The 70,076-nt window shown below is 40.6% G+C and overlaps 1 protein-coding gene, 1 non-coding gene and 1 pseudogene across 6 annotated transcripts; 2 read left to right on the top strand and 1 right to left on the bottom strand.

Moving 5' to 3' along the window:
* On the bottom strand, window positions 1-930 carry LOC116528217 (annotated as a pseudogene). The gene has a single exon (XR_004258928.1). The product of XR_004258928.1 is annotated as a ferritin light chain pseudogene (transcript).
* A 12,022-nt stretch (window positions 931-12,952) lies between these two features.
* On the top strand, window positions 12,953-53,281 carry RNF138 (ring finger protein 138). Of its 4 annotated transcripts, XM_032245400.1 has the most exons (8): window positions 12,953-13,180; window positions 13,743-13,930; window positions 31,429-31,594; window positions 33,453-33,568; window positions 44,206-44,262; window positions 45,637-45,748; window positions 48,809-48,916; window positions 50,910-53,281. In XM_032245400.1, the coding sequence occupies exons 2-8, from the start codon at window positions 13,821-13,823 to the stop codon at window positions 50,976-50,978; spliced, it is 738 nt and encodes a 245-aa protein (XP_032101291.1). In that variant the 5' UTR covers window positions 12,953-13,180; window positions 13,743-13,820; the 3' UTR covers window positions 50,979-53,281. The 4 variants fall into 4 exon arrangements, with proteins under 4 accessions (XP_032101291.1, XP_032101293.1, XP_032101292.1 ...); XM_032245401.1 differs by lacking the exon at window positions 12,953-13,180 and having other exon boundaries at window positions 13,643-13,930; window positions 44,212-44,262; XM_032245399.1 differs by lacking the exon at window positions 12,953-13,180 and having other exon boundaries at window positions 13,650-13,930.
* LOC116528265 lies at window positions 15,328-15,431 on the top strand. Its single transcript, XR_004258954.1, has one exon. It is a non-coding gene; the product is annotated as a small nucleolar RNA U13 (small nucleolar RNA).
* Window positions 53,282-70,076: the final 16,795 nt, after the last annotated feature.

Genomic DNA, 70,076 nt, shown 5'->3' with positions numbered 1-70,076 from the left:
TTGCTTCAAATAGCTTTATTTCCATTTGGTCCAAGGCTTGTTAGGGTAGTTAGAAAGCTGCCTAGTGGCTGGAGGGAGAGGCTCACGCAGAAGCCCTGTTATTTTGCAAGGTCCCTTCAGAAGTCGCTGAGCTGAGTAGGCTCTTAATCGTGCTTGAGAATGAGCCTTTCAAAGAGATGCTCGCCCAGCCCAGCCTGTGGGCTGGCCAGCCTGCGGAGGTTGGTCGGGTGGTCACCCATCTTCTTGATTATTTTCATCTAGGAAGTGACTCTCCAGGAAGTCACAGAGATGAGGGTCTGCGCGGGCAGAACCCAGGGCATGAAGATCCAAAAGGGCCTGGTTCAGATTTTTCTCCAGGGCCATGGCACCTGCCATGGCGGCTTCCACGGCATCCAGGGTTTTACCCCACTCATTTTGAGCCGGCTTCTTAATGTCCTGAAAGAGAATACCGCCACCACGCTGGTTTTGCATCTTCAGGAGATGCTCGTAGCCCTCGAGCTTCTCCTCGGCCAATTCGCGGAAGAAGTGGCTCACGCCTTCCAGAGCCACATCATCGCGGTCCAAATAGTAGCCCAGAGAGAGGTAGGTGTAGGAGGCCTGCAGGTACGCATTGACCAGGCGGTTGACGGCTGCCTCCACGTCGGTGGAAGAATTCTGACAAATCTGGGAGCTCGTGGTTGGTCGGCAAAAAGGAGCTAACCACAAAAACGGTGTTAGCAGGTCCCCAGAAGCAGGAGATGGCCAAGAAGATGGTCCCGGAGGTTGCAAGTGGAGAGGAAATCAGAGGGCGGTCGGAAGCTGGAAGAAAGAGTCCCAGGATCTGTTATGTACAAACACTGTTGAAGCAAGAAACAGATCCGCTGGACCGCAGAACTGCCCGTTTTTTGTTTTTTGTTTTTGAGATGGAGTTTTGGTCTTGTTGCCCAGGCTGGAGTGCAATGGTGCGATCTCGGCTCACCACAACCTCACAATTCTCCTGCCTCAACCTGCTGAGTAGCTGGGATTACAGGCATGGGCCACCACACCCAGCTAATTTTTGAATTTTTAGTAGACACGGGGTTTCATCATGTTGGTCAGGCTGGTCTCGAACGCCTGACCTCATGAACCACTCACCTCAGCCTCCCAAAGTGCTGGGCTTACAGGCGTGAGCCACTGTGCCCAGCCCACATTATATTTCTTTGTTTATATATTTGAGATCTTTGAGACTGGGAGTTTCTTGAGGGCAAAGTTTGGGATTTATCTTTGTAATCACAGGGCTTTACTGGAAATTCAATTCATGTGTCAATCTATTCAGACTACAATAAAAAAATACCACAGACTGGGTGGCTTAAATAACAGAATTTTGGACAGCCAACTTCTCACTGCATCCTTACATGGTGGGGAGGGAGGGGAAGAGAGAAGCTCTGTGGAGTCTCTTATAAGGGAACTAATCTCCTCTTAATGGTTCCATTCTCCCGACCTCATCTAATCCTTATTACCATCCAAATGCCCCATCTCCAAATACTATCAAATGGTGGGTCTGGGCTTCAACATATGAATTTTGGAAGACACAAACATCCAGTCCATAACACCATGTACATTGAATGAATGAATGAATGGCTAACAAATAGATGAGAATATTTATGTTAGCTTTTCAACGTATTTTCTTAGTTATAAAGCCTACATGGGGGCAAAATTATAATGAAGAAAGCAGCCCTATATCTAAATTTGTGTGTTATTGTTTCCAGAGCTTAGCATGGTGTCATGCATCTCTGTAGGCACTCATTAAGTATCTGATGAAAAAAATTAGTGAATAAATTGTACATTGATATGCTTAGACAAGATGTTCTTTTTTTTTTTTTTTTGAGACGAAGTTTCACTCTTGTTGCCGACGCTGGAGCACAATGGCAGGATCTCGACTCACTGCAACCTCCCCCTCCTGAGTTCCAGCGATTCTCCTGCCTCAGCCTTCTGAGTAGCTCAGATTACAGGCACACGCCACCATGCTCAGATAAGTTTTGAGTGGCGCAGCCTCACTTACTACAACTTCTGTCTCTTGAGTTCCAACAATTCTCCTGCTTCTGCCTCCTGGACAGCTGGGACTACAGGCACGCACCACCACGCCCAGCTAGTTTTTGTATTTTTAGTAGAGACGGGGGTTTCACCTTGTTGACCAGACTGGTCTTGAACTCCTAACCTCAGGTGATCCACCTGCCTCAGCTTTCCAAAGATTACAGGTGTCAGTCACCACCCCCAGCCCCCAGGATGTTCTTAATGAATAAAGTCTTCAAGCCAGGTGCACTCCTTCTCTGTCTCTCTTTTTATTTGTTATTATTATTATTTTTTAATAAAGATGGGGTTTCACCATGATGGACAGGCTGGTCTTGAACTCCTAACCTGAGGTGATCCACCCACCTTGGCCTCCCAAAGTGCTAGGATTACAGGCATGAGCCACAGCACCCAGCCTTCTTTTTTTTTTTTTTTTTTTTTTGAGGTGGAGTCTCACTTTGTCTCCCAGTCTGGAGTGCACTGACAGTCTCAGCTCACTGCAACCTCCATCTCCAGTTTCAAGCAACTCTCCTACCTCAGTTTCCCGAGTAGCTGGGACTACAGACACGCACCACCACAGATGGCTTATTTTTATATTTTTAGTAGAGACAGGGTTTCACCAAGTTGGCCAGGCTGGTCTCAAACTCCTGACCTCAGGTGAACCGTCCACCTCACACCTCAGCAACATAAAGTGCTAGGAGTATAAGCATGAGCCACCACGCCTGGCCTATGCACTATGTTTTCATATACCTCTAAGGGTATTTTACTTTGTCACTTTGAAACATTCTTAATAATGTATGCAAGAAGGTCAAAGTCTTATAACAAAATCATACTGTCCTTAGACAGTGTTTCAAGGATGTGTCCTTCAGAAATTTTGGCTTTGAGGCATTCTGGTTTTAAAACCACCTTAAAGAGAGAAACAGTAACTTTCTAATTTAAAAAACTTAATAGGGCCAGGTGCAGTGGCTCACACCTGTACTGCCAGCACTTTGGGAGGCCAAGGCAGGTGGATCACCTGAAATCAGCAGTTCGAGACCAGCCTGATCAACATGGTGAAACCCCGTCTCTACTGAAAATACAAAAACTAGCCAGGCATGGTGGCATGCGCCTGTAATCCCAGCTACCCAGGAGGCTGAGGCAGGAGAATCACTTAAACCTGGGAGGCAGAGGTTGCGGTGAGCCAAGATTGCACCACTGCACTCCAGCCTGGGTAACAGATGGAGACTCCATCTCAAAAAAAAAAAGAAAAAAAGAAACCTCAATAAAGTGATCAAACTCTTAGAAATAGAAAGTAGAATGATAGTTGAAAATAGAAAAGGGAGTTGTTATTCAATAGGTATAGAGTTTCAGGTCTGCAAGATAAAAAGTTTTAGAGATCTGTTGCCTAACAAGGTGACTGTAGATAACACTACTGTCTTATACACTTAAAAAAAGTCAGAATGGTATATTTCATGTTTTGTCTTTTTTAAACACAATTTAAGGAAAAAAACAACAAACAAAAAAAAATTTAAGCAAATACCATGGTGTATATAGTTCTGTGACATCCAGTTTGGGAAATTATAATTGTCAGTGAAATTTAGGAAAGAAGAAATGTCATCTTACTGGCAAAGCTCCTGGGGTTTCAAAAATAAAGTATTTAAATATAGAGACAACAACTCTGCTCTCTGTTGCTATTGTTTTTCACCCACTGGTCTCTCTCCAGACTTTGGATGAAGCTTAAAGCACAGAGCATCGTTTGCTTGTTTCCCTCACCATTTGCAGTAGTTGTACCATCTCTTAGATATTTGTGAGTTAATAGTTACACTATCACCCCCATTTTAACTTAATTCCTTTTTAAAAGGCGCTATCTCCAAAAAGAGTCACATTCTAAGGTACTGAGGTTAGAACTTCAACACAGGAATTTGGGGAGAGAAAAGGATACAATTCAGCCTATAAAATCTATTATAATTTAAAATTTTTATATTAAACTTTTTCTATTCAAATTATTGTAGTGGTTTCTCCCTCCTGATTAGACCCAGATTGATAAATTAGATTGTGCTGATTTTTTCTGAGTACTTTCAATAAGGTACAACCAGAAATTTATATTCTTCCATGAAGATTTTTCTGGATGTGAGTAGAAAAAAGAAGTTGGGAATTGAGAATGTGGAGGTCCAGATGAAGAAAGCAATCATTTGATGTACTGAGGTACAGAAGTCAAGTTCTTTGATTCACTTCCATTTCTGTATGTAAGTTTAAAATGCTAACTGGGAAAGTTTGAGATCCTGGCAACGGGAGTGGGAAGGAATGAATGGAATGGAGAGTTTGGGGAATCTTGGCTCCCTGAGGTACATTAGAGAACCTCACACTGGCTTCCCTCCTGGCAAATCAAATAGGATGTCATTACCAGTACAAAATACATTGGACTGCTATATATATTTATATATACACACACACACACACACACACACACACACACATATGCACACACATCATATATATTATATTTGTATTTATATGTCTATTTAAATATAAGTAGAGTTTATTTGGGCCAAGTTTGAGGTCTGCAACCTGGGAGCGAAGATTCAGGATGCCATGAATTCAGATCACCAGGCAATATTTTAGGGAATACAGAAGACCTCTCTGCCGGCCCAGCTAGTTTCCTTCATGCTGTCCTGATATAAAGTTTGTCAAACAGAGCACACTGGGATATATATTGCCCCAGAGTTGCTGATAACAAATGGAAACTCTATGGGTGTAGGCCAGCCTTGGCTCTTCAATTTAGCAGCCCTGCTGACCTGACATTTTTGGTGTTTGATTTTAGGAATTTCCCCTAAAATAAAACTAATGGACAGGTGACAAAGTTTTTATTAGAATTATAGCACCAGAAAAACATAATCTGTATAACAGGCCTCTGATTCATTAAAACAAATGTTCCAGTTCCTAGGAGACCCTCAAGTTCTCAGGGCATTTGTGGACTCCAATACCTTTAACAAAAAGTGAATTGCAAGTGAGATATACCCATCATCTTTCCCCAAGCAGGGTAGTCTCCTCTAATGTCCTTTTATATGCTCCCTTGACAATAGAAATTATCTCAGAAGACAATATCAAAGCAGCTAGATTTATTAACAATAGATCTCTCACTATTGCGAAGTCAACCAAATCATGCCCATGAGATGCTATGGTTCTCTGCTTTGCTTTACTAATTCTGTCCAGCAACAGATGGTACATGTCCTGTGGTTTCTTCTCCTTTTTCCATGTTCTAAATGGAAGTTTTTATTGTAGTTTTATTTGCTCTCCATTGTGATACCTAACAGGTGGTTGATAGGAATTACAGTTCTTGTTTGGTCTAAGGTTGCAGTATCTCAAAATTGGACCAGATTAAGACCAAGTAAAGGGAAAAGTAAATTATTTGGAGATACTGAGCTGGAAAAATAGTGGTCTCATGACATTGTCACATTGCTGCTGGAAAGGACTTCGGATTGCCTCTTTTTGAGAAAATAATAACTGCCTATGTATTGAGGGGCAAGGCTGGAATAATTGAACTTCATGTACAGAAAGAAGGGCTTATACGTGTGCTGGATGGTCCTTCTGTTTCCCTAAAATGTAAGCTTTGTTTGCTTTTTAAAACTGGTGTCAGGCTTTTGCCTCCAGTGTGATACTGGAACTAATCTTGTTATAGTTGCCTCTGTCCTGGCGAGGAAGACAGGGCAGAACAATGCCCAGAGAATGTTAATGAATGTGGAGTAGGCCAGGTGCCTACTCTACAATGTGGGTCAAGATGGCCAGGGGGAAGCCTATGTTAATTCTAGCTAAATAATTATAAGCTTGATTGGATCACAGTGCACTGAAGTTTATACACCGAAATAAACTATAATATTGGTGCAGTTAATTAGAAATCAAGCAGCAACAGGAGGCCTAAGGTAAAGACCATCCAAGAGGCCGGGCGCGGTGGCTCACGCCTGTAATCCAAGCACTTTGGAGGCCAAGGCGGGCGGATCACCTAAGGTCGGGAGTTCAAGACCAGCCTGACCAAAATGGTGAAACCCCATCTTTATTTAAAAAAAAAAAAGAAGAAGAAGAAGACCATCCGAGAGCGCAGTAACACTGGGGAACACCTTGGGGTGGTTGCAGAGCAGGGAATACTGCTCTGGTCCCACAAATGCCTTCTCAACATGGAGTCTTCATGAGGGCCTTGTAAAGAAGGCTTATGCAAAGATCTCTGAGAAAGGAGGCGACCTCAGCTCACAAGATCTGGGAAGGTCTTTGCAGATGGGAGCTGGCAAGGAGGAGAAAAGCCTTGCAAGGCAGAGATCACAGAACACCTCAGGTTCTGCCTAGGTTCTCAGAATATGGAGTGATTTAATTGCTCTATGTCCTCAACGCTCAGGAGATAAAAGCCCCTTGATGCATTGGGAGTGGTCAGACGAGGTGGCTCCTAATCTGCTATACTTCTGATGCAGCTGCACCCTAATAATCAGTGATAAACTTAGAGTACTAATTTAGCTTGTCTCAGAAGGATCTCAAGTGCTTTCCACTCGGCTATCTTACCTACACCTTCACCCTCCCCTTCCAAGCCCATAAGATCAATGAGATTGTGCACATAATAAAAGCGTTTGGAACCCAGAGCTCTGGGCCAAAGTATTTTCCACGCTTGCGTTGGTCCCCTGGACCCATGCTGTAAATTCTACTCTTGTGTCTCTGTCTTTATTTCCCTTTCCCAATCCCTCATCACCATCGGGACTAAGGGCACCCATGATGGGGTTGGGCTAGTTCCCAACAGTGGCTCATTCCTATTATCCCAGCACTTCGGAAGAATGAGTTAGGCAGATTGCTTGAGCTCAGGAGTTTGAGACCAGCCTGGGCAACATGACGAAACCTCATCTCTACAAAAAAAAAAAAAAAAAAAAAAAAAATAGCTGGGCATGGTGTCATGCGCCTGTAGTCCCAGCTACTTGGGAGGCTAAGGCAGGAGAATCACTTGAACCCAGGAGGCAGAGGTTGCAGTGAGCTGATATCATGCCACTGTACTCCAGCCTGGGTGACAGAGCAAGACTCTGTCTCAAAAAAACATGTTGAGTTAAGGAAAAACAAAAAGGCAAAAAAGAGGAAGGTGGGATGGAGGAAGTGTAAGGAAAAGAAAGGGATAAAGGGAGAGAAGAGAGAGACAGAAACAGAGAAAGATCTTACTTTTAGCTTCAAATTTACATGTTTCCCTCAAAGATTAAAAAACAACAATTGGAAGCACTTTGGAGGCTGAGGCAGGTGGATCACCTGAGGTCAGGAGTTGGAGACCAGCCTGACCAACATGGTGAAACCCTGTCTCTACTAAAAATACAAATCCCAGCTACTTGGGAGACTGAGGCAGGAGAATAGCTTGAACCTGGGAGGCTGAGGTTGTAGTGAGTTGAGATCGCATCACTGCATTCCAGCCTGCAGGGTAGAGCAAGACCGTGTCTCCAAAACAACAACAACACAACTACATTATCAAAGAAAAGTTGAAATGTGAGTTGATTTGTTGAAATCTATTTACCATTACTGGTCTAATCTAGGGCTCTGCCTCCTAGGACAGCATAGCTTATTCAGTGAAGTGACTTTAGCTGCATTCAGAATGTCTGTTTCATTATTGGTTTGCTCTCTTTCTGCTGGCTGATTTCTGGTTTTGGGCAAGGGAGAAGGTGGCTGCCCCACAGCTCCTGTATTAACATGCCTTCCAAGTTAAGAGATTTAATAGAGACTCACTAGAATATCAGAATCTCAGTTCCACAGTCTTGGAAGAGTATGGCTGTCACAGGCTGTGATTATATTCACCTCTATTCTAATCAACTGTAACACAGAGGCCAGATTCCACAGGATAAACAGGGCTACTAGGGCTACTCATAAAAACATTAAAAATGGAAGCTGTATAATAATACATAAATACAGATGATATGAAATTAAATGTTAGGAAAATTCATGTTCATAATGATATTGATGACGAAGTTGAAATGTAACTGTCTCAAATTGGGGTGAATTCAAAAAGAGTAAATTCCTTCATTTTCTATAGTTAATCTCACTTTTGAATTTCCATTTGAGCTACTTTGTATAGGTATGAGGAGATAATTTAAACTTACAATGAAAAGTAACCCAGTTTCTTCTCTTTGGGAAGGAAGAACCACTTTGCCGTATTTCTTTCTCACTTGCCTCCTCTCTCCTTCTGAAGTGTTGATTCAGCTAGGAAAATGGGACAGGGGCCAATCAGGAAAGCGGAGCTTGCAATGGGTGGTTTAGTAGAGGATGTTTAATATGGAAAACTAATTACAAAGACATTGAAAGAGCTGAAAGACCAAGTGTGACAGTGAAGCAAATACACAAGACATTGAGAAAAGGTAGGGCTGGACCAGCGGGAAGTAGGACCACTGAGGGAAGTGCAGTCTCACAGAAGCTGAAACCGCAGAAGAAACAAAGCCACTGACAGAAGCAGAGAGAGAGAGAGAGAGAGAGCGAGAGAGAGCAAGAGAGAGCCAGGCTTGGTGGCTCATGCCAGTAATTCCAGCTTGAGAGGCTGAGGCAGGTGGATCACCTGAGGTCTGGAGTTCAAGACCCGCCTGGCCAACATGGTGTAACTCCATCTCTACTAAAAATACAAAAAATTACCAGGTGGTGGACACCTCTAATCCTAGCTACTTGGGAGGCTGAGGCAGGAGAATTGCTTGAACCTGGAGGGTGAAGGTTGTAGTGAGCCAAGATTGCGCCATTACACTTCAGCCTGGGCAACAAGAGCGAAACTCCGTCTTAAAAAAAAAAAAAAAAAAAAAAAAGAGAGAGGGAGAAATAACTTGGTTTCATCCTTCCTTCCTTCCTGATCTCTCATTGGTGCCTCCCATTGGCTGAATATAGCCAGAAGTCAGCTGGCAAGGGAAACTGGGCTACAGTTTATGAGAGTCGGCTCCAATAACACAGAGCAGAACAGGAAAACAGATGCGGAAAGGGATCTAGTTGTGAACAAATGCCTAGGTCAGATACTTTCAGCTACAAATAACCGAAGAACCCACTGAGAACAGCTCAAACTAGGAGGCATTTAATGTCTTGATTAACAGATGGAAGGCAGGGCAGTTTCAAGGTTAACTAGAGTAATTGAATGGCTCAACTATTAATACATAAAGAACCTATATATTCTTTCCATCTTTCAGCTCTGCCACCTTCAGTACATTGGCTTATCTTTTCACGGCTGGCTCTTTGCACAGTTTCATCCTGCTTGTAGCAGTTTTGTGTAGCACATACAGACACAGAGACATCTAGATGGGGGAATAGATTTGTTTGTTTCTGTTTTTGTTAAGAGACAATCTTGCTATGTTGCGTAGGGAGGCCTCCTGGGCTCAAGTAATCCTCCTGCCTCAGCCTCTTGAGTAGCTGGGATTATAGGTACACACCACTGCACCTAGATATTTGTGAATTTTGGTTTTTGTTTGTTTGTTTGTTTTGAGACAGGTTCTCTTTTGCTGAGGCTTGAGTGCAGTGGAGCAATCATTGCTCACTGCAGCCTCGACCTCCCTGGCTCAAGCAATCCTTCCAACTCAGCCTCCGGAGTAGGCTAGTCTGCAGTGGTACAATCTCAGCTCACTGCAAACTCCACCTCCTAGGTTCCAGTCACTCTTCTGCCTCAGCCTCCAGAGTAGATAGGACTACAGGCAGGCACACCTGTTAATTTTTGGCTCTTTAGTAGAGACAGGTTTTGCCATGTTGGTCAGCCTGGTCACGAACTCCTGACCTCAAGTGATCCATGCACCTCAGCCTCCCAAAGTGCTGGGATTACAGGCATGAGCCACCATGCATGGCCTTGACTGGAGAGTTTTAGAGTACCCTTTCAGCAATAAGTGGCAAGGGGAAAAGTCCATTCCTTGTAATCCAAGAGACTGTAGGAGAAGAGACAAAGTAGGGGCTTCATTCTGGAAGGGAATGTTGTGTTAGAGGGGGTGAAGTGTGTGCTGAGGGCAGGAGCCCTGGAAGCACATGGGCTTATAGGCTATTCACAACCAGAGGGAGAACCACAAAGGATGTCATAAACAGTAGTTGTGTTGAGAGCCGAGGGCCTGCTAAGGAACCTGTCATGTTGAGGGTCAAGGAATTAGAAGATGATTGTGGCAGAGATCAGAAGGTTTTACAGTGTTGGTGAAGCTAGGACATATCTTAGAGCCTTGGCCCAGCTAAGACAGGTATGAGTAGTCTTTACCAGCAAGTTTCAGCAACAGAATACCCAGGACACATTGCATCTCAAGGAGCAGTGAAAATTAGTCTTGCTAAAGAAAAATCCAGGCTGGGTGCGGTGGCTCACACCTGTAATCCCAGCACTTTGGGAGGCCAAGGCGGGCAGATCACCTGAGGTCTGGAGTTTGAGACCAGTCTGACCAACAAGGAGAAACCCCGTCTTGACTAAAAATACGAAAGTTTAGCCGGGTATGGTGGCGCATGCGTCTAAGACGGCCGAGGCAGAATTGCTTGAACCTGAGAGTTTGCAGTTGTTGCCCAGGAGTTTTGGTGTACAGAGGCAGAGATCATGCCTTTGTACTCCAGCCCGGGCAACAGTGAAACTCCAGAAAGAAGAAAGGAAAGAAAAGAAGGAAGGAAGGAAGGAAGGAAGGGAGGGAGGGAGGGAGGGAGGAAGAAAGGAAGGAAGGAAGGAAGGAAGGAAGGAAGGAAGGAAGGAAGAAAGGAAGGAAGGAAGGAAGAAAGGGAGGGAGGGGGGAGAGAGGAAGGAAGGAAGGAAGGAAGGGAGAGAAAGATCCAGCAAAAATGTAAAAGAGAACTTGCAGATTTCAGGACCCAGATTCCCCTATAGTGTCTTGAGTTCATGTTCGATACCTGTCATCCTCCCTTCCCTCCTTCCAAATGCCATTTTGTGGGAAGCAGACCGAGAGGGACTGACTGGTTTAACCTAAACTTAAAGGAACTTAAGTAAATTATTGCAAGATAGTTTACCAAATTGGTCTAACATTTAGGGTTTTCCCTCCTACTGTCCAAAGGCTGAGGACATTTGATTTACACAGCTGGATGCATTTTGAGTAAATCTATGACATTCCTATAAAAATATAGTTTTTCACCTGAAATGTTGCTAAGACAGAAGATTATTCATTTGGTAATTGTAATTTTTTTCGAGCTTAACTTTTCAAGGGTATCTACATTTTTCTTACATCCAAATTTTTGGTGGATTTCCACATATTGCCAGCTATATGCTTACATGTATACCAAATGACTTCTTAGAATATATGAGGGAGTGATACAATTATGTTTGGATGAGTTAGACATGAGTAAAGCTGCTGTTGCAGAAAAGAATGACAGTCACAAAATTTTTTTAATTCTTAATTTTTATTTATTATTATTATTATTATTATTGGTTTTGTTTGTTCCTCAGCTGGAAGACAAAATTAATGTTATGGTTAGATAGTCCCAATCAATAAACTATTATACAGAAAATGTATTTTGCTTCCTAAATGGCCAGAATGAATGAAATGAGTGGAATTATTAAAAAAGTAAAATGTAGGCCAGGCATGCTGCCTCACACCTATAATCTCAGTACTTTGGGAGGCCAAGGTGGGCGGCTTGCTTGAGACCAGGAGTTCAAGACTAGCCTGGCCAACATGGTGAAACCCTGTGTCTACTAAAAATACAAAAATTAGCCTGGTGTGGTGATGCATGCCTGTAATCTCAGCTACTTGGAATGCTGAGGCGGGAGAGTTGCTTGAACCTGGGAGGCGGAGGTTGCAGTGAACTGAGATCATGCCACTGCACTCCAGCCTGGGTGACACAGTGAGATTCTGTCTCAAAAGAAAAAAGGAAATTTTGAAGTCAAAGAACCATTTTATTTATTTTTATTTTTTTTTAAATTTTATTTATTTATTTAAGATGGGGTTTCACCATGATGGCCAGGCTGGTCTTGAACTCCTGACTTCAGGTCATCCACCCACCTCGGCCTCCCAAAGTGCTAGGATTACAGGCCTCACGTGAGCCACTGTGCCCGGCCTATTTTTATTTTTTGAGATGGAGTCTCGCTTTGTCGCACAGGTTGGAATGCAGTGGCACGATCGCGGCTCACTGCAACCTCCACCTCCCGGATTCAAGCAATTCTCGTGCCTCTGACTCAAGTAGCTGGGATTATCGGCGCGCATCACCTTGCCCCGCTAATTCTTTTATTTTTAGTAGGGATGGGGTTTCATCATGTTGGCCAGGCTAGTCTCAAACTCCTGATCTCAAGTGACACCCCCACCTTGGCCTCTCAAAGGTGTATATAAAAATACAAATATTAGCGGGTCCTGGTGGCACATGCCTATGGTCCCAGCTACTAGGGAGCTGAGGGAGGAGAATAGCGTGAATCCGGGAGGCGGAGGTTGCAGTGAACGGAGATCGCGCCACTGCACTCCAGCCTGGCAACAGAGCGAGACTCCATCTCAAAAAAAAAAAAAAAAAGAATAAAATAAAAAACAATTAAATTAGTGAGTAACCTTGGTGAAAATCCACGTCCATACATTTCTCTTCAAAGCTAAAAAAAAAAAAAAAAAAAAAAAAAAAAAAAATCAACCCAGAGGTGAGGGTAGAAGACTGCATCTGCGAGTGCATTTAAGCATCACTCACTCTGTGTTAAAGGAGAAAGTGGACAACCTCTCAAGGAAACTTTATCCTGCCCCCAAAGGATTCAATTTCCCTAACAAATTTGTTTATACCATATCTTGACAAGATCAAGACATTCTGGCAGGGCAAATAGTAAAGACTAAATCTTGCATATTGAGGAAAACTTCCTGAAAAGCCCAGTGTATCTGGCACGAGAGGTGACTGGGGTCCTGGGCCTAGGGAGGCAGGGAGGGGAGACGCAGGTATCACTGCGGGCGCCCAGCTGCTTATGTCACAACTCGCGGAAGACGCCACGCGCCGGTTGCTAGGGAGGCCGCGCTCCCCACCCCGCCCAGTCTGCCCCGGTGCTCCCGCGTTCGGTGACGGCCGGGTAGGCTGTAGGCAGCGCGATGCCACGGGAGAGCTGCTGGCGGGGGCGGTGGGATCTTGGTGCACCATGAGCCCAGTTGGAGCCGATGAGCACAGCGCACGCCACCCTCCACTTGCCCCGGGGCCTCGACTGCTAAGATAGCCGCGGCCGGACAGGAAGCCCGAGGAAACGGCAGGGCCGCGTCTCTACTAACACGCGAAGGTAAAGTAGCTCGGTCCACAGCGCCGCTCGGGGGCTCCTAGGGGAAGGTCTCCACAGCTGAGGCGTGGAGGGGCGGGGATGCCGGGAAGCGGGGAGGGGAGCGGCGGAGGAGGAGAAAAGGGCGGGGCGGGGAGCGGCGGGGGAGGAGAAAGGGGCGGGGAGGAAGCCGCCTACGCGGGCTCGGGGCTGGGGGCTCGGGGTCTGGGTGAGAAGCAACGGAAAAGCGGTGAAAAAGGAGGCCGCGGGCGGAGACTAGGGCTGAGGGCGGAGCGTCAGCAGGGGCCCGGAGCTCGGTAAGGGCGTGGCCTGGGGCGTGAGGCCGCGGCCTGTGGACAGGGTGAGGGGCGAGCGGGGCGGGCTCCCGGCACACTTGGAGCCCGGCCTCCCGCCAAGCACCGCCCCCATCCAGCCCCTGTGGGAGGAGCCTGGGAGGGGCCGCCTCTGGCCCTGCGCGTGCGGCGGTCGCGTCTCTGCGTTTGCCCCGCCCTGCCCAGGGCCCCGCCCCCTTCCTGGCGCGGGTCGCATCCTGACGCGATCCCCTCCCCCCTCCGGATTCGCGCAGGGAGTCAGGCCCCGGGCCGCCACCGTCACCTCGGCCGCTGCAGCCGTCGCCATCGCCTTGTTCCCTCACCCTCCCGCCATGGCCGAAGAGCTCTCCGCGGCCACTTCGTACACCGAAGATGATTTCTACTGCCCAGTCTGTCAGGAGGTGCTCAAAACGCCGGTGCGGACTGCGGCCTGTCAGCACGTGTGAGTAGACGCCCCTTCCCCCTTGCAGAGCCGGGTGGTCGTTTAGGCCCGACCTCCGGCCCGGGACCCCCGGCTGCCGCCTGGCGGGCACTGAGGCCGCCACGGCCTGCCCGAGCGTCGCTGGCCCCCGAAGTCCCGTTCCTCGCCCCTCAGAGCCCCGGGCCGCCCTCCTCCCGAGCCTCGGGGCCCGCTCTCAGCGCCCGGTTCCTCAGCCCGAGCTCCCACTCTGTCTCGCTTTCGCGCCCCCGGGGCAGTGGCCAGGCCGTTCGTTCCCTGCGGCTTCCTCAGGCCCCGGAGGCCCCTGTCGTCTCCGCCGGGCCCGGGAGGAATTGCAGGGAACGTGGAGCCTTTTTGTTTCTTAGCAACCCGAGTGAAGGCTGGGGTGTCGAGTGTCATAAGCGGCCGGCGCTGCCCGCGTGGGCCCGCTCGCCCCGCGCCTCGACTTGCCCTGCTTTCGAGTTTCCTCTTTCAGAACCTTGGTCCGTCGCCTCGGTCCAAGAGCTCTTCTGTATGTAACTTCCCCTCAACCCCGCTTCACGGAACACCCTCGGGAACGTTTTGTTCCGTTTCCAGTCCACTGTGTGTTAGAGGGATCCTCAATGAGTTTTTTCGTACTGTCTGTTAAAACTGACAGGATTTTCGGCATTCAAATGATCGTTCCCCTTTGTTTTACCTTTCCGCTTATTACTCGGCTGCTACAGGGGTGGAGAGGAGAAAGGAAGACTTCTGTTACGAGGAGTGGACCGAAAATGAGATGCTACCCAGGGTGGGGGAAGAACACAAAGGGGTTGGCTGAGATAACTCGTACGTTTGATTGACAGGCATATTTTTAAGAACTTTGATAAAATTCTTTGGACGGCTAGGGTGTCAGTAAAGGTGGAAAAGAGCCCTTCTTAAAAAGGTGTATAGCCCTTCTGACCTGACTGATGATCAGAGTCCCCGGGGAACTTTTTAAGTAAACATACCAATTCCCAAGGTCCATTCCAAACTTACAAAAGAATTTTCAGGCAGGTGGGGCCTGGAAATCTTTATTTTCAGGCTTGAAAGTTACATGTGCTTGCAAACAACCAAAAAATTGACTAACCAACTGTATTTCATTCTCCTTCCACTTTTTGTTTTTTGAGGTGAGACTATAATTTTGTAAAGGATGGATTGAATTTTTGGTTCTTAATTGCAAATGCCCTTACTCTAGTTTTCTTGATACCAACTCTCCTCATTTTGTCTCCCAGTCTTAACTGCACTGTCTACTTTATTCCTATTTTGTGCTGGTTGTGTGAGCCAAGAGGGTGTGGATTTTCATGATACAAATTATGCCAGTTATGTTTTCACTCTTTAAGGGAGATGAATGACATTATTTTGTGCAGCAAAAGCAGATTCTTAGAGAAATGTTTTGAGGGATCCTTTTGTAGTTCATTAGTGTGATGATTGAGTGTTCACAGGCGTGTGTGAGATGTGCCATCCTCAAACCTTGTTACAGGGTCAGCACATTACCCATCTGACATGAAAAAAAAGGTTTGGAGATGTCTAGGGCACTATATATAAATCTTTCAACACTTTTAATCTATAACTATTATCATAACTTTGTCCTTTTTCAGTATTTAAAAAAATTTAAGTGCTGTGTTGGCAGTGGGTAGATAAAAGGGAGGGAGGAGGGCAAGGTGAGAGGAAGTTGTAATAGCTGCTAACTGTATATATACAAAGCAGGTCTTTTTTGGATAGAATCATTCTAATTATCTTTTGGGTCACTGACCTCATGGACCTCATTGTAATTTTTTAGCACTCTCCAAAATTCCATGTAGATTGCTCTAGTCCACTTCCCTTTTGGGACATTTTAGATCAAGGACTATAATTTGGTTTGACCTCAAGACTAGGAACATATTGGAGATGATTGTTTTCAATTCAGACCTTTCTCAAATCAACTCCTCGTGCTTACACAGTTCTGCCTGAACAATGAATTAAAGAATAGGCAGAGGGAGAAAAAGTTTTATTTGGAAGAGGTGGTAGTGAAGGAATAGGATCTTAATCAGTTAGAAGGAGTTTAGTGGGGAAATGGAGAGAATTTTAAATTATTATTATTTTTTTGAGACATGGCCTTGCTCTGTTGTCCAGGGTGGAGTGCAGTGGTGTGGTCACAGTTCATTGCAGCCTTGACCTCTCACGTTCAAGCAATCCTCGAGCCTCAGCCTCTCAAGGTGCTGGGACTACAGGAGCATGCTACCATGCCTGGCTATTTTTATTTTCTTTTTTATAGAGACAGGGTCTCACTATGTTGCCCAGGTAGATCTTGAACTCCCGTGCTCAAGTCCTCCTCCCACCTTGGCCTCCCAAAGTGCTGGGATTACAGGCATGAGGCATGGCATCTGACCTATTTTTTAAGTAAATAATTATGTATGTCATTTGCCCTACCTTCTTCACAAAGGACAGACCTATGCCTTTAAAGAAATTTATATTTGGCTACAAGATCAATTTTTGATTCATGAATAGAGAGTTGAAGTGATAAGGGCTTTAGGTTACTGTGGATCAGTTAGAAAATGAAAAAAAAAATTATTTTTTTTTGTTCTAAAGATGGGGTTTCACCATGTTGGTCAGGCTGGTCTTGAACTCCTGACCTCAGGTGATCCGCCTGCCTTGGTCTCCAAAGTGCTTGGATTTTGGGTGTGAGCCACCGTGCCCGGCCAGAAAATGAAAAATTTTTATTGCTATTTCAGTGACAGGAAAGGATTTGACAACTGACTATCCTAGTTAAAGGAGCAAGTTCATTATCATTAGAATAACATTACTAAAATATAAATTCCCATTTAATCCCCATTCATTCCCTGAAACTGCTTTCTGTTTGTCTGGTGCAGGGACTACTGTTTCCCTGGAGACTGTTAATAGGCCACTGGAGAGACCTATAAATAAGTGTGATTGATATAGAAGAGATTTTATGTGAGCATCTGGAGTAGGTATCTAAATTAGCCTAAAGGGTAGGCATGACTTCCTAGATGAAATAATGCCTTAGGTCAGAGTTTGTATTCAGGGTTTGTGGGACATGCCAGAGTCAGGGAGGGTACAGAGGATGCACATGAGCTGGACTTTGAAGTTTGGCTGGAGCCAAAGACAGTGTAGTGAGATGAAACTTAGAGTTACTGTCAGGAACTTAACTGTGTAAGCTAATTTGAGTGTTTTCCAGAAAACCTATTAAAAATTAGATAACCTAATGAATAATACAAGACCTAGTAAGTAATTTTTGGTAGGGGAGCAGGATGGTCACATTTCGTTTTTAGAGTTTACCTTCATATCAGGGTTTTCAGCTTGGTAGTGATGAGACTAGTGAAGAGGTCATTCATTGATGTGTCAGGGAGAGAAATGATTAGAACCTGAACTAAGGAAATGATAGTAGGAATGGAACAGGGAGACTCCTGACATTTTAAGGACATCATGTAAGATTTGGTGACTGTGTGTTCAACAGTTAAGTGTATATACCATATGTAGATCTGGAATACATGGAGCTAAAGCTGTGGTTGTTGACGTAGATATCAAGTTAGATATATAATTTGAAAGATTGAAGAGCACCTGGATAGAGCAAAGTATTGGAGAATACTTATTTAAATATTGAGTGGAGAAAATTGCAGCCTGACAGGAATGAACAGAAGGATAGGAAGAAAACCAGAAATAAAGTGAGAGTGGAAACTGAGGATTCAAATCATATCCTAATGACTATTAAGGAAACAGTCATCATTGTCAGATGCTTTAGAGTGGTCAGATGTAATTTTTTTTTTGAAATAGGGTCTTGCTCTGTTGCAGGGAGTGCAGTGGCATGATCATAGCTCACTGCAGCCTCAACCTCCCAGGCTCAAGAGATCTTCCCACCTCAACCTCCCAAGTAGCTGGGACTACAGGTGCGCACCACTATGCCTGGCTATTTAAAACTTTTTTTGTAGAGACGGGTCTTGCTTTGTTGGTCAACCTGGACTCTTAACTCCTGGGTGCAAGGCATCCTCCCACCTCAGCCTCCCAAAGTGCTGGGATTACAGGCATGAGCCTCCATACCTGACAGATGTAATATTTTGGAAAACATGTTAACACAAATTAATGTGAAGCTTGAGCAGGTAGTCAAAGCAAGGTTTCAGAAGAAAAGTAAGGTGTTTGTCTCTTTTGGTATTTTATTCTGTAATCTTCAGAGGCTCTTGGAAACCTCAGTTCTTCCTTGTTTTAAACAGTCAAGAAAAGAACCTTTTTTTTTTTTTTTTTTTTTAATGAGACGGAGTCTTGCTCTGTTGCCCATGCTGGAGTGCAGTGGTGCAATCTCGGCTCACTGCAACATCTGCTTCCTGGATTCAAGCAATTCTTCTGCCTCAGCCTCCTGAATAGCCGGGATTACAGGCACGCGCCACCACATCTGGCTAATTTTTGTATTTTTAGTAGAGACGGGGTTTCACCATATTGGTCAGGCTGGTGTCGAACTTGTGATCTGTCCGCCTTGGCCTCCCAAAGTGCTGGGATTACAGGCATGAGCCACCGCACTCGGCCGGAAATAATTCCTGTACATGGCAGAAGTAAGCTACTTTTGCAATAAAAATTACATATAATAACAAGTTTGATTCTTTGCTAAACTCCTAAAAATGGAAATCTAATCTGTTTTTGCTTTTAGGCCTCTCTGTAAGGAGGCATCTTTTAAAGTGAGCATCTACTTCTTGTTAAGCACAAATTTGTGTAATTTCCTTTTTGTCTTAATTGAACTATCCAGTTCCTGAGTTTTCAATTCATATTTACTTTTTTTAATAATTAAAACAAATTTTTTAATTAATTATTTTTGAGACAGAGTCTTGCTCTGTTGCCCAGGCAGGAGTGCAGTGGTAGGATCTTGGCTCACTGCAACCTCCACCTCCTGATTTAAGCAATTCTTCTCCCTTGGCCTCCTGAGTAGCTGGACTACAGGCACGCACCACCATGCCAGGCTAATTTTTTATATTTAGTTAGAGACAGGGTTTCACCATATTGGCCAGGCTGGTCTGGAACTCCTGAACTCAGGTGATCTGCCCGCCTTGGCCTCCCAAAGAGCTGGGATTAGAGGCATGAGCCACTGCACCCAGCCTAATTAGTTAATTTAGAGACAGGATCTCACTCTGTTGCTCAGGCTAGATATACTTTTTTTTTTTTTTTTTTTTTTTTTGAGACAGTCTTGCTCTGTCACTCAGGCGGGAGTGCAGTGGCATGTTCTTGGCTCACTGCAACCTCTGCCTCCTGGATTCAAGTGATTCTCCTGCCTCAGTCTCCTAAGTAGCTGGGATTATAGGCATGCAACCACCATGCCCCTCTATTTTTTGTGTTTTCAGTAGAGATGGGGTTTCACCATGTTGGCCAGGCTGGTTTTGAACTCCTGACCTCAAGTGATCCAACCACCTTGGCCTCCCAAAGTGCTAGGATTACCGGTTTGAGCCACTGCACCCAACAACATGTTTCTTATAGTTTACATTTTTTAAAAGATGGGGTCTTGCTATGTTGCTCAGGCTGGTCTCAAACTCTTGGCCTCAAGCAATTCTCCTACCTGGGCCTTCTGAGTAGCTGGGACTATAGGTGAGTGCCACAGCACCTAGCTTTTTGTAATTTTAACAGCTTTATTGGTATCTTGTTACTTGAGTAGTTATGTTCTAAGTATATATTTTGAAATAATTTTCTTTCCTAAAGTCTGTGCAATTTAATTATATAACAAAAGATTGACTTAATTTTAAATCTTGAAGACTAGTTTAAAACCTCTGATTTTTTTTTTTTTTTTTGAAGTTATTTTGGGAAATGATCTCGATTATATAGACTAGGAAGACAGACAGACTAAGTGACAGATTTTAAATTATTTAATTTATACCGAAATTGGGAGCATGATGAGTGGGAATATTGTTTTTCCTCTCTCAGTATTTGTTGATCAGCCTTTTGTTGACAGAATGTGTAATGGAAATTCACCTAGCATCTATTAGTTTAAAGTTGAGAGAAATGTGAAGCAAACCTTTTTGGTTGTTAAAGGGTAATGCCCTATCCTGAAGATACGGGCCTTTTCAGAAACATGAAAATCAGTTTTAGTAATTCTTGATTTGTACCTTTTTTCCTTTTCACTTCTGCTTTGTTTTGAAATAAGTTCTAGCAAATTCATCCATTCCAGCGCAAAGTGAGACGAGAATAAGCAGTTTTATGTCTAAAGAAACATGCTGCGTGGTACAGAGGAAGGAACAGTAAAATTGGAGATAAAAGACCTGGATAACTTCCTTTGTACCTCTATTTTATTTTTTTGAGACAGTCTTGCTTTGTTGCCAGGCTGCAGTGCAGTGGTGCAGTCTTGGCTCACTGCAACCTCCACCCCACCAGTTCAAGAGATTCTCCTGCTTCAGCCTCCCGAATAGCTGGAACTACAGGCATGTGCCACCACACCCAGCTAATTTTTTTGTATTTTTAGTAGAGATGGTATTTTACTATGTTGGTCAGGCTGATCTAGAACTTCTGACCTCAAATGATCCACCCACCTCTGACTCCCAAAGTGCTGGATTACAGGCGTGAGCCACTGCACCTGGCCATTCGTTGTACCTCCTATCACAGTTTGCAATCATAACATTTTTGGAATCAGATGATTTAACCAATGTCAGTTTCATTGATTAGACTGCAAGCTTTATAAAGGCAGCATCCACCATTAGTACTATAAAAGTATATTTGTAATCCATCATTTTTGCCAGTTTTGTTTTTTTAAGCATTTTAATGCTATTTTAATACAGTTCATAATGGTGTCTAGAAATCACATTAAAATATATTTATTTAGTTGCTAGCAAGGCTGCATGTATTTTCCATATTACATTTTTGCTTGCTTGTTTTGAGACAGGATCTAACTCTGTTGCCTAGGCTGGAGTACAGGGGCATTTATTTAGTTGCTAGCAAGGCTGCATACATTTTTCCATATTACATTTTTGCTTGTTTGTTTTGAGACAGGATCTAACTCTGTCACCTAGGCTGGATTATAGGGGCATTTATTTAGTTGCTAGCAACTAAATAAAAACATTTTAATGTGATTTCTAGACACCATTGTGAACTGTATTAAGATAGCATAAAATAGGCCGGGCGCAGTTGCTCACGCCTGCAATCATAGCACTTTGGGAGGTCGAGGTGAGTGGATTACCTGAGGTCAGGAGTTCAAGACCAGCCTGGCCATCATGGGGAAATCCCATCTTTATTAAAAAAAAAAAAAAAAAAAAGCATAAAAATGCTTAAAAAAAATAATCACGGCTTCCTGCAGCCTCAGCTTCCCAGTCTCAAGTGATCCTCCTGCCTCAGCCTCCCAAGTAGCTGGGACTAGAGGCATGTACCACCGTGCCAGGCTGACTTTTTTTCTTTTTACTTTTTTTGTTAGAGAGGAGGTCTTGCTATGTTACTCAAGCTGTTGTCAAACTCCTGGCCTCAAGTGATCCTCTTGCTTTGACCTCCCAAAGTGCTGGTATTACAGGCGTGAGCCACCACACCCGCCCGGCATTTTAGTTTCTTAAATGACTTTTTTTTTGAAACAGAGTCTCACTCTGTTGCCCAGGCTGGAGTGCAGTGGCCCGATCTTGGCTCACTGCACGTTTGCCTCCCAGGTTCAAGTGATTCTCCTGTCTCAGCCTCCCAAGTAGCTGGGACTACAGGCGCATGCCACCATGCCCGGCTAATTTTTATATTTTTAGTAGAGACAGGGTTTCATTATATTGGCTAGGCTGGTCTTGAACTCCTAGCCTTGTGACCCACCTGCCTTGGCCTCCCAAAGTGCTGGGATTACAGATGTGAGCCACCATGCCCAGCCATGAATATTTTTCATAATATCACTAGTCTGTAGTAATGCAATTAATATTTGAAGAGTTTGTATTGTACAGTTTGTCACCTGATTTATCACATGTAATTTTGGAGGTTAATTTGGGATTTTCTTTCTTTCTTTTTTTTTGAGAAAGAGTCTTTTTTTTTTGAGACGGAGTCTCACTCTGTCACCCCGGCTGGAGTGCAATGGTGTGATCTTGGCTCACTGCAACCCCCACCTCCCAGGTTCAAGCGATTCTCTTGCCTCCGGCTTCTGAGTAGCTGGGATTACAGGTGCTTGCCACTGCGCCCAGCTAAGTAGTAGGGACGGGGTTTCAACATCTTGGCAGGCTGGTTTGAACTCCTGACCTCGTGATCCACCTGCCTCGGCCTCCCAAAGTGCTGGGATTATAGGCGTGAGCCACCAAACCCGGCTGAGAATCTTGTTCCATCATCCAGGCTGGAGTGCAATGGTGCTATCTCGGCTCATGGAAGCCTCCGTCTCCCAGGTTCAAGCAATTCTCCTGCCTCAGCCTCCTGAGTAGCTGGGATTACAGGTGAGCACCACCATGCCCAGCTAATTTTTATTTTTAGTAGAGATGGGGTTTTACCATGATGGTCAGGCTAGTCTCAAATTCTTGACCTCAGGTGATCTGCCTGCCTTGGCCTCCCAAAGTGCTGGGATTACAGGTGTGAGCTGCAGCACCTGGCCAATTTGGAATTTTCTAACAAAATAGTTTTGTCATCTAAAGTGATTTTTTGCTTTTCTGTATTTTTATGCCTTTAAATATTTGCTTTATTTTTATGGCCATTGTGTGTGTGTGTGTGTGTGTGTGTGTGTGTGCGCGCGCGCATGCGTATAAAATGGCCATTGCATATATATATATATATATATATATGTATACATATATATATTTTTTGGGGGGGGTAGTCCAGACCATTTCATTTGTTGTGTGTCAATATTTTTGAAAGTAAATGCTGAATAGAAATTGTTGGCTTTGTTTCTCCTTTTTAGTAAAAATTCATTCAGCATTTATTTTTCATTTTTTGACTAGAGACATGTTTTAACTCTGTTGCCCAAACTGGAGTTACAGTAGTGTGATCATAGTGATAGTTCACTGTAGCTTTGAACTCCTGGAGTTAAGGAATCCTACTGCCTTGGTCTCCCGAGTAGCCAAGACTATAGGTGCATACTACCACACCTGACTAATTTTAAAACTTTTTGTAGAGATGAGGAAATCTTACTATGTTGTCCAGGCTGATCTTGAACTCCTAGGCCCAAGTGATCCTCCTACCTCAGCCTCCCAAAGTGTTGAGATTACAGGTGTGAGCCACTGCACCTGGCCTCATTCAGAATTTGATTAAACATTTTTATGTTTAATCAGAAAAAAAAGAGGATGTCCTTTGAGGAACACAATCAATAAACAGCAATTTTCCACTTAATAAAATATTTTTATTATCCATTTTGATCATTAAAAAAATTATTTTTAGACAAGAATACATGTTGAGCTTTTTGAAACTTCATAGCAAATTAGGAATAGGCTAAAAAACCATATATATTTTTTGAGACAGTCTAGTTCTGTTGCCCATGCTGGAGTGCAGTGGCCTGATCTTGGCTCACTGCATCCTCTGCCTCCTGGGTTCAAACAATTCTTGTGTCTTAGCCTGCCAAATAGTTGGGATTACAGGCATATGCCACCATTCCTGGCTAATTTTTGATTTTTGTGTAGAGACGGGGTTTCACCATGTTGGCCAGGGTGGTCTCCAACTCCTGAGATCAAGTGATTCCCCCACCTTAGCCTCCCAAAGTGCTAAGATTACAGGCATGAGCCGCTGAGTCTGGCCTAAACCTTTTTTAAAAAAATCCTTATTAAGGGCGGCTTCCCTAGAGTCTATAGCAAATATACCTAGTTGTAAACTTAAGGTGCTTTTCTAGTTGGGAACTAGTCAAAGATGTCTGCATCACCTCTGACATTTAACATTGTATTTCAGGTTTTAGACAATTCAGTAAGAAAGGAAGAAATAAGATACACAAAGATGAAAAAGAAAGAGACAAAATTGTCATAATTTGTTAATTAAAAACGAGAGGCCAGGCGAGGTGGCTCACGCCTGTATTCCCAGCACCTTGGGAGGCCAAGATGGTCCCAAAGTCAGGAGCTCAAGACCAGCCTAGCCAACATGGTGAAACCCCGTCTCCACTAAAAACACCAAAAATTAGCCAGGTGTGGTGGCACGTGCCTGTAATCCCAGCTACTCGGGAGGCTGAGGAAGGAGAATTGCTTGAACCTGGGAGGCAGAGGTTGCAGTGAGCCAAGATTGTACCATTGCACTCCAGCCTGGGCAACCAGAGTGAAACTCTGTCCCTTCCAATAAAAACCAAGAGAAACAATTGCCAAACTATTGGAATAACAGTACAGAGAGGTTCGATGCCAGAACAGATAAAAATCAACAACACATCTGTATATCAACAATAATCAAATAAAAAATTTAATAGAAGAAAAAACCCACTTACAATAGCAACAAAATTATAAAGTTCCTTGGACTAAACAATAAAAATATATACAGCTTCTTAGAAAAAAATTACAAAACTTTATTGAAAAGCATAAGAGAACATGACATTTATGGTTAGAAAGATTTCATAAATTTAAGGTGTCAGTTCTCTCCAGACAATTCTAAACATACAGTTCTGGTGAAGTCCCAACATGATTTTTTGGTATGACTTGAAAAATGGATTAAAAAATTCGAATAAAGAATTAATGACCATGAATAACTAAGGAAATATTTGAAAAAGAAGAACATAGAGACACCCTATCAGATACAATGATGTATTATGAAACTATAGTAATCAAAATAGTATGGTTGACTTCTTTGATTTTTCTGTGAAAATATTATTGAATTAAAAATACAAAATAAAAACAAAAAAATCATATACTTTTTTTTTTTTTTTTTTTTTTGGAGGAAATTTTCTTCTTTTCCCCAGACTGGAATGCAGTAGTGCCATCTTGGCTCACTGCAACTTCTGCCTCCTAGGCTCAAGTGATTCATCTGCCTCAGCCTCCTGAGTAGTTGGGATTACTAAAGGCACCTGCCACCTTGCCCAGCCAAGTTTTGTATTTTTAGTAGAGACAGGTTTCACCATGTTGGCCATGCTGGTCTTGAACTCCTGACCTCAGTTGATCTGCCCACCTCAGCCTCCCAAAGTTCTGGGATTACAGGCATGAGCCACTACATCCAGCCTAATTGTATGGTATTCATTCAGCAGTAGATAATTGACTAAACATGCTACAAAGTCCAGAAATAGTTCCAGACATATTTTGGAATTTTTATCTTTGATAGATGTGACAGTGCAAATCAATGAGGAAAAGGTGGCTTTGATTAGTAAGATAGTAATATTTGGGCAATGGCTTTACATGCAGAGTCTCTGCTGTGTACTATACATGAAAATATTTCCAGGTGGATTAAGAACTTTAATGAGCAAAGCTTAAACTAGAAGGAAATTGGGAATATCTTTTATCTTGAAGTGGGGACTTCTTAGGACTGCAAAAGTACAAACCATAATTTTAGGAAAAGCTGGCACTGAAAGTTAAATTTCCTTATCAGAAGACCACAAACAAGGTTAAAGACAAATGATGGACTGAACAGTGATGTAGCCTGTTCTACTTGCTACAACAGATTATATCAGAACAGATAAGTTTATATATTATTTTTCCCCGTGAACATTGTTTTGGTCTATCAACAAATGGCAGCTCAAGCAAAGTACACTAAAACACAGCCGAATATAGCAAACCACAGAATTATGACACAAAGTGCCCAACCTCCATTCTTCTTAGTTCAGTTTGGCTACGAGTTCTCTCTTGGAATACCTTTTGCATCTTTCTCCATTCCTTTGTACATTTTAAATTTATTTCCATAATTTACCAGCTTCAACCATTTATCCGCCTCTTCTTTTAAAAAAATTTTAGGGTGAAGTGCTTATTAGGAACTTAACATACCTTTTCAGATTTGTTCATATTTTTATTAGGATTGTTTGGGTTTTGTTAGTAGTCTGCTGACAAGGTTGCACAGGTGGTCTATTCCAACCATTTTTTTCCATATGCCCTGTAAGTTTTAGTGTGCAGGTATGCAGAATGTGAAGTTTTTCAGTGTTTCATATATAACATTATATCAGAAATACCTTAAGTATATAAAACAATTGATTTAGTATCCAGAAGATGCAGTTCTAGGTTATAAATAATTTCTCCTCAAAACTTTGAACACATAATTCAATTGTTTTGTCATTTGTTATTGCTCATTAGTTTGATGCTAATCTGATTCTCTTTCCTTAGTAGTTGATCTATTTTTACTTTCTCTCTGGAAAATATTAGAAGTTGAAAATCATTATTTGAAAAATTTCCAGCGATCTATCTGGTTGTGATTCTTAAATTTATTGTACAGGTTATTCACTTGTCTCTCTTCTGCTGACATATTTTTTAGTTCTGGAAATTCCCCTCACACTTTCACTTTCTTTCTTTTTTTTGTTTCTTTAAAAATAATTTTCTCTTTCTGTCTCCTGTGGCTGATTGGGCCACTGGATTAGGGCTCTCAATGTGTTAACTGTCTCTGGTTTAATTCTCTTTTCTTTTGTTCTTTTCTTTTTTTTTTTTTTTTTTTTGGAGTCTCGCTTTGTCACCCAGGCTGGAGTGCAGCAGTGGCTCGACCTCAGCTTACTACAACCTCCACCTCCCAGGTTCAAGCAATTCTCCTGCCTCAGCCTCCCAAGTAGCTGGGACTATAGGCGTGCACTGCCACACCAGGCTAATTTTTTTGCATTTTAGTAGAGATGGGGTTTCACGATGTTGCCCAGGCTGGTTTCGAACTCCTGAGCTCAGGCAGTGTGTTGCCTTGACCTCCCAAAATGTTAGGGATTATAGGCATGAGCCACTGCACCTGGCCCACTTTCCTTTTTTTCCAGTAATTCTTTTAAAAGAATTTTAAGATTATCTTTTAAATTAAGTTATATTAAATTAAGCTTTTTAATTTATTTTTATTTATTTATTTATTTATTTTTAAGACGGGGTTTCACCATGTTGGCCAGGCTGGTCTTGAACTCCTGACCTCAGGTGATCCGCCCACCTTGGCCTCTGAAGTGCTTGGATTACAGGGGTGAGCCACCATGCCTGGCCTAAATTAAGCTTTAATATAACTACCCTTGTTTAAAGGGTACTCCTAATTTTTTTTTTTTTTTGGCTGGAGGGTAGTGGCGTGACCTCGGTTCACTGCAGCCTCCGCTTCCCAGGTTCAATTGATTCTCCTGCCCCAGTCTCCTGAGTAGCTGGGATTACAGGCGCCTGCTACCACGCCTGGCTAATTTTTGTATTTTTAGTATAAATGGGGTTTTGCCATGTTGGCCAGGCTGGTCTCAAACTCCTGACCCCAGGTGATCCACCTGCCTCGGCCTCCTAAAGTGCTGGAATTACAGGTATGAACCATCATGCCTGGCCATTGTTTTTAAAAATTTAAGTATAAAATGCATATAGAGACGTGTCCCTATCAGTAATGTATAGCTCAGTGAATTTTCCCAAATTGAGTACACCCATATCAAAAAACCATTTAACACCTATGTCAAGCAGCAGAACATGAGCATCCCAGGAACTCCCCTAATATTCCCTTCTCCAAGGGAACATATCCCACCTCCTTCAGGATACCTTTATCCTGACTTTTAACATAGTTTAACTGCTTTTTGTACACTATAGAAATATTATCATGAAGTTTGTAAAATCTGGCTTGTTTAGCTCAACATTATATCATGTTCATATTGTTGCTTGTAGCTGTAGCATTTTCATTCTCATATACATCATATTTTAGTTTTCATTTTGTGAATATACCATAATTATGCATTCTTCTGTTGATGGACTTATGTATAGTTTTCAGTTTGGAGCTGTTATAAACAATATGGCTATGAACTTTCTAGCAAATTTTTTTCTGATAATGTATGTAGTTTTTAATTTTTAATTTTTTTTTTAATATATGCAGAGTCTCACTGTTGCTCAGGCTGGAGTGCAATGGAGTGATCATAGCTCACTGCAGCCTTGACCCATTGGGCTCAAGCAATCCTCCTGCCTTAGTCTTCCAAGTAGGTAGGACTACAGGTGTGCACCACCATGTCCAGCTAATTTTTTAATTTAATTTTAATTTTTAATTTTTTATAGGAGCAGATTCTCACTATGTTGTTCAGGCCGGCCTCAAACTCCTGGCCTCAAGTAATCCTCTCACCTTGGCCTCTGAAAGTACTGGGATTACAGGCATAACCCACTGCTCCTGGTTTTATATATGTAGGTTTGATGGGTATATACTTCAGAGTGGAATTTATAGGCTCTAATGGATACTGCCACCCAGTTTCCCTAATGGTTGTAAAAGTTTACACTCCCAAAGCATCCAGTGTGAGTTTAGGTTGGTTAATATCCTCCGTAACTCTTGGTACTTCCCACTTTTTTCATTTTTGTCTTTTTTTTGAGACAGAGTATCACTCTGTCGACAGGTGCCAGGCTGGAGTGCAGTGGTGCGATCTCTGCTTACTGCAACCTCCACCTCCCGGGTTCAAGCTGTTCTCCTGCCTCAGCTTCCCAAGTAGCTGGGACTACAGACGCGAGCCACCCATGCCTAGCTACTATTTATATTTTAGTAGAGACAGGGCTTCACTATGTTGGCCAGGATGGTCTTGATCTCTTGACCTTGTGGTCCGCCCGCCTCAGCCCCCCAAAGTGCTGGGATTACAGGTGTGAGCCACCGCACCTGGCCCGTTTTGTCTTTTTTGTTTGTTTGTTTGTTTGTAACAGGGTCTCACTCTGTCGCTCAGGTTGAAGTACAGTGGCATGATTTAGGCTCACTGCAACCTCTGCCTCTTGGGTTCAAGTGATCCTTCCACCTCAGCCTCCCGAGTAGAGTAACTGGGATTACGGGCATGCACTACCATGCCAGCCTAGTAGCGACAGGGTTTTGCCATGTTGCCCAGGCTGATCTTGTGAGCTCAAGCCATTTGCCCTGCTCAGCTTCTCAAACTGCAGGATTACAGGTGTGAGCCACTGCACCTGGCCATTGTTTTAATATTTTTTATTTTTTTATTTCTTTTGAGACGGAGTTTCGCCCTTGTTGCACAGGCTGGAGTGCAATGGCATGATCTTGGCTCACTACAACCTCTGCCTCCTGGGTTCAAGCGATTCTCTTGCCTTAGCCTCCCAAGTAGCTGGGATTATAGGTATGTGCCACGATGCCCAGCTAGTTTTCGTATTATTAATAGAGATGGTGTTTCTCCATGTTGGTCAGGCTGGTCCCGAACTGCTGACCTCAAGTGATCTGCTTGCCTTGGCCTCCCAAAGTGCTGGGATTATGGGTGTGAGCCACTGTGCCCCACCCATTATTTTATTATTACTATTTTTTTTAGAGACAGGGCCATGCTGTGTCACCCAGGCTGGCCTTGAATGCTTTGGCTCAAGGGACCCTCCCACCTCAGCCTCTTAAGTGGCTAAGACTACAGGCATATGCTATTGTCCCCAGCTTTGGTTATTTCTACTATTTTTAAAACTAGTTTTGCTGGGCACCGTGGCTCATGTCTGTAATCCCAACACTTTGGGAGGCCGAGACGGCTGAATCACTTGAGCTCAGGAGTTGCAAGACTAGCCTGGGCAACTGGCGAAATCCCATCTCTACAAAAAGTACAAAAATTAGCCGTTGCAGTGGTATGTGCCTATAGTCCCACCTACCGGGGAGGCTGAGGCAAGAAAATTACTTGAGCCCAGGAGGCAGAGGTTGCAGTGAGCCAAGATGGCACCAGTACACTCTAGCCTGGGGGACAGAGCAAGGCTCTGTCTCAAAAAAGTAAAAAACAAATAAATAAAACTAGCTTTTAGTTTGACAAGTCAAAACTGGTGTCTTATTTTCTTTGCTTATTTTGGTTTCTGGTTATGGTAAATATTTTTAATTATCATTGTTTTTTGGAGATGGTATTGCTCTGTCACCTAGGCTGGAATGCAGTGGCACCTTCATAGCTTACTACAGCTTCAACCTCCTGGGCTCAAGTGATCCTTTGCCTTAGCCTCCTGAGTAGCTGGGACTACACGTACATTCTACCACACCGAGCTAATTTTTTAGTTTTTATTTTTTGCAGAGACAGGGTCTTGCTATGTTGCCCAGGCTGGGCAACTCCTTGCCTCAAGCCATTCTCCTGCCTTGACCTCCCAAAGCACTGGAATTATAGGCATGAGCCACTGCACCCTGACTTACGTTTTAGTTAATGGTCTTAATTGGTAATAACTTCTAGTACCGCTTTAATGATACTAGCTACTATTTTTTGAGCACTTTCCTGACAATCACAAATACTGTATTAAACACTTTTGTTTTTTGAGACAGAGTCTTACTCTGTCGCCAGGCTGGAGTGCAGCGGTGTGATCTCGGCTCACTGCAACCTCCGCCTACCAGGTTCAAGTGATTCTCCTGCCTCAGCCTCCCAAGTAGCTGGGACTACAGGCACATGCCACCATGCCCGGCTAATTTTTGTATTTTTAGTAGAGAGGGGTTTCACCATGTTGGCCAGGATGGTCTTGATCTCCTGACTTTGTGATCCACCTGCCTCGGCCTCTCAAAGTGCTGGGATTACAGGCTTGAGCCACCACGCCTGGCTAAACATTTTATATGTGTTATCTATTTTAATCCTCTGAACAGCCCAATCAATTGTAGATACTTTTATTATTTCACGAAGGAGGAAACATTTTAGAGGGGGAAAACTGACTTGTTTAACAGTGCTACATAGTTAGGAAACTCAGGTTCTGTGATCTCTTAAGGCACCATAACTTCTCAACTTTTGTTAGTATAGATGAGGAATACTCATATATATTTAAAGGAGAGTAGATTAAATGTATATGTATTTTAGATCCCAGATATATATGTCTGTAGTTTAACTGGTTCTCCTGAAAGCAAAATGATCAAATAAGGTATTTGGTGGGGCTAGAGAAGATAAAAAGATTTTAGTTTGATTCTAATTAGAAAGTTGGTTATAAATGTTTAAAGCTGGAAGTATTAAATATTTCTCAAATTACATTCCATTGCACACTGTTTGGAAAATTTTCCTATTTCCTGACCAAGTAACTTTGATTAACACCTATGAACATGCAGATAACTTTGAGAAACACCTAATTTTGGGTAAAGTCTATTAACTTTATCCTGGAACTTCCCAAATCAGTTTGTGTGCTCTTTTGTAGTAGACCTGTTTATGTCTTGTGGAACAATATGTTGATACACATCAGTTTGGGACAAAAGCTTGTCATTCATCCTTTTATTTTGTAAGGGGAGGAAATGGAGATCTAGTATGGGTTAATGTGTTGCCTAAGATCACACAGCTACTAAATGGCAGAGCCAGGATCCAGTTCTTCCTTTGTACCTTGCTTCCTCTAGTAATATTATTAATATGTAGTATTAGTATTTATTCATCATATACTGTGTTAAGAAGTTGTAAAGCAGACTTGAGTGTAATTTTTAAAATGTTCCCATCTAGTCCACCTATCAGTCTTACTCTCTGATAAATAAATATACAGTTCTTAAACTTATAAGATTTATGTGCTTATGAGTAGCCTAACTTACTTAACATGAATGCATATCCATAATCATTTGTTTGTATTTAATTATAGTGATGAAAAGAGTAATTTTTTTCTGTAATTAACGTGTCACAATGTTTGGTTTAGTTTCTGTAGAAAATGTTTCCTGACTGCAATGAGGGAAAGTGGAACACATTGTCCCCTGTGTCGTGGAAATGTGACTAGAAGAGAGAGAGCATGTCCCGAACGGGCTTTAGACCTTGAAAATATCATGAGGAAGTTTTCTGGTAGCTGCAGATGCTGTGCAAAACAGGTAGAGTAAAAGTGACATCTCTCTTCTTTGGAAGCCAAGTTTCTACTCTGAAATTCTTGTTTGAATTTTCTTGGTGGGTACTGTTTTGAAAAGAAGGAAGGTAGATTGGGAATTGGATAGAAAAGGCCAAAAAAAAGCTGTGGGCATAGATCTTACTCAATTATAAACTTATTGATAAATGAGATTGAAAAAAATTACCGAATTTCATATTTAGCATAGCATTTTTCTAAAAGTAGTTTCTCATTGATCACTTACTAAATTAACTAAATGAGCAAGCTGGCATTTAGCTCATTTAAACCCCATTCTGGTACAAATTCAACCCTTAAGTTTTTCTTCTGGTAGCATCATTATTGCAGCTTTGCACATAGAAATGTTATTAGATTTGTTTGGTCACATGTATTTATGTAGTTAAGGAACTTTCTAGCTGCTTACTTTACTTATGTATTTATCTATTAAATAAATCACAAGGGGTGGGCATGGTGTCTCACGCCTATAATCCCAGCACTTTGGGAGGCCAAGGTGGGTGGATCACCTGAGGTCAGGAGTTCGAGACCAGTCTGACCAATGTGGTGAAACCCCATCTCTACAAAAAATTAAAAAATTAGCCAGATGTGGTGGCACATGCCTGTAATCCTAGCCACTTGAGAGGCTGAGGTAGAATTGCTTGAACTGGGAGGCAGAGGTTGCAGTGAGCCAAGATCGCGTCATTACACTTCAGACTGGGCAACAAGAGCAAAACTCTGTCTCAAAAAAAAAAAAAAAATCACAAAATATTTGGTTAATTTTAAGGAACATGTAGGAAAATTAGGTGTTAACAAATAACCAGCATTAATTCTCTAATATGGATGTTATTCTATCATTTGGAGAAGGAATAAAATAGTGAGGGGTGGTTTTGCTTTGAGTATATCCATGTGTATAGATTTATCACCAACATTTTTTCTAACAGCTAATGAAATCAGTGAGCAAAACCGGTTGCTATTTCTTGCATTCACACAAGTCAGATCTGCTTTTCCATCTTTTTGAAAAAAGTGTTTCACTGACAGGTTGATGAAGTGAAGCTAGAAAACATACTTGAGGGATTTTGGCTATTCCTCTCAGTGAGAAGCTGAAAAATGTTCCAAGTATTAACCTGGGAACTTAATTTTCTTTCTTTTCTTTTTTTTTTTTTTTTTTTTTTTTTTTTTGAGACAGGGTTTCACTTTGTCACCTAGGCTGGAGTACAGTAGCACAATCTTGGCTCACTGCAGCCTTGACTTCCCAGATTTTAAGGGATCCTCTTGCCTCAGCTCCTCAGGTAGCTGAGACTACAGGTGCACACTACACCTCGCTAATTTTTGTATTTTTGGTATGAACAGAGTTTTGTCATGTTGCTCAGGCTGATCTCAAACCCCTGAACACAAGCAATCCATCCGCCTTAGCCCCCCAAAGGGCTGGGATTACAAATGTGAGCCACCATGCCTGGCCATGAACTTACTTTTTTTAAAGTGCATTTAACTCTGCTAGGCTGCAGAAGTTAAATAATAAGACATGCCCGATAGCATCTGGCATCATCTTAGTACTTTAAGTTTTTTGTCTACTACTAGTAGTGTCTTTTCAAGTGTAAAGTTATTTGCTATTTTTTGTAGTGAGTTTATGGACAGATGGACTCTTCTCCATCTCTACATATAATGAACAGAAATGTATTACCTATTTTTAACTCCTGCTTAAGGATGAAATCACTTACTTTAAAAAAATAAAACTCTTGTTTAAATGGAGTATTTAGTTACTTATTTTAATTTTTTTCTTCTTTTTGACAGTATCTCAAATCTTATGAGTTCTATTTTAAATTAAAAGTCACATTTTAATCAATAATTTACAGATTAAATTCTATCGCATGAGACATCATTACAAATCTTGTAAGAAGTATCAGGATGAATATGGTGTTTCTTCTATCATTCCAAACTTTCAGATCTCTCAAGATTCAGTAGGGAACAGGTAAGCAATACTTATTCCTAAATATAGAATTTTCATAATTGAAATGGAAATTGATGTGGGAACTTTATGATAAAGTATTTTGGGGGATGTGTGTGTGTTTGTGTGCATGTGTTTTTAAAGTGAATTGCGAAGTATCAGAACTACAGCATTTGCCTTCAAAATCTATTTGGCACATATAAGATATCATCTGGGAGATGAACTTCATGAACTTTTTTTTTTTTTTCAGTTTCCAGGCAGAATTTCATGAACTTAAGCTTATGTTATTTAAAATCATTCTAAGTATCTTTATTTTTTTGAATAAAAAATAAGTTCGAGATTATTCTCTTACTGATTTTGCAACTGAAATGATTTGAAACTATAGAAAATTCTTTTTAGTAATGTATTTGCCAACTACAACCTATTTTTTCTTTGCTATCTAAGGGATAGACTTATAGTTTGAAATTTTTATTCTAAAATGTCACGTAAGAGTGAAACTAGGTGCAATGCAGTTCTATTTGTGCCTCAATTCTATTAAACAACTAGATTTGGATTGATTTGTATCTTCTCTTAGATTTATGTACATTAAACATCTTTATGAAATGTATTTTACACAGACAAATGGCCAAAATGCACTTGTGGTTTAAAAAAATAATGATAAACATCCAGTTCCAGGTCAAGAAATAGAACATTTTTCAGAACTTTAGAATCTCTATGTGAGCGTTTGCCCATTTGAACCCTGTACTCCTAGATGCAACCACTATCCTCTTATTTGGATTATTCATTGCTTTGCTTTTCTTTATGTATCATCACCCATGCATATATCCCTAAACAATGCATTGTTAATTTTGAAAACTTCAATAGTAGGGATACACATAACTGTGTAAGGAAAGACAATATTGCCACTATTGTAGAAAGGTTCCCAGGAGACAGTATATATAGTATGTTAAGCAGTCTCTGAGATTTTATTTTAGTAGCTTTTCATTTTACATGTTGCTAATTTTTAGTAACTTAACCCCCCTTAAGCACTTCATGTTTATCATACAACATTAGGTGTCTTCCCTGCTCAGTGGAAATTTCTGGTAAAGATCTTTAGTGATTTTCTGATAAAGATCTGTAGTAATTTTCTGATTGCCTAATCTGCAAAAACTTCTCAGGTTCTCATTTTACATGACTTGTTAGTGTCAAGGAAATTTGTTTGAAATTTATTGCTCGTGTAGTTTATTTTTAGTCTCTCTGGGTTTCTTCATTTCTGTTTTCCTTATTGTTGTACTTCTACTTTATTGTAATTTCCTATCTGCTTTTTTACCCAATAGATTGTTCTTAATTGAGGGGATGGCATTTGTCTTGGTGAGGATATCTCCAGGTTTTAGTGAAGTTCTTAGTATACATGACTGTAATCACTGCTTTTAATGACCAAATTTTCTTGTCAGGAGACAGGCCTTCCTCCCTCTTACTGCTTAGATCCACTTGCTCATAGAGACTCGATTCCTAATGGCAATATTCCTTATCTGTCACTTCCCTAGCTCAGGCCCTCATCTCTCACTCAAACTATTATAATAGTCTAGTTGGTAGTTACTCTCTAATCTGTTTTACATTCTGTGACCAAAGTAATATTAATGAAGTATAAAAGACAAAATTCCTTATTCCAAAGCCCTTTCTGATCTGGCCCTTTCCTCTGTTTTTATAGCCTTTTTCTTGCATCATTGCATCACGTCCCTTTGCCATGTTGAATTTTTTCTTCCGTTATCTTTGCCATTCTTGAAAAACAATATGACCGTGGTTAAAAACAAAGGCTTGGAGCCGGAGTGTTGGGTTTAAATCTCAGCTATCACTTACTAATTGTATTACACTGGCAAGAAACTGCCTCAGTTGTCTTAATCTGTTTAAGGAAAGGTATGAGAGGCGATTATAATATTAGGACCTCACTGGGTTGAAGTTAATAAATGAGTTAATACAGGTAAAGAAACTTGAATAGTGCTTTGCTTGGTGAATGTTAGCTTTTCCTCCCCATCATCACTATCACGCCCTCACCTCCACATCTTTACCAGTAATATCACAACCTGCACTTTGCCAGCTGGTTGACTTTTTTCTTCTTAAATACTTCGACCAAGTGTTAGCTACTCAGTAAAATCCTTCCCGACCTCTAGAGTTTTTTCTTGGTAGAACTGTTCTTCATGCAATTAGACCTCTAAACTTTATTGTATTTATTTATTTATTTCAGCCTGTCTCCTTACCTAGAATGAGCTTTTTAGTCTTATTTATTTCTTTTTTTTTTTTTTGAGACGGAGTTTCACTCTTGTTACCCAGGCTGGAGTGCAATGGCGCGATCTCGGCTCACCGCAACCTCCGCCTCCTGGGTTCAGGCAATTCTCCTGCCTCAGCCTCCTGAGTAGCTGAGATTACAGGCACGCACCACCATGCCCAGCTGATTTTTTGTATTTTTAGTAGAGACGGGGTTTCACCATGTTGACCAGGATGGTCTCGATCTCTTGACCTCGTGATCCACCCGCCTCGGCCTCCCAAAGTGCTGGGATTACAGGCTTGAGCCACCGCGCCCGGCTAGTCTTATTTATTTCTATATCCTATGCAGAGTTCTGATTGCAATGGAGGAATTGAGTTTGTATATGGATGTTTAATCAGTAAGAAAATTGGCAAAGGAAGGAAAAGATTTTTTTCTTTTTTGGGACAGTCTCACTCTGTAGCCCAGGCTGGAGTGCAGTGGTGCAATTTTGACTCACTGCAACCTCCGCCTCCTGGGTTCAAGTGATTCTCCTGCCTCAGCCTCCTGAGTAGCTGGGACTACATGCGTCCACTACCACGCCCCGGCTAATTTTTTTGTATTTTTAGTAGAGACGGGGTCTCACCATGTTAGCCAGGATGGTCTTGATCTCCTGACCTCGTGATCCACCTGCCTCAGCCTCCCAAAGTGCTGGGATTACAGGCATGAGCCACCGCACCCAGTCTTTTTTTTTTTAAGTCTTAAATTTATTTTGTTGTTTGTTTGTTCTGTTTTGTTTTTAGACAGAGTCTCGCTCTGTCATCCTGGAGTGCAATGGCGTGAACATGGCTCACTGTAGTCTTGACCTCTTGGGCACAAGCATTCCTTCTGCCTTAGCCTTCCATGTAACTAGCATCACAGGAACATGCTACCACATCCATCTAATTTTTTTTTTTTTTTTTTTTTTGGTAGAGATGGGAGTGTCAATTTGTTGCCCAGGCTGATCTCAAACTCCTGTGCTCAAGCAATTCTCCCGCCTTGGCTTCCCAAAGTGCTGGGTTATAGGTGTGAGCTACCATGCCTGGCCAGAAATGTTCATTTTTATTTATTTACTTATTTATTTTTAGGCAGAGTTTTGCTCTTGTCACCCAGGCTGGATTGGAATGGCATGATCTCAGTTTACTGCAACCTCTGCCTCCTGGGTTCAAGTGATTCTCCTGCCTCAGCCTCCTGAGTAGCTGGGATTACAAGTGCCCACCACCATGCCCTGCTAATTTTTGTATTTTTAGTAGAGACAGGGTTTTGCCATGTTGGTTAGGCTGGTCTCAAACTCCTGACCTCAGGTGATCGCCTGCCTTGGCCTCCCAAAGTGCTGGGATTATAGCCGTGAGCCACCACACCCAACCTATTTTTATTTTTATTTTATTTTTTTGAGATGGAGTCTCACTCTGTCGCACAGGCTGGAGTGCAGTGCCACGATCTCGGCTCACTGCAACCTCTGCCTCCCGAGTTAAAGTGATTCTCCTGCCTCAGCCTCCCTAGTAGCTGGGATTATAAGTGCTCACCATCATGTCCGGCTCATTTTTGTATTTTTTGTAGAGCTGGGGTTTCACCATGTTGGCCAGGCTGGTCTTGAACTCCTGACCTCTGGTGATCTGCCTGCCTTCAGCCTCCCAAATTGTTGGGATTACAGGTATAAGGCACCACATCCAACGAGAAATGTTGTTGTTGTTGTTGTTTTTTTTTTTTGAGACAGAGTCTTGCTCTGTTGCCATGCACCAGGCTGGAGTGCAGTGGCACAATCTCGGCTCACTGTAATCTCCGCCTCCTGGGTTCAAGCAATTCTCCTGTCTTAGCCTCCCGAGTATCTGGGACTACAGGCGTATGCCACCACGCCCAGCTAATTTTTGTATTTTTTAGTAGAGATGGGGTTTCACCATGTTGGTCAGGATGGACTCATCTCTTGACCTCGTGACCCGCCCGCCTTGGCCTCCCAAAGTGCTACGTTTGTTTTTTTTTTTTTAATAGTAGGTAAAATAAGATATGATCCATAGGATGCTCAAGGTCCAAGCAGGAAACAGATAGTGGGCTCTAATTATGCAATTTGAGTAAAGCGACTATTTTCAAAGAGTAGTGTATTAGGTACACTATATAAGTAGGGTATAGAAAGCCACAAGGAATAATGGTGGGCTCTGGGTCTACTGAAAGCAGGTGGGAGGAAGAAATAGATAACCAGAACCTGGAGAAGAGAGCTGAATAGAGCATGGCTAAGGAAATTCATAAAGTGGCATTTGTATGTACCTGAGTAGTAAAAAAAATAAATAAATAAATTGCAAAATAAATCCATAGATCATTTCACCAATTCAGTATACATTTATTATACCTTCTGAAGTGTTGGAAACACTCTACATGTTATTGAATATACAGGGATTGGTAAAACAGACACTGTTATTTTTTCCATATATCTAAATATAAGCTATAACTTCCAGTTGAGTCATCTAAAATAATCTGGCGCTTTCATTCATATAATTCTGAGAAGTACTGTTTACTATAAATGACTAAATGTTAGAGGATGTTTTAGCAAAATTATTGCATTGGTGTGTGGTAGTTTCGAATAATACTTAAATAGCAGTGCTAATTTTATTAAGGCCATTTCTATTTCATAACAAAATTCTGCTTCTAACATAAGATTGCATCTTTTTATTTTCTTTAGCCACAGGAAGTAGGGAGGAGGAGGGCAGATGAATGTAATCGTTAAGATACAGACGACATTTCAATTTTATCTTCCTTGGAAATCATTTGGTCTGTTTGCAGGCTGTTCCTACTAATCTTGACTCTTCGTAAATATTAATAACTGGATATCAGTAGGTTGATACAGTTTATTTCAAATACAGCTCTTCACAAAAACGAAAAAAGGAAAATTGCCAGTATCTTTTTTTTTTTTTTTTTAAGATGGAGTTTCGTTCTTGTTGTCCAGGCTGGAGTACAGTGGTGCAATCTCAGCTCACTACAACCTCCACCTCCTGGGTTCAAGTGATTTTCCTGCCTCAGCCTCCTTAGTAGCTGGGATTACAGGCAAGCACCACCACACTTGGCTAATTTTGTATTTTTAGTAGAGATAAGGTTTCTCCGTGTTGGTCAGCCGTGTCTCGAACTTCCAACCTCAGGTTAATTCTCCCACCTCAGTCTCCCAAAGTACTGGGATTACAGGCGTGAGCTATTGCACCCAGCCGCCACCAGTCTTATTATTCCTAATAAATTTCTCTCCAGGTTGTCCAACATTTTAAGTGGCTAAATAACTATGATGGAATCTGGCATAGTATCAAAATGTTCTTTTTCTTATTTATAGGTATTCTTCATGTATTCTGGATAATAATGCTTTGTTATGGTCGGGCGCAGTGTTCATACCTGTAATCCCAGTTTTGGGAGGCCAAGGTGGGGGGACCACCTGAGGTCAGGAGTTCAAGACCAGCCTGGCCAACATGGCAAAACCCATCTTTACTAAAAATACAAAAATTAGCCAGGCGTAGTGGCACATGCCTGTATTCCCAGCTACTCAGGAGGCTGAGGCAGGAGAATTGCTTGAACCCACGAGGCAGAGGTTGCAGTGAGTCGAGATCTGACCACTGCACTCCAACCTGTGTGACAGAGTGAGACTCCATCTCAAAAAAATAAAATAAAAATAAAAATAGGTTGAGTGTGGTGGCTCACGGCTATAATCCCAGCACTTTGGGAGGCCAAGGCAGGCGATCACCTGAGGTCAGGAGTTTGAGACCAGCCTAACCAACATGGTAAAACCCTGTCTCTACTAAAAATACAAAAATTAGCAGGGCACGGTGGTGGGCACTTGTAATCCCAGCTACTCGGGAGGCTGGTTGCAGTAAACCGAGATCATGCCATTGCAATCCAGCCTGGGTGACAAGAGCAAAACTCTGCCTAAAAATAAATAAGTAAATAAATAAAAATGAACATTTCTGGCCAGGCATGGTAGCTCACGCCTATAACCCAGCACTTTGGGAAGCCAAGGTGGGAGAATTGCTTGAGCACAGGAGTTTGAGATCAGCCTGGGCAACAAATTGACACTCCCATCTCTACCAAAAAAAAAAAAAAAAAAAAAAAAAAAAAAAAAAAAAAATTAGATGGATGTGGTAGCATGTTCCTGTGATGCTAGTTACATGGAAGGCTAAGGCAGAAGGAATGCTTGTGCCCAAGAGGTCAAGACTACAGTGAGCCATGTTCATGCCATTGCACTCCAGGATGACAGAACGAGACCCTGTCTAAAAACAAAACAGAACAAACAAACAAAATAAATTTAAGACTTAAAAAAAGACTAGGCGTGGTGTCTCACACCTGTAATCCCAGCACTTTGACTTTGGGAGGCTGAGGCAGGCGGATCACGAGATCAGGATCTCAAGACCATTCTGGCTAACATGGTGAGACCACGTCTCTACTAAAAATACAAAAAAAAAAAAAAAAAAAACAGATCCAGGCCAGGTACAGTGGCTCAAACCCTGTAATTCCAGCAATGTGGGAGGCTGAGGTGGACAGATCACTTGAGGTCAGGAGTTTAAGACTAACCCAGCCAACATGCTGAAACACCATCTCTACTAAAAATACAAAAATTAGCCAGGCATGGTGGCATGTGCCTATAGTCCCAGCTAATTGGGAAGTTGAGGCATGAGAATTAGTTGAACCTTGAGATGGAGTTTGCAATGAGCCAAGATAGTGCCACTGCACTCCAGCCTGGGCAAGAGAGTGATACTCTGTCTCAAAGAAGAAAAAAGAAATGTAGATCCAAATGGAAGATGTATGCCATAAGATCAAAATTTTCATGGGTGAATGATATGAACAGACACTTTTCAGAAGAAGACATTAGTATGGCCAAAAAATGTGAAAAAAAGCTCATCATTACTGGTCATTAGAGAAGTGCAAATCAAAACCACAATGAGGTACCATCTCATGCCAGATAGAATGGCAATCATTAAAATGTTGGGAAACAACATGCTGGAGAGGATGTGGAGAAACAGGAACACTTTTATACTGTTGGCGGGAGTGTAAATTAGTTCAACCATTGTGGAAGACAGTCTGGTCAGTCCTCAAGGATCTAGAACCAGAAATACCATTTGACCCAGCAATCCCATTAGTGGGTATATACCCAAAGGATTATAAATCATTCTACTGTAAAGACTCATACACATGTATGTTTATTGCAGCACTGTTCACAATAACAAAGACTTGGAACCAACCCAAATGCCCATCAGTGATAGACTGGATAAAGAAAATGTGGCACATATACACCATGGAATACTATGTAGCCATAAAAAAGGATGAGTTCATGTCCTTTGCAGGGACGTGGATGAAGCTGAAAACCATCATTCTCAGCAAACTAACACAAGAACAGAAAAGCATACGTGAGGTTTTCACTCATAAGTGGGATTTGAACAATGAGAACACATGGACACAGGAGAGGAACATCACACACTGGCATCTGTTGGAGGTGGGGGGCGAGGGGAGGGATAGCATTAGGAGAAATACCTAATGTAGATGATGGGTTGATAGGTGCAGCAAATCATCATAGCACATGTATACCTAAGTAACAAACCTGGACATTCTGCCCATGTACCACAGAACTTAAAGTGTAATTAAAAAAAGAAAAACAAACTTCAATCCTTGTTGGGCATGGTGGCTCATGCCTGTAATATCAGTACTTTGGGAGGCCAAGCTGGGCAGATCAACTGAGGTTGGGAGTTCGAGACCAGCCTGACCAATATGGAGAAACCCTTCTCTACTAAAAATACAAAACTAGCCAGGCGTGGTGGCACATGCCTGTAATCCCAGCTACTCGGGAGGCTCAGGCTGGAGAATCACTTGAACCCGGGAGGAAGAGGTTGCAGTGAGCCAAGATTGAGCCATTGCACTCTAGCCTGGTCAACAAGAGGGAAACTTAGTCTCAAAACAAAACAAAAACTCAATCCTATTTTCTAAATTTAAAAAGGACTGTTGCTGAAATTTTCATCTTCCCTGATAATGTTATAGTTCTATAAACCAATCAAAAGTTGTTACAGTATTTTTAAAGGGCACATCCACAACCCAGTGTTTATTTTATTTTCAAAACCCAGTGTTTATATTAATTTGGAAGATTTTTTAAGCTGGATAGAAAAATCTACTACCAAGTTTAAATGTATAGATATGAGTTGTTATTTTTTAAATTGGTGACACATGCTGTTTTTGCTAACAATCATATAACACTCCCTTAATAAATGCACTCTCCATAATTTGACTTTATTATTTATTATTATTATTTTCTGAGACAGTGTCTCACTCAGTCACCCAGGCTGGAGTGCAATGGCATGATCTTGGCTCACTGCAACCTCCACCTCCCAGGTTCAAGCGATTCTGTTGCCTCAGCCTCCTGAGTAGCTGGAATTATAGGCGTGTGACACTGCACCCAGCTAATTTTTGTATTTTTAGTAGAGACAGGGTTTCAATATCTTGGCCAGGCTGGTCTTGAACTCCTAACCTTGTGAGCCACTGGCCTCGGCCTCCCAAAGTGCTGGGATTACAGGCATGAGCCACCATGCCCGGCCAATTTGACTTTATTTTAAAGAGCAGGTTTTTAGTTGCAAAAAGGTGAAAATAGTAGTTTAATAGTCTTCTATTTGGGTTATGTATCTTAACAGCCAAGTTTGCTTGCTTGCTTGCTTGGGCTATATGTGGAGAAGATAACATTGTTATCTTCACAGAAGAGAACTGGGTGTCATTGGAATGGTGCCTTTTTGCTGTGTACACATTGTTGTATATATATTTATTTTGAAATAAACAGAAAAGAAAGACCAGCTGCTAGGTAGATGATATAGTACTGCTTGTCTTTTTATAAAGGAAAAATCAATAACCAGTTTAAGTTTAGCTTTTTAAACTCTGGCATTGAGATATAGGGCCAACCTGTGTTGCACAATTTTTTTTTGCCACTACCTATCTTTATTACTGTGTTAAGATTTCTGCTATTAGGCCAGGTGCGATGGCTCATGCCTGTAATCCCAGCACTTTGGGAGGCTGAGGCGGGCGGATCACGAGGTCAAGAGATCAAGACCATCCTGGCCAACATGGTGAAACCCTGTCTCTGCTAAAAATACAAAAATTAGCTGGGTGTGGTGGCGTGTGCCTGTAGTCCCAGCTACTCGGGAGGCTGAGGCAGGAGAATCGCTTGAACCTGGGAGGCAGAGGTTGCAGTGAGCCGAGATCCCACCATTGCACTCCAGCCTGGCGCAAGACTCTGTAAAAAAATTAAAAAAAAAAAAAGATTTCTGCTATTGAAAAACATTGCTTTGGCTGGGCGCGGTGGCTCACTCCTGTAATCCTAGCACTTTGGGAGGCTGAGGTGGGTGGATCACCTGAGGTCAGGAGTTCAAGACCAGCCTGGCCATCAGGGTGAAACCCCATCTTAAAAAAAAAAAAAGAAAAACATTGCTTTTAAAAAATTGACCACATTGGGCAAGGCCCGGTGGCTCACGCCTGTAATCCCAACACTTTGGGAGGCTGAGGTGGGCGAATCACCTGAGTTCAGGAGTTCAAGACCGGCCTGGCCAACATGATGAAATCCCATCTCTACTAAAAATACAAAAATTAGCTGGGCATGGTGGCTGATGACTGTAATCCCAGCTACTTGGGAGGGTAAGACAGAAAAATTGCTTGAATCCAGGAGGGTGGAGGTTGCAGCAAGCCAAGATTGCACTACTGCACTCCATCCTGGGCGACAGAGTTAGACTCTGTCTCAAAAAAATAAATAAAATTGACCATATTGATTAAATTCTGTAGCACACAAGTGACAACAGCACTGTATGGAATACTTAGGGTTCCTCTGATACTCCATATGACACATGACTCTGGTATAGGGTAAAAGTGGAGATGTCAAGTTGTTCTATATATTAAATGTTAGTGAAGCCTGCTTTCTTTCCTTTTTGGAAGTAAGATATAAACATAATGAATAGTCACATATTTTCTTAAATTATTCCACTTTGGAGGTCATAACCTTAAACTATGTCCTAGTTTCAAGTAAAAAAGTTAACAGTTAATTCTTGAGTCTACCCTAGCATTTACAACCTTACTAGTCTATGTAAAGATAGAGGAATGGGACTTAAGGTAATTCTGCAAAATTTTCTATACTTCTGTAACTGTGCATAAGTTAATTTTAAAGAATATGAATAAGAATGTAGTAAACAGTGAATTTATTTAAAAGTAATTAATGTCATAATTATTTCATAGTTCAGAGCTATTTGATGTTCAGATTTTGTTTTTCAAGGACCCATAGGAAAAAGGAGTATTGAAGTTCAGACTTTTAAAACAAATTCAGACTAGTCTTCTTCATTAATGGTTCAAGATAATTAACCTTTAATGTGTTTTCATTACTTTGAGGTATTAACTTTCTTCCCCTGTGCTTAAGTAATAGGAGTGAAACATCCACATCTGATAACACAGAAACTTACCAAGAGAATACAAGGTAAGCTTTTAAAAAATCCTGCCACTTTAGTAAATAATATTATATTTATCACTTTATCAAATACCTTTTTAAATTAAACTTTCTTTTTTTTTTTTGTTTTTGAGATGAAGTGTTGCTTCGTTGCCCAGGCTGGAGTGCTGTGGTGCAATCTCGGCTCACTGCAACCTCTGCCTCTTAGATTCAAGTGATTATCCTGCTTCAACCTTCCGAGTATCTGGGATTATAGGTTCCTGCCACCATGCCCGGATAATTTTTGTATTTTTAGTGGAAATGGGGTTTCACCATGTTAGCCAGGCTGTTCTCAAATTGCTGACCTCAGATGGTCTACCTGCCGCGGCCTCCCAAAGTGCTGGGATTACAGGCGTGAGCCATCGCCTCTGGCTGTAAATTAAGCTTTTTAAAAAATTTCAGTTAAATCACTAGGCATGGTGTTTGAAGTTAGCAGTTTAGAAATAGAAAATGCAGTTACTGCTTTTAAGAATCACATTAGATTAAAACAGTTTAGCTATTCTCTTTCACTGTGGTCAGGTTTCTTCCACACATGATTCAGGTAAAGTTGTCCATGTTGAATTGTTCTTTCCTGAAATTCGGAAGTATTAGAACTCAGTTTCGAGGCCAGCCTGGCCAACATGGTGAAACCTGTCTGTACTAAAAATACAAAAATTAGGTGGGCATGGTGGTGTGTGCCTATAATCCCAGTTACTCAGGAGGCTCCAGCAGGAGAATCGCTTGATCCCCAGGGGTAGTGGAGGTTACGGTGAGCCGAGATCACACCACTGCACGTAAGTCTGGCAACAGAGCGAGTCTCCGTCTCAGAAAGAAAAAAAAAAATCTGTATGATCCTCAGAATGTTTTCGAGTATTTCATTCTTATGATCAGTGCTTTTGTTTTTTGCTTTTCCTTTGAATTCTAGATGTTGGATTCCTAGGGCCTGGTATATTTTAGAGATATGATATTGATGGGAGTCTTTCAGAAGTTTTAAGTTCCTAGATAATAAGGTTTGTAAAATGTAGAACATCACAGAATATTTAAAATTTTCAGGGGACGTATAATGAAAGCTATTGGCATCACACAAATGACTACAATTAAGTTTGTACCTAACTACATAATAAATGGAGCCAGCTAGGTTTTTGGTTTTGTTTTTGTTTTGGCCTAGAGGCACCATGAAAAAATAGTACTGAGGACACTAAGAGGACTGTAAAATAAGATTGGGAACCTCTGTAATGCATCATTTGCTGAAAACATGACAGACTCTTTGAATAGTCTAATAACTGTAACTTTAAAAAATTTATAGTGATTCCTCAAAAAATAGGAGAGCATTATTTTATGTTATGATTTTGAAATAAGTATGTTTCACTTAAAATTGTTTCACAGTTCTTCTGGTCATCCCACTTTTAAGTGTCCCCTGTGTCAAGAATCAAATTTTACCAGGCAGCGTTTACTGGATCACTGTAACAGTAATCACCTATTTCAGATAATTCCTGTGGTAAGTACATCTGTAAGACTGTCTTCTGCTTAGATTAAAACATGCTGTTCCATTTATTTCATTTCATGTGTACAAGGGAAAGTAGTTGATTTATATGTGGTTGGGACATTATCAGTAAGGTAGATTTTTATCAACAAAGGATTTATGACTGTGATGCAAAATGAGATATTTAAAATATAATTAAATATCTCATTATAAAAAGAGAGATGCATATTGTGAGGTAATATAGCACAGTCTCATTATAAAAAGAGAGATGTATAGTGTGAAGTAATACAGCACAGTCTGGAGAAGAGTGAAGTAATGAAAGATGAACTGGGAACTCATTCCTGAGCAGTAGCAGAACCTATCTGTTGGGGCCTCAGTTTCTTGCTCTGTAGATGGCAGACAAGTGGATCTAGTCAGGTAGATTGCTGCAAGTGAAAATACCTATAAGTAAGAATAAGGTCAGTAGGTATTTTTATTGTATTCTTGCAGAATCTAGTATGTGAATAAGTAAAGCAAGGAAAGAAAAGACTCAGACTTTGTTTTTTGATGCGTGCATATTTTTCATAACATTTTGAGGTTATGTAAGAAAGCGATGAGAGCAGGCTGGGCACGGTGGTGCACGCCTGTAATCCCAGCACTTTGGGAGGCAGAGGCAGGTGGATTACTTGAGGTCAGGAGTTTAAGACCAGCCTGGCTAACATGGTGAAACCCTGTCTTTAAAAAAAAAAAAAAAAGAAAGAAAGAAAAAGAAAATGGGGAGAGCTTTTTGATAATGAGGGAGAAAGAGCAGAATGCAGTATTCCAACATTTAATGATCCTAGAAGTATTTCACAGGTAAGTCATTTGAAATGAATGGAACAGGAGAAACTGAGCTGGGAGAGATTTCCCTTTCAGCTGAACATTTTGATATAAAAATATTGTCTTCAGAAGGAAGAATAGGAAGGGAAATGTTATCAATAAGAACTGTAGATATTTCTAAGCTATTTTAGTGAATATGCTAGGAAAAGTTGTGAAAGAATATGCTTCAGGACCAGGCACAGTGGCTCACAGCTATAAGTCCAGCCCTTTGGGCAGCCGAGGTTGGGGGATCACTTGACCTCAGGAGTTTGAGACCAGCCTGGCCAACATAGTGAGACCCTGTCTATTTAAAAATAAAAAAAAATAAAAAGAATGTGCTTCAGTAACCATTGAGGATGACCTTAAACTCTCACATACCACATAAAATGGGTTCAGTTATACTTAATAAACAAGTACAATGCCAAAGAAGTCTCTAGGAAATCTCTCTCATATTTAAGATTTTATTGGCCCAAAACCTAAAATGCAATTAAAAAAAAAAAAAAAAAAAAGATTTTATTGGCTGGGCGCAGTGGCTCACGCCTGTAATCCAAGCACTTTGGAGGCCAAGGCGAGCGGATCACCTGACATCGGGAGTTCAAGATCAGCCTGACCAACGTGGTGAAATCCCGTCTTTATTTATTTAAAAAAAAAAAAAAAAAAAAGAAAGAAAAAAAATTTAAGATTAAAAAAAAAGATTTTATTTACTTTTATATTGGATTACCAAATTCTTACTCATTTCTGCATAATATTCGATATATCATAAACTTTGGCTAGAGTTCAATTACTAAAGTTTGTGTGTGTGTCATTTCAGTTATGTTAGACATCCACTTTTTTTTTTTTGAGGCAGAGTTTTGCTCTTATTGCCCAGGCTGGAGTGCAATTGCAATGGCGCAATCTCGGCTCACGGCAACCTCTGCTTCCTGGGTTCAAGCAATTCTCCTGCCTCAGCCTCCCGAGTAGCTGGGACTACAGGCGTGCGCCACCATGCCCAGCTAATTTTTGTATTTTTAGTAGAGACGGGGTTTCACCATGTTGGCCAGGATGGTCTTGATCTCTTGACCTCGTGATCTGCCTGCCTCAGCCTCCCAAAGTACTGAGATTACAGGCGTGAGCCACCGCGCCTAGCCTTACATTCACTTTTTAAGATGGTACTTCATTCAAAAGTAAGGATATGGCCGGGTGTGGTGGCACACACCTTTAATCCCAGCACTTTGGGAGGCAAAGGTGAGAGGATTGCTTGAGCCTAGGAGTTTGAGACCCAGCCTAGACAACAGCGAGACCTTGTCTCTATTTTTAAAAAATGAAGCCAGGTGCAGTGGCTCACACCTGTAATCCCAGCACTTTGGGAGGCCAAGGCAGGCGGATCACGAGGTCAAGAGATCGAGACCATCCTGGCCAACATAGTGAAACCCCACCTCTACTAAAAATACAAAAATTAACTGGGTGTGGTGGCATGCGCCTGTAGTACCAGCTACTCGGAAGGCTGAGGCAGAATTGCTTGAACCCAGGAGGTGGAGGTTGAAGTGACCCGAGATCCTGCCACTGCACTCCAGCCTGCGAGACTGTCTCAAAAAAAATAAATTAAAAAAAAAAAAAAATGAAAAACCGAGGATTTTAAATTTAATTTTCCAGTTTACTTCATTTTTATTTTACTTATAAATGAGATAAAGCTCATAAATGAGATAAAGCTCATAATAATTATATGATTATTGTACAGATCAAATGAGATAATATATTGGGTACATTGCAGGCAGCCAGTTAGTGCTAACTGTCATTACGGTTAGTTTTATGAAAAGCTAGATGTGGTGTTTCTCTTGAAACATTTGTGTAACAAGAGATTTAAGGAATATCTGGAAATACCACAGGGGGGATTTAAAAAAAGAGAGATTTTAGGAATAGAATGTCTAAGATCTCTCTTACTGTGTTAATGTCATTTATCTAAAGTAATTGATTGGGAAATTATCTAGTAACGGAACTTGGCTTTTAAAAATGCTTCTCAGCCAGGCATGGTGGCTCACGCCTGTAATCCAAGCACTTTGGAGGCCAAGGTGGGCGGATCACCTGAGGTCGGGAGTTAAAACCAGCCTGACCAACATGGTGAAACCCCGTCTTAAAAAAAAAAAAAATGCTTCTCACGTAGATGTTTTTGGTAATGTATGTCTGTGTTATTTTAATACTCTCAATTTTATAATATTTTGTTTTTCTTATTTTTTGTTTAAAACAATCTGTTTCTTATAGACATGTCCCATTTGTGTGTCTCTTCCCTGGGGAGATCCTCGCCAGATAACTAGAAATTTTGTTAGTCATCTAAATCAGAGACATCAGTTTGATTATGGAGAATTTGTGGTAAGTGAATTCTTCAAGATTAGGAAAGTACCGTTTAAATATTCAAGTTAAGTAACTTTTTGAAATCTAACTTTGAATTTTGTGCCAAGCTATTCTTTCTTACTTGTTGGATTTAGTGCAAGTTCTTTGGTTTTTAATAATATTGGTGAACTTTAGCTTACAGAAATAGTAAAAATTGAGTTTACTCTCTACCTTCTGTTCTAGAGAGAGAGTTAATAGAGGAACAGCAAGCACCTAGATTAACAAAATAATTTACATGAATATACTTGTAGATTTAAGAGAAAATTGTACCTACAGAAAAGTGAAATTGATATAACATATGGAGGATATATTTCTCATGTAGTGTAAGTTGCTTGTTATCTATGCTAGAAATCTTAGATTTCTCACATCTAAAATGTAAGACACATGCTTTTTAAAAATGAGGGAGCTTAGTTATCAGGCAAAGCCAGGTTACAAAGAGACAATATTTAAGAGTGTAAGGGAAGTTATATAATGTAAAAATGAATTCATAAAGCAAAATAGATTAATTTCTACTTCCAAATATGTGTGATGTAGTTTTTTAATTAGGAGAAAACTTAATTCTGAAATTGCATATTATTCAACTTTAGTTTAATCAAAAACCCTATTTGAAATTAGTCCTTATAAATAATGGCTATTTGTTTTCCAGTTTAGGTAAGCACAGTGATATGAACAAAATCTACATTTTTGTCTGCCTTCCGCTGTTGGAATTACATCATTCTTGTTAAATGGTTTTAAAATTTTTTAGAATTTGCATGATTTAGCCTATTTCAAAATAATTAAAATATATAAAATATAGGTGTGCTTTATTGTTTTAGCAATTTTATGAAGTAATTCTAGATTATTATTAAATTCTCATTGTGAGAAAGATTTCTATATCTAGACAAATGTATTTGGAAATACAAAGATTTGTGAACCACTTTTGATCTAATTGTCAAATTGTTTTACCTTGCCATAGAAAAGTAGGTAATCAAATTATTTGAGATTGTCAAATTGAGGCCTTGACTTAAAAGCAAAAGTCATGGGGCATAAAATTGATAGCAAATACAATTTTTAAAATTAAGGATAAGTTTTATAACTTCCTGTTATAGTTAACAATTTATTACTTGGCTGGATGCGATGGCTCACGCCTGTAATCCCAGCATTTTGGGAGGCCAAGGCAGGTGGATCACCTGAGGTCAAGAGTTTGAGACCAGCCTGGCCAACATGGTGAAACCATGTCTCTACTAAATATACAAAAATCAGCTGGGTGTGGTGGTAGGTGCCTGTAATCCCAGCTACTCAGGAGGCTGAGGCACAAGAATCACTTGAGACCGGGAGGTGGAGGTTGTGGTGAGCCAGGATTGCCCCACTGCACTCCAGCCTGGGTGAGAGCCAAACTCCATCTCAAAAAAAAAATAAATAAAAAAAGAGAATTTATTATTCAACTCATAATTCAATAAATGCATGTTTTCTTAAAATCAGTATACTGTCAGATATTATTTGGCATTATTTTCTAGAGATGACACATTTACGATTGTGATGATTAACTTCAGTTGTATTTTTCATTTTTTATCTTTATTTTTTAAAGAGACAGGGTCTTCCTGTGGTGCCCAGGCTGGCCTCAAACTCATAGTCTCAAACTGTCTTCTGCCTTAGCTTCCTGAATAGCTGTAACTACAGGCACATGCTTACCCAGCTTTACAATTAACTGCATTTTTTATTAATCACTTAGAAGGCATTATAATGGCTCAGATTTTGTTCTCTACTGATCCTCTCTATTGTTTGTTATTCCTGAACAGTTACAACTGAACTTAATTTTTTATTAAATTTCAGATATTCAAATCTTTTATCTTAAAAGATACCATTATGCATGTTGTACATAACTGTCCTAAGTGTGTGTAATGTGTATCAAGATATCTAATGTATTGGGCAAAATATTGAGTAGTTGAGTATGTTTGTTTTTCCTGTTGACATGTAATGTTACCGTTTTTAGAATCTTCAGCTAGATGAAGAAACTCAGTATCAAACTGCTGTTGAAGAATCTTTTCAAGTAAACATCTGAAGGCTGTAGACATCTCTGCATCTTTGTACCTGCAAGTGCCATCTTTAAGGGAAAACTACATGAAGTCACCATTTCAGTAACTTGATGTGTATATTAATAAAAGTAATTCAGTCATTTTAGGTTTTGATTGAAAATAAAGGTGAGGCTTCTAAAAACTTCATCCTCTTGATAAGTTAAAAAATGAAAGTTTTGACATTAGCTTTAAAAGCGTAAAAAAAGATATTTCACTAATGTAACGGTGAAAGAGAATCCCTGTTGTACTTTATCTTTTTGTAATACTAAATATTCTTGAATTTTTCATTATGTTGCTTTCGAAATTTGGTGCATTCCTCCCATTTACTTTATTATTGTACACAGATAACACACAGTAGCAAATTTTGAACAGTGTGATTGATGTAAACCTAACAAATCTGAGCCAGTTATTAGAGTTGCAGAGTAGAAACTTGAAGTGCTAAATGGAATAATCCAAAGGAAATTTTTAAAATGCAGATTCTAGCTGAAAAATTCAACTATAAGAAAATTGTATTTATATAACATTTACTATTTTTGAAGACTAGTGAGAGTTCTGTAATAATTTTAATTCTTTAAAAAGTAAAAGCTTGTAAAGATATTTTGTTTTTGTTATTAGAAGGAAATACGAAGAGAAAAATTTATTTCTTTCATGGGCATTTGGTAATTTCAGTCTTACTTTGACTGATTTGTAAGCTTGGAATTTACTAAGCTGAATAACAGCTCGTTAGCCTCAGAATTTTCAATAGCCAGTATTTCTGATTAACTAAGTTGAAACTTTTATTAGAAACTTTCAGTTGGTGATACTGTATTACTGTATTCTACAAGATACAAATGAGAGATTTGGCTTCATCTCAGTTTAGAAATTTATTCAAAGCTAAAGATGTATATGTATGTATACATACACCTATGTGTGTATATATACACACACGTATGTATGTATGCAGTTTGTCAGGTTATATATAGAATTTCTATTAAGGATTTTTAAAATGGACAAACAACGGGGTTGAAGTGTTTACCTGATTTGTTAAAATTTTGTATCTCACCAAATTTTTAAAAAGTAACAGTCACATTGCTAAGTGATCTAGTTGGCTGCTATTACACCTTAAAAATTGAGTTTACACACACAACAATTACCTGTTTATATGGTGCTCATTTGTTATTCTCAAATATAATATGTGACCATGATGTAGTGAGAAAGATTCTACCAACCATTCTGTTTCACTACCTTTTAGTCAAAACTGGGTTTGTTCTTAGTATTCATTAATGAGAATCATAAAGTATTTTGTAGAAGGCCCAAATCACAGAATAAAGGATGAATAGTAGATTCACTGACATTCCATACTAATAATAAATTGTTTATGCTTTCTTTAAAATTACTAAAAGAACATAAAAGAGAATCTCAGAAGTAGTTTGCTGCTAATATATACATATATTGTATAAAAAAGGTATATTTTGGTTTTGTTAAAACCCTTCTTGACTTTTCTACACTGAACATTTTTTTAACTTGATTTAATAAAAACGTTAATTTTGGAAGTGGAGTTTTGTAAAAACCTTTTTCAATCAAATAGTAATAACTTTATTTATGGATTATAATAACCACAAAAAAAGCCATATGTCTTAATGAACATATGCCTTTGTTTTGTCATTTTATAGGGTGATGTTTACTATGTATGTGCTTGAGCATTTTCTCTGCAGTTACATGGGTGTAATTTTAAAAACAAACCCTTTTTAAGAGACTCTTGACCATAGTTTTTTCCAGTTTAAAGCAATAACTTTCATAGTTTCTTTCAAAGTTTAATACATCCAATATGTTAAGTTAAACCATTCTGGGATTTGGGAACTTCTTTAAAGGAAAATTGTAGTAGAGGTCATCTTGATGGAATTGTGTTTTGAAGTTTTGTGAATGAGTTAAGTATCACTGGTAGTCTTGCGTGTCTCACATATCAGCTTTTTCATAAGAAAAATACTGACTTTATTTGCTTTTATCTGGGAATTTCTCAATATGGAAATGATTGTTTAAAATTTCCCCTCCTTTTGTTAGTGAGTTGGGAATAGGGATAGACTTTACAGATTTAATTTATGGAAATTAAATTTATGGGGAAAAGTTCCTATTTTTAATACTGCTTATAGCTGAATCAGGATTAAAGGAGGGAAACTGTATTGATACTCCAATACCTTAATTTCAGAGTACCACTTAGGAAAGCTATTTCAACAAATTACAGCTTATGTTGTTAAACAGTCTTATTTGAGATGTATTGCTTTATTTTTCAATTAAAAGTGGTTTTCTCCTACTTGTGTGTCTAATTAAAATTTTGTCTGGAGGCAAATATTTAACTCATAACTCACCCTGAAAGACATGTAGGAGATAACCCATTATTTTCCATTTAAAAAAGGGATACAAAAAAGCTAGCACATACTGGTGCTATATGTCAGATTTAACTTTATAAACCTATTTTACTCATTTCAAATGTTAATCACTTTAAAAGCAATTTTATGAAGTGTCCATGTAGCGAGATTTTCAAGCCCTGTTAGCAGCTAGGCAGAAAGCTTGTTAATTGCTTAATAGACACTTTAATATGGAGAAATCACTTTTAAGTAAGATATCAGGGTTATAAGACTATATTGCCAAATGTATTGTCATATACCTATGGGCTGCTTGGTAAGTATTAATTACGATCTTCAGTACATCATAACTTTTACAGAAACCCCTTACAGCTGCTACTCAAACCCTTTGTAGAAGTGTGACTTTTTAGCATACTATGTAGAAAAGGTGTGACCCAGAAAACATATAAATAACGCATACTATAAAAACTCAGACATAAAAGCTCTCATTCCATGATACCACTTAGTGTGTAATGTAATTCTCTGTGCCATTACAGTTTTGAAAAAAGATGGGGAAGGGAGGTGAGTTAAAGATGAATACAGGATCATACACTCAGCGTTTCTCAATTTAACAAAAAAAGGGATACAGGAATCTAAGGAAAATGAGTGTTACAGCCTGTCTCCCCACTTGAACAGCAGTGGTTCCGTCCTGGGATTGAGAAAGATGAAATATGCTTCATTCTTTCCCCAAGATGAGTAAAATGGGTGTATTCTGTTGTGTACTTTATTGACAAACAATTTAAACTATATTGTACAATGTCCTGTATAATGAATTCTTCCAGCCTGGGCAACATATACCCCCTTCTCTACAAGTAAACAAAAAATTGGCCTGGTGTGGTGGTGTGTACCTGTAGTCCCAGCTACTCAGGAGGCTGAGGTGGGAGGATGGCTTGAGATGGGGAGGTTGAGGCTGCAGTGAGTCATTATTGTGCCACTGCACTCCAGCCTGGGTGACAGAGTAAGAGCCTGTCTGAACAAAACAAAACAAAAAAACCAGGAATTCTTAAGATTGTAATAGTGAAAGATGTACTGTAGCATTTAAGACAAGCAAGGCAGGGGAATAAATATGAAAGACTGGTAATCAGATGAGTCACAGCCATTTGGTGGAGGAAACAGAGGAAGACAATAGGATGTGAGGGAGATTTCATATTTGTCTAAATGGGCAATAATGGTACATGATACTCAAAGTGCACAAAGTGAACAATAACCTGAAGTAATCCATGCTCAGATCAAGAAAAAAACATTACTAGAATCTCCTTACATCCTCTTGTTTCTACTTCCAGTCACAGCTAACTACTATCACTATGTAACTTCTAATACCACACATAGCTTTGTGATAAATGGAAGCACACAGTAAATATTATTTTATGTCTGGCTTTTATAACATTGTTTTGAGATTTTTCTGCTTTTTTTTCTTGTGTTTACAGCAGCAGTGACTTGTCTTTTGTCCAGAACAGAAAAGCTTAGTCTTCTAAAGTTACATTTTAATATTTGTAAAAGAAGTTGTATTAAATGTATTACAAGTGATTATTTTATGTATGTTGGCACCTAGGGATGCCAAATGTACGTAAAAACAAAACAAACAGGCTGGCCTTCCCCTCATAACAGGAAGGAAGTGAGGAGTCTAGCCAAATGGCCTTCCGCTGCTCTTACCTGCCTTTCCATGAGCTGTGTATGGGATGTTTTATCTTTTTTTTTTTTTCAGACAGTGTTTCACTATTACTCAGGCTGGTGCAATCTCTGCAGTGCTGCAATCTCTGCTCACTGCAACCTCTGAATCCCAGATTCAAGCAATTCTCCTGCCTCCGCCTCCTGAGTAGCTGGGATTACAGGTGTGCACCTCCACACTTGCCTAATTTTTTATATTCTTAGTAGAGACGGGTTTCACCATGTTGGTTAGGCTGGTCTCAAACTCCTGGCCCCAAGTGATCTGCCTGCCTTGGCCTCCCGCAGTGCAGGGATTATAAGCGTGACCCACCACGCTGGGCCTGGATGGTTTTTTTTTTTTTTTTTTTCATTTTTTGAGATGGGGTCTCACTCCATTGCCCAGTCTGGAGTACAGTGACGTGACTTTGGCTCGCTTCAACCCCTGCCTCCCAGGTTCAAGTGATTCTCCTGCCTCAGCCGCGTAGCTAGGATTAAGGGCACGCGTCACCACACCTAGCTAATTTTTGTATTTTAGTAGAGATGGGATTTCGGCATGTTGGCCAGGCTGGTCTTGAACTCCTGACTTCAGGTGAAGCGCCCACCCTGGCCTCCCAAAGAGCAGGAATTATAGGCATGAGTCACCACACCCTGCCTTAGCCTGGATGTTTTCAAGGCATTTTTTTGTAGGCATAAGATTTTATTTTTCTATTTTATTTTTTGCTAGGCTCCTTGAAATCATAGGAAGTATGACATTTTAATAAGCATTTAAAGACTATATTTTCTGGGATAGGGTCTGAAGCCACCAACAGAAATAAAGGGTTGGGTAGATCTTTACCAGAAGACCAAGCATTTAAAACAATTGAGTCTACTTTCTTGGACAAGACAGTCTGGTTTTGATGATTCTGCTGGTTGCTACTCATTAACAACATTTGTAATGGAGAATAACTTGCAAAAACATTCAGGAGATCTCTCAAATATCGAGATTAAGACAGCTAGATTGTGCATATCTGCATTGGCATTGAATCTATTGTAGGTGATTTTGCTTGAAGGATATGAAGATAATCTAATCTTATACAGATAATGTTGTTGGAAAAGGGAGGAATATTTTAGTAGCCTTTAAAAAGATAACTGAGGCCCAGAATGGTGGTTTACAGCTGTAATCCCAGCACTTTGGGAGACGGAGGTGAGCAAATGGCTTGCACTCAGGAGTTTGAGACCAGTCTGAGTACAGGTATTGATTGACTTACCACCTATGCAACTTACGACCATTCGACTTTACGACCACAATCGCTAGCCACGACTGCCCCACGCCTGGCAGCGCAAACGTTGCCCAGCTGGGCGTACGACAGTGCGGACCAGCTTCCGGCAACACTACCATGTCCGCGTGCACCATTTCAACTGTATATATAGCCTACTCAACTTACAACCAAATCGTGTTACAACCGGTCCGCGGTCCCGACCGTGGTCGTTAAGTAGAGCACTAGCTGTAATGTGATAAAACCTTGTCTCTACAAAAAATATGCAAAAATTAAATGGGTGTGGTGGCGTGTGCCTGTCATCCCAGCTATCTAAGGCAGCTGAAGTCAGAGGTTCTCTTGAGCCCAGTGAGGTCGAGGTTGCAGCGAGCCATGATTGTGCCACTTACATTCCAACCTGGGTGACAGAGCAAAACCCTGTCTTAAACAAAACAACGACAAAAAACGAACAAGAAAAACTCCAGAAAATGTTGGCTGAGGCTGGGCCCAGCGGCTCATGCCTGCAATCCCAGCACTTTGGGAGGCTGAGGCAGGCGGATCACAAGGTCAGGAGATTGAGACCGTCCTGCCCAACATGGCGAAACCCCGTCTCTTTAAAAGAAAAGAGGGTTGGCTGGGTATTCTTACATACTGCATCAAAACCACAACCTCCGAACAAATAGTAACCTCTTAAAAGTTGGTTGTAATCTGAACCATATCAAACTTTGTGTACACTTAACAGGAAAATCCATAGATCTTGTATTTGAATGAATCTTTTAGCATGATTGCATAGCATTATGTAGTCATCAGTCAAAAGATTGTTCACTGAGTTATGGAGATCTTCTAAATATTGACTCACTTTTTATACTATAGCAATTATTTTAATATCACCATTGATCTCATCAGTCTTTAAAAATTGGGAAGCCGGCTGGGCATAGTGTCTCACGCCTATAATCCAAGAACTTCGGAGGCCAAGGCGAGCGGTCGGGAGTTCAAGACCAGCCTGATCAACATGGTGAAACCCCATCTTTAAAAAAAAAAATTGAGAAGCCAGGAAGCTTACAAAATTGTGATTTTTGCTTAAAATCTCAAATTTTATCTTTGACAACAAATGGCTGTTTCCTTGAAGTATCATGATGATTTCCTCCCTCCAAATACCCACATCTAAATATTTTGTCAGTCACTCTTTTAAGTGGCCATGCCATGAGATAAAACAAGTTGGTTGAGCTCACAACTCAATATAATTTGCACAAGCATATTTTCTTGAGACAACTATTGTATCTCCTTAAGTAGGAAATGTGTTTTGTGTGTCTTCCCCATTTTGTTTTCCAGAATATTAAAAAAAGACTTGTACTTAAGGCTGAAAATTTTATTTTTTAATTCTTTTTTGAGACAGAGTTTTACTCTGTCACCCAGGCTGGAGTGTGGTGGCATGATCTCGGCTCACTGCAACCTCCAACTTCTGGGTTCAAGTGATTCTCATTCCTCTGCCTCCGGAGTAGCTGGGATTGCGGGCACATGTCACCACGCCTGGTTAATTTTTTCTACATTTTTAGTAGAGATGGGGTTTTATCATGTTAGCCAGGCTGGTCTTGAACTCCTGACCCCAAGTCATCCACCCGCCTTGGCCTCCCAAAGTGCTGGGATTCCAGGCATGAGCCACCGTGTCCAGCCTCTATTTTTTTGAGATAGGCATTTATCGCTGTAATCTTACCTCTTAGTACTACTTTTTCCATATCTCATAGATTTTGGTATGTGGTATTTCCATTTTCATTTGTTTCAAGAAAATTTTTAATTTTCTTCTTAATTTTTTCATTGACCCATTGGTTGTTCAGTAGCATGTTGGTTAATTTCCATGTGTTTGCGTATTTTCCAAGGTTACTTTTGTTATTGGTTTCTATTTTTATTCCACTGTGATCAGAAGAGATACTTGACAAGATTTGTATTTTTTAAAATTTGTTTTGTGGCCTAAGAGATGATCTGTTCTGGAGAATATTCCTGTATTCTGAAGCTGTTGAGTGAAATGTTCTGTAAACATTAGTTAGACCTATTAGATCTAGTGTGAAGTTTAACTCCGCTATTTCTTTGTAGATAATCTGATGGTCTGTCCATTACAGAGATTGGGGTATTAAAGTCCCCTACTATTGTTATATCGCAGTCTATCTCTCCCTTTAGATCTATTTCTTAGTTTTTTGAGACAGGGTCTCGCTCTGTCACCCACGCTGTAGTGCAGCAGCATGATCATAGCTAACTGCAGCCTCAAACTCCTGGGCTCAAGTGATCTTCCCACCTGAGCCTCCCAAGTTGCTAGGATTTATAGACACATATATGCCACCATGCCCAGCCCAAGCTGCTCTTGAACTCTTGGCCTCAAGCAATCCTCAGACCTCTGCCTCCCAAAGTGTTGAATTACATGCATGAGCCACCAGGACTGGCCCTTCCTTTAGATCTATTAATGTTTGCTTTATATACCTGGAGGCTCTGGTGTTAGTTGGCATAGATATTTATAATTGTTATATTCTCTTGCTGAATTGACCCCTTTGTCATTAAATAGTAACCTCTTTTTTTTTGTTGTTGTTGTATTTGATTTTTGTCATATAAGTATTTCATCTGATTTTATCTGGTATAATAATAGCTATTCCTGCTCTTTCTGGGTTTCTAATTGCATGGAACATATTTTTTCACCCTTTCAGTTTCAATCTGTGTATGTCTTTCTAGGTAAAGTGGGTTTCTTGAAGGCAGAATGTAGTTGGGTCTTGTTTCTTTATCCATGCAGGCACTCTATGCCCTTAAATTGGAGAATTTAGACCATTCACATTCAGTGCTATTATTAATACATAGGGGCTTTTAACTGCCATTTTGTTGCTTGTTTTCTGGCTGTTTTGAGAGTCCTCTCTTCCCCTTTTCCTTCCTTTTCTTTCTTTGTGGCTAAGCGATTCTCTCTAGTAGTATGTTTTAATTTTTGTATTTTAGTAAATCTATTATAGGTTTTTGTACTGTGGTTACCATGAGGCTTACAGAAAATGTAACAAGTTATTTTAAAGAGTTGATACATGTAACAAGTTATTTTAAAGAGTTGATAACTTATCTTAGATTACAAATAAAAAAATAGAAGCAAACAAAGGCCAAGAAAAGCACACACACACAATTCTGCTCTTAAACTCTAACCCCTCCTCCATTTTGATTAAGTTGTCTCAATTTATATATTTTTATATTACCTATCTCTTAACAGGTTGCTGTAGCTATTATTGTTTTTGAATAGATTTATCTTTTGGGCTTCATAATAGAGTTATGAGTTGATTATAAACTCACTAATAAAGTATTCTGGGTTTGTTTGTGTACTTAATTTTAACATGGTTTATGCCTTGAAATGTTTCCTTTGTCATATTAGTGTGTTTTTGTTTTCCTTGCAGATTGAAGAGCTTCCTTTAGCATTTCTTGCATGATGGGTCTGGTGTTGATCAATTCTGGCAACTTTTATTTGTCTAGAAAAGACTTTATTTCTCCTTCATATTTGAATGAGAAATTTTGCTTTATGCAATATTGTTGAATTTTTTTTTTTTTTTTTTAATTTGAGCACTTTGAAAATTTCATTTTATTCCCTCCTGACCTGTGTGGTTTCTGTTAGAGGTCTGTTGATAGATGAATTGGAGCTCCTTTGTATGTTATTTGCTTCTTTCCTTTTGCTGCTTTTAGATCCTTTCTTTGCCTTTGACCTTTGAGAATTGGACTGTTATATGCCTTGGGTTAGTCTTATTTGGGTTAAATCAATAGATTTGTTTTAAGGCCTTCCTGCACCTGGATATCTATATCTTCCTTTATCTATGCAGGCACTCTCCACCCTTTAATTGGAGAATTTAGACCATTCATATTCAGCACTATTATTGATACATAGGGGCTTATAATTGCCATTTTGTTGCTTGTTTTCTGTTTGTTGTAAGACTCCTCTCTTCCCCTTTTCCTTACTCATTTTCTTTCTTTGTGGCTAAGTGATTCTCTCTGGTAGTATGTTTTGATTTTTTTGTATTTTATTTTTAGTAAATCTTTCTTTTTTTTTTAAAGACAGGGTTTCACCATGTTGGTCAGGCTGGTCTTGAACTCCCAACCTCAGGTGATCCGCCTGCCTTGGCCTCCAAAGTGCTTGGATTACAGGCGTGAGCCACCACTCCTGGCCCTATTTTTAGTAAATCTATTATAGGTTTTTGTACTGTGGTTACCATGAGATTTTTCTATTATTTATTTGAATAAGCTTCCTACTTCTTGCTCATGTTCAGCTCCCTTTTGAATGCCAAAAATCCTTAGATTTGATCTTTTGAACTAATTTTCTATATCTTTTGGGTGGTCTTCCTTCCTTTTCATTCTTTTTCCTTTTACTTCTTTGATGGCATGTTTTCTTTTTTCTTTTTTTTTTCACTGAGCTACTAAGGCATTAAAATGAATAGTCTTTATGGGACCATTGAGAAATTGGGTTCATTTCAGGTAATTATTGAGATGCATAATTGATGACAGTTAACAGGTAGACAATATCCAGAAAAACTATAGATACCAAAGCAGACTGGGCAACATGGCAAGATCCTGTCTCTACATTTTTTTTTTTTGTGCCAGTCCGCCTCAAACACTGTTCAGACAAAATTTTTAAAAAATTAGCCAGATATGGTGGTATGTGCCTGTGGTCCTAGCTTCCCAGCTTTTCAGGAGGCTAAGGTGGGAGGATTGCTTTAGCCCAGGAGGTTGAGACTGCAGTGAGCTGTGATCACACAGCAAAAAAAAAAAAAAAAAAAAAAGAGAGAGACAGAAAGGGGGAAAAACTGAAGGTTTAGAAAGGAAAAAAAGAAAAAGAATGTTTTATAAATTAGGAGAAGCTGAAGAGGACAATAATAAAAATGAAGTACAGCAGGCCTTCAAATACCATGACTTTGTTCAACATGGTTTTGTTGTAATGTTGAAAAAATGGATTCCCAATGGGGACTACCGTCTGTGTGTGGTTTCCAGATCCTCCTCATGTCTGTGTGGGTTTTCTTCGAATACTCCAGTTTCATCCCAAATTTCAAAGCTGTACACATTAGGTTAATTGGCGTTTCTACGTGGTCCCAGTTGGCATGAGTATGTGGGTATCTATGAGTGTGTCCTGTGATGGAATGACATTCACTCCATGGTTGGTTCCCACCTTGCACCCTAAGCTTCTGGAAGAGAATCCAGCCATATGTGAGCCAGAACAGAAATAAGAGGTTTGGAAAATGAATAAAGGAATGAATACATATGATAGTTAAAAAAAAATTCACAAGATGTATAAAAATCATGTAACTGCACTGATATGATTTGACTGTGTCCCCACCTAAATCTCACCTTGGATTGTAATAAACCCTACATGACAAGGACAGGACCAGGTGGTGATAATTAAATCATGGGGGCAGTTCCCCCATCCTGTTCTTGTGATAGTGAGTTCTCATGAGATCGGGTGGGTTTTATGAGGGGCTTCCCCTTTTGTTTGGCACTTCTTCCTGCTGCCCTGTGAAGAAGGACGCGCTTGCTTCCCCGTCTGCTATAATTGTAAGTTTCCTGAGGCCTCCCCAGCCCTGTGGAACTGTGAGTCAATTAAGCCTCTTTCCTTTATAAATTGCTCAGTCTTGGGCAGTTCTTTTTTTTTTTTTTTTAATTTAATTTAATTTTTTTTTTTAAAGATGGGGTTTCACCATGTTGGCCAGGCGGGTCTTGAACTCCTGACCTCAGGTGATCCACCCACCTTGACCTCCAAAGTGTTTGGATTACAGGCGTGAGCCCCCATGCCTGGCTGGGCAGTTCTTTATAGCGGCATGAGATCAGACTAATACATGCGTGAAAATAAACGATGCGGGACAAAAGTGCTTCATGAGCCTGCTTCATGTTTGTGATAGTTTTTGAGCTGCATGGTGGTAGGAAGTACTCTGATATTTTCTGCTTTGCAACCATTTATTCCTTGGTTTAATCTACTGCTACTACAACCCCCATCACCCACTGATTCACCAAAAATTGCATACTTATATTACTTGTTTTTATTAATCTTTCTTAAAGGTAGGTATAGCTCACATTGATTTCAATGTTTAATAGTAGAAGTGTTTTGGGTCTTTATTTAGAAGTTTGGTGATGTTTTTGTGACCAGAAATATGTCACAAGAAACTATTGTTTATGTCAATTTGCCTACAGTAAAATTGGTTTTTAAATATTTTGTTTTGCTTAAAGTTGAAGTTTCTAAGAATCTATTGATGACGTTAAGTGAGGACTTACTGTATTTAGAAAAAAATGCCACCTTCATATTTATCGAATACTCTATAATTTCACTGTACTTTTGGGTCCATCATTTTGTCTGATTTTCACAATGATGTAGGTAGGGCAGATAGCATCTCCATTTTACAGATTAAGAATCTGATTCATGGTAGATGAAGTTAGATGTCTAATCCAGGGTTATATGTCATATTGATGGTAGGTACATCCAGAACTTGAACCCACTACATAATTCCTAATCTAAAGCTCTAACACACAGAGCTGTCCATAAAATGTGGAATTGCCCTTGATTTTTGCTGTCAAACGGTATAAGTTTATGAACTTCACATTCCTCTTCCTCTACATATCTGGGTCTCCCTCCTAGGAGACCTACTTCTGGGTCTAGGTCTTTGTAGAGATCTACTAGCTATCAAGACCTTTAGATGGTTTACTTTGACATGTCCTCCCTAGGTTTATCTCCCAGGACTGGGACACAGGACCTTTTAGATTATTGTACTTATTCATTGAATGAGTTATTAGTGTGTGCTAGAAACTGTGCTGAACCCTAGACAGAAAATATTGAGCAGAAAGACATAAGCCCTGCCTGTATGACATTTTACAGTAGCGGGAGAGAGACAGACATTCTATATCCACACTCAACTCAAAAACTCCAACTGTGTTAAGTGCTATGATGCCATGAGAGCACATAATAGCACAATTTGGTTATGTCAGGGAGGTCACAGAAAAGATCCCAGTTAAAACCAGATCTGAGGGAAGAGGAGGATTTAACTAGACAAAAATGTTATACAAAACTAAACTAGTGCTTCCAGTCTTGTCCAGCATGGTAAATTTTTGAACCTCAATAAATTTCTCAGACCTCTCTACATGAGTGGCTGATTTTTTTTTTTTAATCGTCTTCTGTAGAAGGCTCAGAGTAGGCTGGGCGTGGTGGCTCACACCTATAATCCAAGCACTTTGGAGGCCAAGGTGGGGGATCACCTGAGGTCGGGAGTTCAAGACAAGCCTGACCAACATGGTGAAAACCCGTATTTAGAAAAAAAAAAAAAAAAAAAAGGAAGGCTCAGAGTAGCTGATTTTTAACATTTGGGCAAATATACAGTCCTATGAATCCACTAACAACTCTAAATGGATTTATAATTTATTAATCACCCAACCTTTAGGTACATTTGAACCATATTTCCTATTTTTGTGGGATATTTATTTTTTATTTTTTTGAGACAAAGTCTCACTGTGTCGCTTAGGTTGGAGTGCAGTGGCACCATCTTGGCTCACTGTAACCTCCGCCTCCGGTGTTCAAGTGATTCTCCTGCCTCAGCCTCCCAAATAGCTGGGATTACAGGTGCCCACCACCATGCCTGGCCAATTTTCATATTTTTAGCAGAGACAGGGTTTCACCATGTTGGCCAGGCTGGTCTCAAACTCCTGACCTCAGGTGATTCGCCCACCTCAGCCTCCCAAAATGCTGGGATTACAGGCATGAGCCACCTTGCCCAGACAGGATGCTATTTGTTACTATACAGATAACACTTGTTACAATGTGTGGCCCCCTTATAGTTTCTAAGGCTCCTAAGAGTTTGCTGCCCTTAAGTTATCCCTCTCTGAGCTAATTTGTGAGCATGTACTGTTGAGACAAGAGAAAACAGGACCTTTCCTCTCCTTTTTCCTCCGCTACTAGGTACCAAAAGTGCATTTTTTCAGTGGCTTCTTGGAGACAACAGTGTCAGCCAGTTTGCAGTCCAGCTTCAAGAGTGAACGGGCTGTGAAAAGCCCTAGGTATTGCTTTAGAATAATTGTGAAGTGGAAAAACTCTATTAAGGGAAGAGAGCAAAAATATTGGGTAATGCAGTGGTTGGTCAAACTGTAATACAGAAAGCCCTTATGGTTCAGTATATTTTATTTGGGTAAAAAGGGAAGGGTTCTCTTAAGAATGTTTAAATACATTATTTTAAAAAAACTGAAAAACAAAGTCCCACTCTATTGCCCAGGCTGGAGTGCAGTGGCTCATTCATAGCTCACAGTAGCCTAAAACTCCCTGGGCTTCAGCCATCCTCCCGCCTCAGCCTTCCAAGTAGCTGAGACTACAGAAATGTGCTACTCTGCCTGGCCGATTTTTAAAATTTTTAGTAGAGACAGGGTCTTACTATGTTGCCTAGGCTGGTCTCAAACTCCTGGGCTCAAGTGAGCTTCCTGTCTTGGCCTCCAAAGCACTGGGATTGCAGGTGTGAGCCACTGTGCCTGGCGTAAACATATTCTTAAAAGCACCTGGAATGCTGTTAGGGCTGGCAAAGCTCTAGGGATCAAATCCCAGAATGATATGTGACTTCCTCACCAAAATAGTGTTCTGTTCCTTCTGTCTGAAATGTCTAACCTGTCTCCAACCTTGGTCCTCTGACCTGCAGGCTTAAGCTTCAGCCTGGACTCTTCTGTGAAGACATTGCTGACTCCTTCAGAGAGAGTCTAGAGTTCTTTCCCAGGCCCCCATTGTACAAAGGTCCACCTGCATTATTTGCAATTGCCACATGGCCTTACACGTTGCATCATGAGGCTGGGAACTCCCAAAGGCTGCGGCTAATAGGTGCTCAATAAAGGCTTGGGGAAGGAATGTGTTGTTGCTTTTTTGATACTGGGGCTTTAAAATAAAGATTACAAAGTATTTTGGGAGAAAAATATAATTGTGCTTACTAAGCCAAAGCAATGTGCAACTCTGCCATGATTTTAAGCCCTTAGTACACTTCTTATCCTGAATGATGTCAAGTATTTTAATCCAGTTTCGTGAATCTATGACAGGACAACTAGCAACTCTGGGGGAAGGAAGCACAAAACGCAGAAGGCAAAAGGAACCGCATCAAATTGGTTTAAATAGGCGAGCGGCACATTGAAGAGGGTGCTTAAAACACATACGTGGGACAGACACAAGGTGGCAGCTTAGAACTGTGACATTATGCATCCACTATTCAAAGACCTAACAGTGGGGAATACAGCGGGCTGGAGAATAGAGAGCGGGTTTATTGGGGCAATTAGAACTGAGAAAAAAAATAAAGGGACCATGATTCATTGTACTTGCTGTGTACATCTTTAAAATATTGTCTGCCGTAGAAAAAAGCACAGGCACGCATACCTAAGCACGTATACACAGCAAAGACTCTCAATTTCACAATTAATGAGTCTCACTCTTAAGAAGTGTTAACCTGAGAATGAGTCTCCTGTGCAGTCGAAAGCTGGCTGTTTCCTGAGGTGGCCCCACAGACTTCCTACCTCTTATGGGATGCTTTTATAGGCTGTTTATGAACTTTTTTTTTTTTTTTGAGATGGAGTTTTGTTCTTTTTGCCCAGGCTGGAATGCAGTGTCATGATCTCAGCTCACTGCAACCTCCATCTTGCAGGTTCAAGAGATTCTCCTGCCTCAGCCTCCTGAGTAGGTGGGATTACAGGTGCCTGCCACCAGGCCCAGCTAATTTTTATATATTGTTTTGGTAGAGATGGGGTTTCACCATGTTGGTTAGGCTGGTCTGAAACTCCTGACTTCAGGTGATCAACCCGCCTTGGCCTCCCAAAGTGCTGGGATTACAGGCGTGAGCCACTGTGCTGGCCAGGACTTCTTAAGAGTACTTTCACTTTCATTGGGTTTCATGTAACATATTTACTTTAGAACTTCATTCTTTTATAAATTGCTATTCTATTCTGCTTATAAAAATATACATAGAGAAATCCATATATTATAGACTATATAGATTTATTTTATGTTATAATTATATGTAACATTAATTGATGAATCAGAAAACCAGTGCTTTCTACCATGCCTTTGAAATAGTAGGTGCTCAATATATGTCTGCTAAACTGAAGGGAAACAGAATATGTATCTTGGAAAATGGAAGGTGTGGGCACAGTAGCAGAGGAATATTTCAACATAGTGTAGAGGATCACAAAGGGGCAAAAAGGAGAAGAGAATGCCCACCTCTCTGCCACTTCTCAGAGCAAACCATTTTTACTCCGGGGTTCATAAAATTCAGGGTCCCTTACCTGTTTTTTTTTCTTTTTTTGAGATGGAGTCTCACTCTGTTGCCCAGGCTATAGTACAATGGCGTGATCTCTGCTCACTGCAACCTCCACCTCCCATGTTCAAGCCATTATCCTGCCTGAGCCTCCCAAGTAGCTGGAATTAAAAGTATAAGCCACAAAACCCAGCTAATTTTTTTTTTTTTTTGAGTCTGAGTCTTGTTCTATTGCCCAGGCTGGAGTGCAGTAGCTCAATCTTGGCTCACTGTAATCACCATTTCATGGGTTCAAGTGATTCTTGTGCCTCAGCCTCCTGAGTAGCTGGGACTACAGGCACATGCCATCATACCTGGCTAATTTTTGTATTTTTAGTAGAGACAGGGTTTCACCATGTTGGCCAGACTGGTCTTGAACTCCTGACCTCAGGTGATCTACCCACCTTGGCCTCTGAAAATGCTGGGATTACAGGTGTGAGCCACCTTGCCCTGCCGCAATTTTTGTGTTTTTATTATTTATTTTATCTTGAAACGGAGTCTTACTCTGTTGCCCAAGATGGAGTGCATGCAGTAGCTTGATCTCAGCTCACTGCAACCTCTGCCACCCTGGGTTCAAGCAATTCTCCTGCCTCAGCCTCCTGAGTAGCTGGGATTACAGGTGCCCACCACCACACCTGGTTAATTTTTTTGTATTTTTAGTAGAGACAGGGTTTCACCTTGTTGGCCAGGGCTGGTCTTAAACTCCTGACCTCAGGTGATCTACCTGCCTCCACTTCCCAAAGTGTTGGGATTACAGGCGTGAGCCACCGCACCCAGTCCTCTTCCTTGTTTTGATTCATACTGTCACCATATCTACATGTCTTTCTGGTGATTTGAACACCAGTTTTTATAACATAATCATGAAACTTTAGGTTATTCTAGAAGGTAAATATCATAAGTATCAACATCTTGTCTGAATGATCATATTTCCATACCTTGCCCTGAGTAGGTATTTAATAAAGATTGGTTATGAATTTAACCTACCCAAAAGAGCCAGGCGTAGTGCCTCATGCCTGTAATCCCAGCACTTGGGGAGGCTAATGTGGGCGGATCACGAGGTTAGAAGATTGAGACCATCCTGGCCAACATGGTGAAACCCTGTCTCTACTAAAAATATAAAAATTAGCTGGGCATGGTGGCACATACCTGTAATCTCAGCTACTTGGGAGGGTGAGGCAGGAGAATAGCTTGAACCAGGGAGTCGAATGTTGCAGTGAGCCGATATCACACCATTGCATTCCAAACTGACCACAGAGTGAGACTCCGTCTTCAAAAAAAAAAAAAAAAATTAACCTACCCAATAAGAAGTCCCAAAGCTAAGCACTGAACCACATGAATGTGAGAAATTACTGAAGTAACTGAAAGGAAATGTTATTCCCTGGTGGTCTAGTGGCTAGGATTCGGGGCTTTCACTGCCACAGCCTGGGTTCGTTTCCTGGTCAGGAAACTTATCTTTTTTTTTAAATGGAAAAAATAAATAAATGTATTAATTAAAAAAGAACAGAAATGTTATTTATAGTAAACCACACAGATACTACCTAATATGTAGCTTTTGTTAAATTTCTTTGTGTGTGTGTGTGTGTGTTCCTCCCCCTTAGTGACTTTCTTTTAACAGCAATTTTTGTTAAATTTCTAACAAATCAAAATTATATTTTAGTAAAATCCTATTTTATCCTACCAGCAGTAGGATAAAAGCTATGGATATAGGGCAAAGGGTTTGATATCATCTTGTTGCTAGGAACTTATAACTTACTGGAAAATGATAACATATCTATCAATACACATTCAACAACCTATGGCAAAAATAAATGCTGTAGATGCTCAGAGGAAGGAGGAAGGCATCAAGGAAGGGATTAGCATGGCCTGGACTTTGGAAGTTGAATCATACCTATATAATAACAGGAGGGGGAAGCATTCTTGGGGCAGAAGCTCAGGAGGGTGTGTTCAGGAGAGGGTTGCAAACAGGGAACAGGGTCCCCAGAGCAGCAGTTCAGGAGGGTGTGGCAAGGGGAGATAAGCCTGAGATGCAGAGGTGACAGATCGTGAGGATGCCAGGGAGTCTGTCCTCCAAGAGTCTGTCCTTTACCCCAAAGGCACTGCAGGTCTTTGAACAGGGTAATGATCTGGTGGAGGCTAACCCTTTGAAAGATTATGCAGGATATATTGGTATGGGTATAATTAGAGACTTAGGTGTCATTTTATTTTGTTTTCTAAAAGTCATCCAGACAAGCTGGGCACAGCAGCTCACACCTGCAATCCCAGTGCTTTGGGAGGCTCAGCCCAAAGGATCACTTGAGATTAGGAGTTTGAGACCAGTTTCGATAACATAGTGAGACACTGTCTCTACAAAAAAATCAAAATAAAAAAAATTTACCTGGTTTAGTGTTGCGCACATAGTCCTGGTTACTGGGGAGGCTGAGGTGGGAGGATCTCTTGAGCCCTAGAGATCACAGCTGCAATGAGCCATGATTACGCCACTGCACTCCAGCCTGGGTAACACAGCAAGACCCTGTCTCAAAACAAACCAACCAAAAAAATGCCATAAAATACAACCTGTAGCTACTGTACATATATAAATATTCAAACATATGATAGCCAGAAGATTTATCATATAAAAAATAACAGAAGCACACATCTCATGTAATAATATTTTTGTTTTCTGTTTAAATATTTTTTATGAACAAAGTACAAATAATGGCCCACATTTCTTATAAATAGACTGATTTTTAAAGATGTAGCTGAGGAGCGGATGATGAATGAAGAGGAGAATAACTAATGACTATACTTAGAAGCAAACCCCACCTAAAGTGCCAAGGGCCTTGCTTTTGAAAGGGGCTCTTTGCAGTTAGCTGGGCAGTGGTTTGCTATGCATGGTGGCCCTTTAGAGAACCAGCTAACCTGAATCAAAAGTTATCTCTACGAGGATCCCCAGCCAACTGCAGCACAAACCTTCTGTAAAGACAAATGGGCTGGGTCCGGTGGGGCGTGCCTGTAGTCTCAGCCACTGAGGAGGCAGAGGTGGGAGGATCAAGCCCAGTAGCTTGAGACCAGCCTGGGCAACATAGTGAGGCCTGGTCTTAAAAAACAATGTAAATTTCACTCAGGTATACACAGTTTCATTTGGGTAACAGAAAAATATGTTTGCTGGAGTCAAAAGTTTAAACATGGAATTTCAATATGATGCAGTAATTGTACTCTTAGGTATATAGCCAAGAGAAATGAAAACATATAGTCACATAAAAACTTGCATGAGAATATTCATAATAGCATTATTCACAATACCCAAACACTGAAATCCACTTGAAAGTCCATCAACTGATGAAGAGATAAATAAAATGTGGCACATCTATACAATGGCATATTATCTAGCAAAAAAATAAAGTACTGATATATGCTAAGATATAGACGGATCTTAACGTTATGCTAAGTGAAATGCACTAGATACAAAAGACCGTACACTGTATGATTCTATTTAAATGAAATGTCCACAATAAGCAAATCCATAGAGACAGACAGTAGATTAGGGCTGC

This window comes from Sapajus apella, unplaced genomic scaffold (genome assembly GCF_009761245.1).
Source record: "Sapajus apella isolate SASKATOON/1434 unplaced genomic scaffold, GSC_monkey_1.0 scaffold57, whole genome shotgun sequence".
In the NCBI taxonomy this organism is placed as follows: domain Eukaryota; kingdom Metazoa; phylum Chordata; class Mammalia; order Primates; family Cebidae; genus Sapajus; species Sapajus apella.
The sequence above is the reverse complement of the archived record's forward strand: the minus strand, read 5'-3'. Positions and strand labels throughout refer to the sequence as shown.

Coding starts and splice junctions, on each gene's coding strand:
- RNF138 (XM_032245400.1), top strand. CDS start 13,821: ATGGCCGAAGAGCTCTCCGCGGCCACTTCGTACACCGAAGATGATTTC. Junction 44,263..45,636: donor ACTTACCAAGAGAATACAAG/GTAAGCTTTTAA, acceptor ATTGTTTCACAG/TTCTTCTGGTCATCCCACTT. Junction 45,749..48,808: donor TATTTCAGATAATTCCTGTG/GTAAGTACATCT, acceptor TGTTTCTTATAG/ACATGTCCCATTTGTGTGTC.